A 71202-nucleotide genomic window follows, 5' to 3' on the forward strand; every position below is an offset into this window, starting at 1 on the left:
CCAATCCCCTTATTTAATTTTCAGATTTGGTCCTGAAGGCATAATTCACCCGAGTCCAGGGCAGAAGGCCGCAAGCCGCATCCACAGCGGGATGTTTCAATTTAACTTTTTGCGGCGGCCGCTCGCAGAAGTTCCCGGCTCAAAAAGCATTGTTATTACATTCAAGTGACAAAGGTTGAACGAGATTTTTTACCAGAGTGCGGCTAAACCAACGTTATTGTAATGGTTTGCTTTGTGAAACACTTTTTAGAGGCTTTAGTGACAAATACAATATCTACCTACTCTGCACTACCGCTTTCCAATAAAACACAGTTTTGAAGTCAATACTTAGTGAATCACATCATACTTAATTATGTGTTTTGATGCATAAGGCATTGTATTGACAACCATACAGATGATTTAAAAAAAGGATTCAAAAATGTCGTTTAACCTAATAACACTGAATGCCTGGTTTACCTGTGATTGACATGTAATTATTTTCCAGCACTTTTGAGCACATCTAAACGTAATTGTTCCATAATGAAATGTATATTTTTAAGCCCTGATAGACAAGTAACTTAATTTCTCTCTTTCATTGACACCCCTTTTAATTGAGATCGCAGTTCGATTAGCTTCGTTAAGCCCAAGTTGAAATCTAGTTAGCATCGTTATCTGCTTGCCTGATAGAGCAAGGTTAAAAATAAAATTAAAACTACCAAAGTATCTGTGTCTTAATTTAACTCCCCTATTTGAGAGCCTACGTGTACTGCTTAAATAGTTAACATTGCAGTCTTTATATATTACCTTATCTCAAAGAGGCATATCTGTAGTCACACTTTGCCATCACTTGAAAATGTTAGCAATCAGAACATACAATACATATAAATTGGTTCCGCTAACACGGAAAATTCCTTCAGGGATCATTAAAACGGCGCGCAAACTCTCATGCGATTTTAGATACATTTTCTACTATTGAGGTAACATCGATATTAATATTGTAGATTACTACAAGTAGACTAGAGTTCTCGAATATAGAGTAAGACTAGTTATTTTTTGGTGTTGCTTAATTAATTATATGTCCATGCCCAGTCTTGTTGGTTGCAATGTATATCGACGTCGATCATCATCTTCATAATTTTAACTTTTAATCACGCTCTTAATTGACGAGACGCAAGCTTTTCTGATCTTTTCATGCTGATGGACTACGATTTTCACACACATCAGGGTGCAATTATTTTCGTTTTGACCGACGAGACTAGGTCTAGTAGACTAGTCTAGTAGACATAGATATAGCTATTGACAAGCAAGAATTTCTCCACAAAATCAAACGTACAAAATTTCTGTAATATCCGCACACCCGGACGCCATTTACACTTTAGTTGCAACAAAGCAATTCAACAGAATGTTTAGTTAAACAATACTCTGGTTAACACAATTTGCTCTAATGTAGCGAGGGAAAACAGAACCGAACTGGTTTAGCAATCGTCGCCGCAAAGCAATCTAAACTTTTGAAGCAATATGGCGGAACGTGTTGCTTAAATTCTACGCTATCTGGGGCAATCATATCTGACTTTAATTTTCGCAGACTGGGAATTGTCTTTGAAAAATAAATAGTCGTAGGTGTTTTTGTTAGTCTTGTCAATGGCGCATTGTAGCTAGTGTACTAATCTCTACTCATCAAATTCTGCGTAGATTAATATGTAGCTGCTGATGACTGCTAATGTTGCCAATAAAATAATTCAAGTCTTTGCAGCAGATCATGGTTCCAATTTTATCACTTATCCACGTGGATAAGACATCTGTCACTCTCACACTGACATACTTGATAGAACGTGACGGATTCTTTATCCACATAGATAAATGATGAAATTGCAAGCGTAATTGGCAGGCAGGACATCACCAGTCATCACATCTCGACTTGAAGATTCTCAAAAACTTATGTGTAAATGCTAAAGTTCCAACACAGAAAATATTCAATTATAGTTATTTGTTAAAATTTCATTTACATAGGCAACTTATGTATAAGATAAGTAAACCGCTTTTAAATTTTAAGCTCGGTCTTTCTCAGTTTGTATTACGTGACTCAACTTTGCCATTGTCGATTAAGAACTCATCAAAACGTCCACAAATCATCGAAACGTCATATTCAACACAAATCACGTTTCTCTTTAACGAACAAACGAACTGGCATCCATCACGACGTAGGCTGTGTTTTAACTAAATTATTTCCTAATTCTGGGCACAATTTCCGCACTAACTGTATTAACACTTTCGCTACCAAGAACCCGACTGTCGGGTACACCGCTCGTAGAAGCGTAGCCGATTACATGGGTTTCCCCGTATGTAGCGAAAATGTCGTAGCGCCGCGTAGAGCCCGGTTTCGAAAGTGTTAAGCGCTGGGGAAATTTTCGATCACACTCGCGGCGGATTAAGGGAATGCTAAGCCGTAGAAGATTATAGCGAGACAGGTGGAGTCTTGAAGGTATAGGTACTCCATAGATGTATAGTTAGATCAAGTTGAGTTAGCAATTAAGTTTTATCCCCGTGCCCCGCATGTACAAGTGTTAAGTAAACATCACAATTTCATACAAGTTTGTCGTTTAAAATAACGTTTGCATCGTCGGGGCAGCAAAAACCCTGCAAACTTATATAGTTTAGTATGACTTAATACCACATTATCTACTGGGTTTGTGGGTTAAATAATTTAACTGTAGTCGGTTCTGTAATTGAAACCTGTTACAACCTAACCTGAACAATGTTTTTAACATATTTTCTCAGGGAAAACAAACGAAAATCCAATAATATTTAGCATGTTCTTGTAAGCTCTCGACGTATTTATTGCATTAGAATGCTTACCAGGGTTTTACCACGATTTCAACTTGTAAACCGCATTTTGTAAGCAAAATTAATTCAATGAGTTAATTAGATAATCAGTAATTTGCTTTGTTACATATTTTTGTGCTGTACTTGATGTTATTTGTTATCTAGGTCGATATTTTATAAAACTGTAACTGTGTTGTTTCTAACTTGAGAACAATTAAATAAAATTGTTTTAACTTGTTGTAAGACTAACACCAAAATATTTTTATTTTAAAAAGTGACCATTGACATACAATATTTAACATATTGCGTTTTTATCTAAAAGAGCGACTATATCAAAAGAAATAAATATGTAACACTTTCAGATATGGAGTAGTTATTTTTAAGAACAGTTTCAGTAGGTGGTTTAAATACTTTAATTCAAAGATACCAAAAACCCTTTACCTCTAACAAGAAAAAGCATAAAAGTTAATGTTGCGTTCAGGAAACCTTTTTAGATAAACAATGGAAGTTTTTCTTTCTTTAGCTAACATTAGGCGAAGAAAACACATCAGTCACTTCAGCCTTACTACCCTTTCAGCCATATTAAAAGGGTTTAAATGTATTAGGTACTTGTTTATAAAGTATTTTCAATGTGTATTATTTACATAGCCTATCACAGGAGTAAAAAAATTAACTTCAGAATACACAGTCAAAGAAACTCGAAATGATTCGAAGCAAAAGGACGTAACTCCATGAAACTGAACTACCTACTAGAGAAACCTAGCGAACGGAAGGCATTTCATCCTCTATTCTCTTTCCCTTGAAATCAAGAGTGAACAGGCATCTTCTGGGCGACCTCACTCCATCGTCGGCCACGTCTTTTGCCTGTGGCCAAGAGCCCATTTATAATAAAAAAAACGTATACCATTCCGTAATATAATAATAACACCCTGTTACAATAGTATTTTATACAATCGTGATATAATACAAAGCTTTTCAGTCAAGTACCATGTTTAGGCCACGAAGCTTGCTGAGTGGCCTAATAGTACGGTACGAGAGTGAAAAGCTTAATTATATCACTATTGTATACAATACTTTTTCTACGAGTCATCATCATCATCAATGGACGGAAATATCATCATTCATGCAAGTTAAAATTAATGTTAATAGAGTCGTTCACCGTTGTATCAACATCGAATTACCTAGCAACCAATTGTTTGTAATAATCGTCTCTGATTGGCCGATAACGCGACAGATTAAAAAAATGTGTTTCAGATGCAGGAAAATTTGCCAGGTATCGCAAATTAGTATAGAATTTGTATGAAGTTCTATTTTTGAAATTATTACAGTTAACTAAAGTCAACTATAATGAGCTTATTATAATTGAGTCGGAACTGCCATAGAGTATCCAACACTGAAAAGTTAGCACTTATAGTGTAGTCTGTGGTGTCCTAATTGACAGATTACAGTCGACAAGTAGTAAAAAATCTTATTTATGCCTAATAGGTATGTAACTTATACCAATTACATAGTAAACTTTTATCTATTTTCCGTCCTAATAGAAGGTACTAAATATTAATTTTATTGCTATTTATGTACTTGTAGACTTGGATTAAATACTAACTCCTTTATTAATAAACGTTCACTAAAGTTGTCAAGCCGATAAAGTTCGTTTGTCCCTTTCTATCACACCAATACGTTGGAAAGGGACAAACGAACTTTATCGGCTTGATAACTTTAGTGAACGTTTATGAATAAGGGGGTAATATTGTGCCTACATTATTTTAGTGTATTTTGGTAAAACTTTTATGGAAAACATATTTTTATAGCAGTGTTTTTCTTCTCAAGTTATACCACAAAAAGGCACCTAAAAAAACATCGTTGGAGCGCTATTAGACACAAATGAGGGCTCGTCGTAATCGGTAATATGATAAAAACCCCCCTCGTGCTTCGTTGACTTGGGAACGTTTTCCCCGAAAAATTGAATTAATTTCTGGCAAACATTCGATCTGGTATCAATATTAATGACTGTGCAATGCGAGATTTACAAAACAATTTGTTGGTGGTGTGTCATTAAATTACAACACAGAATCGAAATACTTAAGACACATTGTTCACAATTTTCCTGTTCCTATTTTTGTGAACTTACTTAACACACTTTTGATTTTTGGTCATTATTTTAATTGCAAAATGTAATTACTAGGTAGTATATTTTCAGTTTTTTTTATTGTTTACAATAAAATTGTCACGTCAACATCAATGTGTCACGCTATAGGTAACCTAAGATAATAAGTTTGCAACGATTTTCACAACCTCGCCAAATGCCGTTATTTTAAACGTCAAAGTTTGCAGAGGCGGTGATATTAAAAAATTTGCAGACTTATCGTGGCCGGACTCTACAAGCAGTAATAGTACATTACATCAGAGGCCGGGAAAATGAGGATTTCCGGCCAAGTGGGTATATAGGATAGGGATACGAGGCCGGGAATCCGTTTTCACGCCGAGGCATGTATAGTGCTTTTCTCAAACATACAATGAAATAAAAAAAAATGCTCTAAAGGACAATATTTTATAAAAAAAGTTACTTTGCAGACCTAGGCCTAAAAAATAATATAAAATCCCTTTACAGTCCTCTCGAGCTGTTGCGCCCAAAAAGCGATACTTCCCAGCCCATTTTAAGGAACGTAAAGACAATATTTCATTGCATGTTTGAGAATTTTTTTTTAATTCATATCGTAAAGTGCGTTCGATAAATCAAACTAAAAAAAAGTAGTAACCATAATCTAGATCCTAATCTTCTCTAATATGGGGGTAATCTTCCTATCTTTAGTTGGCAATCTATTTGGTAGTACGAGAATAAAGAATTGTAATCAATCCCTAGGGCGGAGATCGTTTAGTAACTCAAATCTTATCTGTGCCACGTGGCGAGTCATGATACTGGCCACGTGTTAGCATCGCTTGCCAAACGCAGACTCGAATTCATCTCAATCAAACGCCATTTCAAGACCAGTGACAATCATGAGCGATTGAGTACTAAAGGAACCTATAGATTGTTAGTTTACTCGTCACTTATTCGGCACGGTTACCTTTTGCGATTAAATATCTGATAGGCCAAAATTTAACTGACAAACTGTGGGCCTCTTTACACATTTTTTTCTCGAGAGGCAATATCTCGCTTGTGTTCGATAAAATAGGAATAAGTAATAACCCCAGAATTGTGAGTACATCCAACCCCAATAAACGTTCTTAAAAAACATTACTCCATTCTTTGATGTTATATCAGTGGGGTACTGATTGTAAGTTCTCAATTGAGACACGATTTAGTTGAAGATGTCTTAGACATTGTGTCTATCTAAAGTACCTATACAGCTGTTTCTATACAGGTTATTAAAAGTGTTGAGATAAAACTATATGAAGGCTACATGTGTAATTGTAGTGTCTTATATAGGTACGTAATGAAATAAGTGCTTTCTCAAGTACCGGCCTTTTACCATAGTTACTTACGTTTCATTCGCTTATTTGACAACGCTTCACCCCTCGTGTCTGCAAGTTTAGACAACGGAAATACTAACAAAATAATGCTTTTATTTCATCTTCATCTTATGGGGGTGTATGCGGGGTGTCGAACTAGTGTCACTTATTTGACCGTCTCTTCCTTTATTAGGGTCAAAATATGTCAATATTTTTGTAATAGACACCGCAATGGACGTTTATAGGAATATTTTTGTAACAATACGAATTATAACCTGTGCGCGCGCCCATAAGAGTGCGTCACAGCAACGAGCCGCCGAGCGCGCCCGAAGATCTGCGCGAGCCGAAGGAATCGCGAGCCGAAGGAATCAAATAAAAGGCCGCGTCCGCGCCGCATCAAATCAGTTAGCTAGCGACTGCCATAGCGATAGGTTCTCCGACTGTCCTTTGGCGAGTCTCGTTGGCTCGGGAGTTCGATAGCCCACCTGCAGTCTTCTCCCGATCCACCCTAGGGTTTAGCTAGTGCCTTGGCGATAGGTTCACAGACTGTCCCTTGGCTCTTTGCACCTATAGTGGATGAGCTCAACCTTGCCCGCCGCTATAAGGTTTTCCGTAGCTAGGAAGTACCTACCAGTTTGAATGACCTGCTATGTATGCAATGTACCTTTACCTAAGTACCTATCTTTAATAAATATACACGTTGACATTGGCGTTTTGTCTTACCTCCTGGTCGCCTACCCTACAAATTGGCGCCCAACGAAATAACTACCCGCTCGTTTGGAAGATTAAGTTACATCTACCCTACATTATTTTTTTCTCAAAGTACCCCATATAAAAATACAAGATGGCGGAAGGAGACGCAAACAAGGAGGGGGACGGTGAAGGATCTACAAAGAAGGTAGTTTCAAATAAAACAAAGGCTAAAGCGACAGGAGAAACAGAAACACAAGCATCATCAGTGTCTTCGGTACATTTAACGGAAGATCAGTTTGCAGAGTTATTAAAACGCCTTCCTAAGATGCCTACGAAGAACTTTGTTCCATGCACCATTAGATTCCATGGCGAAAATGACCGTACTAAAGTGGAAGAGTTTATCAATGGAGTTAAATTGTATAAGGAGATGGAGCAAATAAGTGACGACGATGCCTTAACGGGTTTGCCATTGCTGCTGAAGGGTAAAGCAAGTGATTGGTGGCTTGGAGTACGTGCTGAGATCAAGACGTGGGCCGCAGCCCTTAAAGCTATCTCTGCCGCATTTTCACCTCAAAAGCAACCGCACGACATATATATGGATATATTTGCGACACCCCAAGGGAAGGATGAAGGGATAGACGATTTCCTATGCCGTAAACGCCTCCTACTCGGCGCATTACCACCCAAGAGACATAAGGAAGATGAGCAGATAGACCTCATTTACGGTTTGCTTAAGTTGGACCTTAAGAAGCGGATAGCTCGCACTGACATAAAAACCTTTGCCGAGTTAACTGAGAAAGCTCGCCACCAAGAGGCCTTAGTGAAATTCAAGCCGAGCACTTCTACTGACAAGGTGGGACAAGACAAGCCAAGTACATCATCTGCCTCACAACCTAATACACGTACGTTCACTAAAACTAACCTTAGCAGATGTTTATTCTGTGCTAAGAAGGGACATACATTAGAAGTATGCCGCAAGCGCCTGGCGAAAATAAAGAGCAATGTTACCGAGGAGGGTGACGTTGCTAAACCGGTAGTCACTTGCTATGGATGTGGCGCGCCCGGAGTTTTCAGAAGCAATTGCTCAACATGCAACAGCAAGGAAACGCCGCCTAAAGAAGTAGCCTTCTATACAATAGAAATTACGAGGGAGGATCATGTCAAGATACCTACAATTGAAGTAAAAGTTATGGACGAGATGGGGTACGCTTATATGGACACCGCTGCCCGTACCAGTGTTGCCGGAGAGCATTTGTACAAGCTGATGAGGGACAAAGGCGTACAGTTCTGCACCCAGGTTGCTGCGATAAGGTTGGCGGATGGTACTGTCAAAATGAGGCAAGTCCTGACTGTGACCACTGAGATACTACTTGGTAACAGGACTAAACCAATCACCTTCACAATAATGCCAGACGCCATCGAAAACCGCACCTTGTTAGGCATTGATTTCCTGGAACAAGCAGGCATAAATCTCAGTCCACCACAAAGAGCTTGGCATTTCATAGACAAGCCTGGAGAAACCTTCCCTTTCCTTCAATTGAAGAATCACAGGAAAATTCCTTTGCTGAAAGCTGCGAAGCAACTTACCTTCACTGAACCAGCTAATGAAGAAGAAACGCTGCCCGATTTCCTCTCTTGGGCACGTGAGTTGAAACTGCTGTCTCCGATACCGGCTACACCATCGCCACAACATGACACTAAGGACGCCACTGAGGACGGAGTGTCATCTCCAAAGAAACCGCGTTGGCAGTTAATCAAGATGCCAACCCCGCCGCGTCCAGCGCGACCTCGCGAACCGGCGGATAACGCTTCACAAGTTGATCCACGTGTTGATTATATACCAATAAATCCAACTTCACTGTATTGTATTGATATTTTATTGCAACCAAATGAGGGCCATTCTCTATCTACTGACGAAATACCTAAATTCAATGAGTTGTTAACCGAGTACAGCGACATCTTTGCTAAAGAGGGAAACCCAACCACTTACACTGAGCATAAGATAGATACAGGGGATTCACAACCTATAGCAGTAAAACCATATAGGCTCTCCCCAGGTAGACAGCAACAACTTAAAGCAAAGTTAGATGAAATGATCAGTAACGACATTATTGAGGAGTGCGACTCACCTTGGTCAGCACCAGTCATTTTAGTTCCAAAGGGAACAAACGACGTAAGGGTTTGTGTAGACTACAGGAAGCTGAATGAGGTAACCATACCAGACAGGTATCCTCTACCTCGCATCGACGACTTGATCCATCAAGCAAAAGCGATGCCATACATGACCACAATAGACTTGCAATCCGGGTACTGGCAAATTAAAGTAAATGAAGCCGATCAGGACAAAACTAGTTTCATATGTCCATTTGGGATGTACAAATTTAAACGTATGGCCTTTGGGCTAAGAAACGCGCCTGCTACCTTTCAAAGACTGATGGACAAATTCATCCTAGGCCTACGTGCAGAATGTGTCTTATGTTACCTAGACGACTTAATCATCAGGTCAAGTTCATTTGCCCAGCATCTGCAAGATCTCCGTGAAGTATTTGAGAAGCTTAGAAGCTACAATCTAAGAGCAAACAGACAAAAATGCAAATTTGGATGCACAGAAATAAAGTACCTCGGTCACCTAATAGTACCGGAAGGGATTAAAACGAATCCAGAGAAGATTACCGCAATTGTAGATAGGCCACAACCGAAGAACCTAAAACAATTGATATCATTCCTACAAACGGCGTCATGGTACAGAAGATTTATTCAGAACTTCGCTGAAATAGCAAGACCGTTAACTAACTTAACCAAAAAGAAAGTTCTGTGGAAATGGGCCAATGAAGAGCAAGCTGCATATGAAACATTGAAAATTGCACTTACCTCATCGCCAATATTGAAACAAGCCGATTTTGAGCTGCCGTTTACGATTAAAACAGATGCTAGTAACTACGCCATCGGAGCAGCTTTACTCCAGGGGGAGAGTGTTGATGAACACCCTATAGAATACGCAAGTCGCTTGTTGAACTCGGCAGAACAAAATTACACGGTTACGGAGAAAGAAGCTCTTGCCATTGTTTGGGCAGTAGCACGCTTTCGAGGCTACATAGAAGGCACCAAGTTCATTACAATCACTGACCATCAACCGCTGAAATGGTTGCTAAACTTAAAATCACCAACAGGCCGTCTCGCCAGATGGGCTCTTCAATTACAACCATATAATTTTGAAATAAAATACTGTCCCGGGAAAGCTAATATCCTAGCTGACAGCTTATCCCGACCGCCATGTGAAGAACATACTGAATCTTGTGAAATATGTCAAGTTGAAATCGATCTGCCACGGAGAAGCGAAACAAACGTCCGTGAAGAACAAGAAAAAGACGAAGAGGTGAAGAAAATAATAAATGCACTAGAAAATGCAACATCATCCGAAGACTACATTCAATGGTCAAGACGAGGATACATGCTTCACAACAAAGTCCTTTACAGATTCACTCCAGATCAAGAAGATGAGGACGCTAAATTAGTAGTTCCAAGACATGAAATTCCACAGTTATTGAAAACATATCATGATTCACCAATCGCTGGTCATCTTGGAGTAGACAGAACTGTAAAACGCATTGAGAATAACTTCTTTTGGCAAGGTTTACGCAAGGATGTCATTAAATATATAAAAACATGTACTGAGTGCCAACGGTATAAACTATCCAATCAAAAACCAAGTGGCTTGTTCCAGTCCACCGCCATCAATCAAAGATTTGAAGTATTGTCAATAGATTTATTTGGGCCACTACCAAAAGGACTAAATGGAGAGAAATGGATTTTCATTATTGAAGACACAGCTTCGCGATGGGTAGAACTCTTTGCCCTCACGGAAGCTACAGCTAAACAATGCGCCATGACTTTACTTAACGAAGTTTTCCTACGATACGGGCTACCTCGCAGAATAACCAGTGACAACGGTACCCAATTCGTATCAGCAGTCATGCAACAATTGTTGTATTGCCTAGACATTAAACATGTCTTGAGTCCTGTTTATCACCCAGAACCAAACATCGTAGAACGCAAGAACAGAGACTTAAAATGTCAGATTGCAATCATGGTTCAAAATAAACACAACCTGTGGCCTCAAACTTTGTCTGCCATACGCTTTTCAATGAACACAGCGTATACTCAGAGCACTGGTTTCACAGCTGCCTATCTGACCTTCGGAAGACAGATGAGAACACCATATGAGATATCGCACAACTTTGGCGAAATAGTTCAGTCGGAAAAATTCATTCCAGAAATAACGCCTGAATTAAAACGATTAGCAAGAAATCTTGCAATGGCAAAAGACAATATGGAAGTAATGCAGGATAAGAATAGGAACCGAGCAAATCTGAAACGACGTCCTGACCCAGGTTACAAGAAAGGAGACTTAGTGCTAGTGGAAACTCATCCAATCAGTAATCAAGAAAAACAGTTTTCTGCGAAGTTAGCACCAAGACGGGACGGACCATATGTCATAATAAATAAATATGGGAGCTCAACTTATGAAGTTGGCAATGTAAATGAACCCGAAAAACCTATTGGGAAATACCACGCGTCTGCTATTGTAAAATTTGAACAAAGGGACACTGTTACCCCAGCACCAGTAGTACCCATTCGTCAACGAGGAAGACCAAGAAAACACGTTCCAGCATAAGTCCTGATACTCTCACGACACACAAAACGAGTATCAGAGGGAGAGAATGTAACAAACTAACAATATTGATCCTGGTACTCTCACGGGACGTCATCGAGTACCAGAGGGGGAGAATGTAACAATACGAATTATAACCGCGCGCGCCCCGAGTGCGTCACAGCAACGAGCCGCCGAGCGCGCCCGAAGATCTGCGCGAGCCGAAGGAATCAAACAAAAGGCCGCGTCCGCGCCGCATCAAATCAGTTAGCTAGCGACTGCCATAGCGATAGGTTCTCCGACTGTCCTTTGGCGAGTCTCGTTGGCTCGGGAGTTCGATAGCCCACCTGCAGTCTTCTCCCGATCCACCCTAGGTTTAGCTAGTGCCTTGGCGATAGGTTCACAGACTGTCCCTTGGCTCTTTGCACCTATAGTGGATGAGCTCAACCTTGCCCGCCGCTATAAGGTTTTCCGTAGCTAGGAAGTACCTACCAGTTTGAATGACCTGCTATGTATGCAATGTACCTTTACCTAAGTACCTATCTTTAATAAATATACACGTTGACATTGGCGTTTTGTCTTACCTCCTGGTCGCCTACCCTACAAGAATAAATCTAATGAAGTTAATTTCTTCAAACCTCTTCCAATCGCGAGTATGCTGGGAATAAGAAGTTGAGTCATTTGCGTTTTTATTTCTAGCAGTTTTTAACAGAAAAGACATATCATTTAAGATTACCTGCAATAACATGTGACTATTTGAAGCCCGCAGAAATATCTGACACGATTTTATTGTAGAGTGCAGCTCTTAGCGTGTCACATATTTTTGAGGCCTTCAAAGAGTATTATTACTGGCGACTGGGCCGTTTCTCAACAGCAATTGATGCTACATCTGTCGCAGGTGTATGGTATTTTTTAGAAAAAAAAATACGAATTAAAAAAAACTAACTATGCTCTATTCTCTTTCTTATAATGGACCTAACCTAATCAAAAGAGACAAGAAAAGTATCTTTAAGGTATTTCGAAATTCTGTAAATTAAGGATTGAGTATTTATATTTAAAATATGTAACTTAGCTGTATGTCTTATTTTAAACCCTAGGAATAGGGAAATCAAATCTTATTTTAGCATATTACAAGTGCATAGTTGCAAACCCTAACGGGGTTAGAAGGGGGTTGAACCACTTGATAGTATCAGGTATGAATATTAATGTGCACAACGTTCATGCAGAATTAATTATCAAATATGTACGCGATCAAACTTACAACAACAGGTAGTAAAATTATGTACCTACATGTTTATACTAGGTTACACAATTTTCTAATCCAAATCCAAACTAATATTATACCGAAATGGGAAAGTGTATGTGTCGGTTCGTTAGTTCGTCTTTCACGGCAAAACGAAGCGACGAATTGACGGGATGGAAAGTTACATATGCTAGTTTTTGTCTCTTTCTAACTTCCCACTTCCCAAAAAAAAGGGGGGGGGGGGTTAGAAGTTTGTATGGAGCATTCCGCAATTTTCTAATTTAAGCGTAGTAGTTCTATAAATCTCAGAATTTCTAAAAATGTTGAATCGTCAAAATTATCAGTAACTTTTGTTCTTAGAAAATGTTGACCAGTTTAAGTTCTTTATCTGCAAGTCTTATCTTTGGTCTTATTAAACAAAATGAAATGAGCAATCGCGAGGTCAACCCTCAATCAATAAGGGTAATTAAAAGTAAATATAGAGGCACGCCGAAGGCTAAGGCTCTAAAGTCCTTAAGCCTCTGCCAATAATTTTTAACTAAACGCGGGTCGAGGGTGAGCTTAAGTAAGATTAACAGCTGAAAGCAGAGACAGTAATTACGGCATTATTGCCAATAGATGGCTCTGGTAGATTTAGTACTTAAGGTTGGACAGAGTTGTACGGAAGAGTATTATAATTGTACTTTTAACAGATAAAGAAGCCACACGTTGCTTAGCAAAAAATTACATATTGGTCAATATGTGTAAATAAGTAAATGTCTTTATGCTAATAAGCTCATCTACATTTTGATAGCTAAGGGAATTGTGGAGCGGTTTTACCGTAAAGGGTATAATATAAGATTTATACTGAGATATTTCTATACATTAAAAGTTACGTTTGTGACCGAAAGATCTCTCTTTATAATACGATAAAAAATGCAGTAGATGTATATCCCTTAGGCCTGATTTAGACGGCGTGCGAACTCGCATGCGATTTTAGTTACATTGCGGGCTGTTGAGGTTAGATTTATTTTGCACAGCCATCAAATACCGCAATGTCATGTAATAAAACTCGTATGCAAGTTCTCGTACCGTCTAAATGGGGCCTTATGATACAATACAGTACAGTACATAGTCTGAAACTGCCCTAGCCATACCTTTTGAAATAGTATAGCATTTATGAATACTTCTCGAAGACACATTGCTATTAGGTTTCCCGCAGGCGCTAGCGACCGCGAACATTATTCTGCCCGCATCTCGACGACAACCTTCAGATAAGTGGGCTGTACCGGACCGGCACTATATGAGGAGATTAGCCTAGGCTCGTGCGTAAGCCCAGCGATTTGGGGGTGTCATTGCCCTCATAGGCTTTCAGAGTACACGCATCCCTTGTACGTATTTTGCATAATAAATATGATGTGTGCTTTGGAAGGAAGCTTTAGTAGGGAACGCGAGGTTATAACTTTAGTTGTAGTTTATTTGTCTAATTAGAAATACTATTTTTTGTGACCTGTAAGTAGGCTACTGAATTAAATGAATGCATGTATGATAGAAATCACAGTAGATTTCAGAAAAATGTATGTTAACCATAACATAGGTATTAAGCGTAGGTACCACATAAATAAATTTGTAGGACCCAAAGACTGCAGTGTTAACCTTAAAATCAGTTCGTAAGTTCTTAGACAATAAATTATCTTAAGCTTTTGATAGTATTTTCTATACATTGAGGATAATGTGCGCTACCTGATACCGCTGAACAACATTTATTACATACTAGCTTTTGCCCGCGGCTTCGCTCGCTTTAGAAAGAGACAAAAAGTAGGCTATGTCACTCTCCATCCCTTCAACTATCTCCACCTAATAAATCACGTCAATTCGTCGCTCCGTTTTGCCGTGAAAAACGGACAAACAAACAGACGCACACACTTTCCCATTTATAATATTGGTATGGATACCGTCCTATCATACAACCATTTTACTGTGATCCAATCTTTGTCAAATTTTTTTCATTGTACTTTTCAATAACCATAACAAAATCCGTATTCACTTCATAGCCCAATCAATAAACCCCAAGGGTTAAAACTCAACGACATGTCAGGTGTCAAAGATTTCGTATAAAAACGCAGGAAACCGTTATCAGGCGGCTTTTCCGGACCATTGGCGGTGCGACGATGACGCGTGAAAAACGCCTGACAGCGTTGCACTTATTACTTTTTTAAACGTGTGAGAGGGCTTTGACTTGAGTGGTGTTACCTGTGACATAGTATATGTACCTATATAAAGTTGATATTGTGATAATGCCATCAGCGTGTGGCTACGCGCATCTTTTACTCTGAGCTTGAGGAAGGCAAGCGGAAACAGGGCGGCCAATTCCTCAGGTACAAGGATGTGCTTAAACGGCACATGAAAAAATGTCGTATAGAGCCCTCACGATGGGAACAGCAGGCAGCCGTACGCACTGAATGGCGGAGTAAAATAAATACTACGGTAATGGACTTCGAACATCAACGGCGCTCAGAGCTAGATTCCAAGCGCGATGAAATAAAAGCCCGACCACCTGCGGCAATAATATAACTATATTAATGGTGTGCTCACGTGTCCGCAGTGTCCACGAACATTTGCCAACAAGATCGGCTACGTCAGCCATTGGCGAGCACACCTGAGACAGCAACGAACTTGAAAGCAGTCGCCGTGGCCGTATCGGCCGTGGAGTCATTATTATCATTATTGTGATAATAAGTGTTAATAATTTTGTATTAGCGATGTCAAAGACCGGACAAAGTGGAGAACATTGAGACGGAATGCGGACCCTGGTACTAGGCTGGGAAAACGCTAGGTTGAGGCAGATTTATATCAAAGCTAGCTGAGCAGGATAATAATTATTGCAGATATCGACCGTATCAAGTTTAGTTATGCCAATAAAATAATAGGTATTTGAGAACAATCTCTCACCTCAGGATGCCGAAAACCGGGCAAAGCGGAGAAGGCTGAGTAAGAATGCGGACCTGGAAGAAGATATTAAACTATTAGAAATGTTGAAATGAAATGAAATGAAATGAAATGAAATATTTATTTTCCAAGTAGGCATATTACAATGCGCTTATGAACGTCAAATAAAACTACGCCGGCTCTAACCCTACGCCTCAGCCTCGAGAAGATTTCAGTCCCCCCTCAGTTTGAGGAGGGTATCCACTATGGGACCGGCAAGAAACTCGGCGGGCCACTTCTTTTCAAAACATTACATCTTATAATTAACATGCATTAAAAAAAAAAAAAAACAAGATACAATTTAATAAGCAAAAGTATTCATAAAAAAAAAAATATTAACACAAGAAATTATACAAAGTACAAAGCTATTATGATTATTAATAAGAGATGTTAGAGATGTATAGAGTCTCTAAGTGTCAAAGTACATCTAAAAAAATTATACATGAAGAAAAAAACGAATAACTAAAATAACTTTAGAGTTGTAAAAGACTCTTGTTGTCTTAAGCAAAGGAAAAAAAAATATATATATATACTTAATCTACTTTTTTCCTTGGAGATGTATATGGTCTCCAAGAGTCAGAAAGAAAAATAAACAAACAAGGACCGAACAGAGTGCCTCAACGTAATCTCATTCAAAATTAATGTTACATAGAATAGCATAGCCCCTATTAGCTGAAACAGACCGGTCTTCACAAACAGCACCCGTTCACGAATATGGCGCGCATCTCAGCCATCGCCTCCCTCAACCTTCATTCGGGAAGGTGGCGACCCGATCAACGACGTCAGCGTAAGCAAAGACTTTTAGCGAGCATGACATGTTCAAGCTGTCCGGGCTGTATTAAATATTCCAATAATAAGTGAATACGGTATACCTAGATGTAAGACACAACATTCCGTGCTTGTATGTTACATAGTTTAAATTGACTTAATTGAAAACAAGATCTTGGGAGATGTAAAAGGTCCCCACAGTCAATTATAATTAATGGGATATAATAAAAAATGAAAATTTGGAGGTGTAAAGGTTCTCCAAGTGTCAAAAGAACTAGAAATAGAAAAAAAAAATGCGTATGAAATACAAATTTCACGTCAAGAGACTGTTAAGCTAGCTATCTCCAACTAATTCTACAGAATACATAACTAGTATGTACTCATCAAGTCAATATATATATATACCAAATTATAATTATACAATAATAAGGATCAATAATTTAAACAGCCAGTAGCAACAGCGCCTTAAGCATGACACAATGTCTCCCCGGGACACTGCTAGCAAAACTATGACAGATTTTGAGCCTGGATAGTCGGCCATGGTGTAGTATCTCCCAGGTAATCATCAATTTTGTAGTACCCCTTTTTGAGAAGTGCACTTTTTATGTACTTCTTGAATGAAGTAAAGGGCAGATCCCATGCCTCTAAGGGTACTTTATTATAAAATGTTACACAGTTTCCCAGGAACGATTTCTTCACTTTCTGTAGACGAAACTTGGAAACCGCTAGCTTATGTTTGTTCCGTGTATTATAACTATGAATATCTGACAGTTTCTTAAAGGACTCTATATTCTTATGAGTATACATTATCACATCTAGTATGTATTGTGAAGCTACTGTAAGGATGTCTATCTCCTTAAAGCGTTCCTTCAGTGAGTCACGTGACGCCATGTTGTAGATAGATCGTATTGCCCGTTTCTGGAGAACGAAGATGGTTTGAATATCTGCTGCTTTTCCCCAGGCCAATATGCCGTAAGACATAACACTATGAAAGTAACTGAAATAAACTAGGCGAGCTGTCTCCACATCAGTTAATTGCCTAATTCTCCTTACGGCATACGCGGCAGAGCTCAACCTTTTTGCTAGGGCAGATATATGAGGACCCCATTGCAGATTGCAATCTAAAGTAAGACCAAGAAAGAGCGTATTCTCGACAAGGTCCAGGTTTTCGCCATTCAGCGTGATGGTAGTATCTGTCTTCCTTACATTGGGTAAAGAGAATTTAACACATTTCGTCTTCTTGGCATTAAGGAGCAAGTTATTTGCTGTAAACCATTCTAGCACCTCCTTCAAAGTTTCATTCACATGGCTATAGTCACTCAGTTGCCTATCAACTTTGAAAATTAGTGAAGTATCATCAGCAAATAAGACTATCTCACATTTGTTCTTTACAAGACATGGCAAATCATTTATATACACAAGGAAAAGAAAAGGTCCCAGAATAGAACCCTGTGGTACTCCAAGCTTTACAGTTGTACCGTTAGATTCAGTACCATTTACAACCACTTTCTGGGTTCTTTCGTTTAAGTAAGATTCAACAAGCTGTAAAGCTTTAGAGGATAGACCGTAGTGCTTCAGCTTGTGTAGTAGTGTGTCGTGCTCCACACAATCGAAAGCTTTGGAGAGATCGCAGAAAATACCGATAGCATCTAACGAGAGTTCCCAGGCATCGTATATGTGCTTGATTAGCACAGAAGCAGCATCTGTCGTCGAACGACCTCGTGTAAAACCAAATTGCTGATGCTGAAGTAATCCATTCGTGTTAAAATGTCGAAGCAACTGGTTCAATATAATTTTCTCAAACACTTTGCTGAGAACTGGAAGTATTGAAATTGGTCTAAAATTTCCAAGGTCATCCTTGCTGCCTGATTTAAACAGAGGAATAACCTTACTATACTTCATCAGATTGGGAAACACACATTCCCTAACACAAGCGTTAAACACATCGGCTAGATAAGGTGCCACGACGTCAATAATTGAATACACGACTTTCACAGATATCCCCCAAATGTCCTCACTGTTTTTAACTTTTAAGGACTTGAAAGTTTTAATAATCTCTTCGGGGTCAGTAAATTGGAAATATAATTCCATGCTGCATTTCTTAACATTGTAATTGTCCAAGTAGAGACCTGCCTTAACTACAGAGGAGTTTAAATTCCGTGTAGTATCAGTGGCTATGTTGGTGAAAAAGTGTTGAAAGGCGCCAGCAACATCGTCGTCTGCAGACAATACTTGGTCTTGAACTTTTAGTGTGTAATGGCCATTACGGGGTTTCGTCTTCCCGGTTTCAGCGTTTATCATATTCCAGGTAGCTTTTATTTTATTGTCTGCCGACCTGACCTTCTTGCTTAAGAATGCAGACTTAGCCGCGGCGCAAACTTTCTTAAACACTTTTGAATACCTCCTTACATATTCAGTGAAATTTTCATCGTGGTTAAAATTCCTCAATTCATACAGGTCATACAATCTCTTCCTGCTTCTGTGGATACCGACGGTGGCCCAGTCACTAAACTTTGACTTCAATTGGCCTTGCTGTACAGTCTTCGTCTTAAAAATATTCTTGTGGACGTCGTGGATGACACTCGACAGTTCCCCGTATAATGTATCAGGATCTTGCTTGCTTATACCTGTCAAAGTAGGTACCTGCGATATAATAGATTCTCTAAATTTATCCATTCGGCTAGCAGTGATAGGCCTATACGTAATCGCTTGCTGTTGTTTTACAATGTTGACTTGGAAATAAGCTTTCTGACCACAGTGATCAGAGCTGAAACAACTAAAGACATCTTTCTTTTCAACTTCACAATTACAGAATATATTATCCAAACAAGTCGCCGTACTGGCTGTAATTCTTGTGGGCTCGTGGAAAAGCGGAAACAAGTCAAAAGACTGAAAAAGATTTAAGAATCTAACTGTGTGTCCATGCGTGGGATCTAGTATATTAACATTAAAGTCCCCACAAATTATTATCTTCTTACTGCTAACAAACACTCGTCTCAACGCATCTTCCATGACAGACTCAAAAACGCTAAAATCCGCCGAAGGTGGTCTGTAGACGCACATTATAATGTGATCCTCCAATTCTATACATGATATTTCTATAGTTCGCTCAGTAGAAAGTTTAACTATGTCATTTCTTTCTTTACATTTAAATTTATTTTTTACTATAATCAATGATCCCCCGTGAATGGCGGACTTTCTACTGAACGAGCTAATTATGTCATAATTACAGATATTAAATACTAATAATTCATATTCTTTGAGCCAGTGCTCCGTAACGCACATGACATCAATATCTTGTGATTCTAAGAAAAGAACCACCTCTAACTCTTTGCTGGAGAAGCCCTGTAGGTTTTGGTGAACTAACCTAAGCTCACGGGGCCTCTCCGCTGTCTCAGCCGTCAGTTTAAATGCTGTGGGCGGCCCGCGGGGGAGGCTGCGCACGCGCCGGCGCTCGCCGCGCGGCCGGCACCGTTGCCACTGGCCGAAATGTCAAAAAACCCCGGTTCTACGTTGTAAGCTAGTAATTTCGCTAAAACGGTAATTATTTCTTTTATACATAATGTTCAGATCAATAAAATGGTAAGCGCTTTCGTAACAAGTCGCATTGTACAACATGGAATTTAACTCCGACACTCTAACGTTGTGCTCATGGGAAACAGAGTCGGAATACGGAAAAGAGCATAAAATAATTTTATAAATTCCATGTCGCTCAATGTCGGACAGCGTGCGTATGAGGGATCCCACGTGAGATCTCTTCACACCCACACTATCGCCGAGGTGTATAATCAGAGTGGTGCCACTGTCAAACTTGTCCTTCGCCAGGCGGCGCACGAACGATTCGACGGAGGCACCACGCAAACACACATTTGTTACACTTTGCCGGAGACATTCACCCAGCAGCACGCCGAGGCCGGCCCCGATCGCGTCAGAATAGATGACCGTCGACCGCGGAGGGTCCCGGCTCCGCGCGCGCGGAGCGCCGGGCGCAGGGGCGGGCGCCGCGCTCGACGCGCGCGCCGGCGACGGGGCCGGCGGCCGAGGCTCAGGCTCGACGGTCAGCCGCTCCAGAGCCAGCCGCAGGAGGCTCGACGGTGTCGGGGCCGGCGACCGAGGCTCAGGCTCGACGGTCAGCCGCTCGAGAGCCAGCCGCAGGAGGCTCGGCGGCGACGGAGCCGGCGCGGCGACGGCGGGGCTCGGCGGGACAGGGCGGCGGGCGGCGGGCTCGGGCTCGGGCGCGGGCGCGGGGCTCGGGCGCGGCGCGAACAAGGCACGCAGCGCGGGCGACCCCGGCGCCGCCAGCGCGGCACGGAGCGCCGGCGAGTGCGGCGCGGCGGGGCGCCGCCGAGCAGGCGCAGGCGAGTCCATGCACACCGGGTACCCGCTCGATGGATCTAGAACATTATTCATAAAAGATATGTACTCGTGTAATGCTTTACTTGTCAGTTCATATCTATTATTCAGGTCTTTCAGTTTTGATTCTAATTTGTACAATTCATCGGAGCGACTGTTCAACTCCTGTGCTGTCAGGTCGAGTCGGTGTTGACAATTTAGAAGTTCATCGCTTAAGGCGACACTGTTACATCTGGACTGTATTGTCTTAAACATAGAATTTTGTCGTTTAACTAAAAGCTTTGATTTCTTTATAAATTTGCTTAACTTTAAGTATTTTTTAATTTTATTTGACCCCTTCAATGTCACTCTGGGATCACTGCCGCCCTCTAAGTGCACAGACTCCTTTAAATCTACATGGTCCTTCATTGGGGAGCACAGTGCACTGTCATGAACCACATCTAAATCGAAGCTATTAAATTCAGCAAATATACTTAAATTGTTTTCAGCCGGAGCGGAGTTCCCGGAGCAATACTTGCAATACCGTTTTGAATCCGACTCCTGCAGTTGCTGCTCGAGGTCCCGGATGCGTTGTAATGCCTGCTCATGTATCTCTTGGCAATGCTGGAACCTTTCTACGACTACTGTTCATAAGTATATGTATGAAAGACGCCGACAATAAGAAGCCGTTTGTGTGTATGTGTGTGTGTGTGTTTTTCTAATTTCTACAACTTAAATAGGTATTTAGATACTCAGCTACTCACTAGTCGTTGCAATATACGTTATATGTTTGTTACGGAGGTTTAATAAATAGAACAATTGTATTTAAATTGCGGGCTGTCGGCGTTTAGGTCGAGTTTATACAAATTGTAATAATAGACTACTCGTCAGTAATAAACCTACATATATTAAAATACATAATCTTCTAACTAGCATAAAATCTGAAAGTTGGGTCTATATTAATTCGCATAACTGAATACTCCTAATATGAATTGGCATACCGTTTATTACGCATAACGTTTAATACGCACATCATTATTTCGCATAACAGATTTCGTATAATGCTAATGCGCATAATGTAAATTGTTATAACGATGAATTGGTATAAGTATAATAAGCATAACTTTGTTTCGTAGAATGTTTAAATGGCATACAAGAAAATTATATTTTCATCACACTAACGGGTAACGGCTTAGTTTTCTGTTTGAAAACAGATAGCAAAATTGCATTTTATCCACAAGAGTGCAAAGTAATTTCATACAAATTTTAACTTGATGTCTTAAGCTAGCTGATAGAATTTTACCTATAAATGATGATTTTGAATCATAAATATTGAAGAAATCGATGGATTTCATTTAGTTTGATGTTTTATAGTCAGTATTTTGTTCGTGTTGGGGTGGTGAAAAATTTGGTTTTCAAACTCGGTGGCAATGTTTAACGTGCCGTACGAAGGTTAATGTGCCTTGAAACCCTCGCAACGCTCAAGATTCCACTTTTTGAACCACTCGCTACGCTTGTGGTTCAATATTGGAATTTTCCGCTTGCTCGGGTATCAGTATCGGCACGTGCGATCAGCGAAAATCTGAACGATGACATAATATTATTTTTCTACTCCCGTACTGTTATTCGTGAGTAACAAGGTCGTACAGTCAAGTGTAAAAATATGGGTGCGTACAACTTATCAAAAATATGTCCCATAGCACTTTATGTCGGCGGAATAAGGTCTCGGTACATATTTTTGAGCGGATAAAATCGATACGTATTTTTGCACTTGACTGTACATAGAACTTTAAAACCCTACATAAAAGATGTCAGGACAAGTCTATCTAGTCTATACCCTGAAAACATTTTGTAGCAGTAGCACGATATAGATGTTAAAGTTCTATAAAACATTGCTACCAACTTAACAAACCACTCACTTCATCGTAGAAAATTAAAATATTGTATGAAATCGAATTAAAATGTATGAGAACTCGATTCGACGCGGCTCGATTCGTCTTAGTGGCCAGTATTCAGAGAACCATACCATAGATAGTTTTATTTTCATGTTTGCACTCAAACTGCATATTCAAAATGGTAGGTGGTTGGTCCACTAGATAGCTAAGATGACTTAAAGTAGGTATTTGTTGAATTTATAATTTTCTTTCAAAGTAAGTGCTGGGTCGTAGAAAAAGTATTGTAAGCAACGGTGTTTAACTGAGTCAAAAAATGCTCGTGGCGTCTTTATTAACAATTTTCGGCTACGCCTCAAATTGTCACCCACGCCACTCACCTTTTTTGACCTCTTTTAACCACCAGTTGCATAAAATACTATTAAATACTATCCATTTTCAATTTCTTTAGTAAGGTACCTACAGCGGGGCAAATCTAGACTAAAAGACAATTGTAACTAATCCATTTTTTCCATTATTACACTATTTCCATTATCCCATTATTACATGTACCCAACTACCCACTGAACACGCTTACTACATAACTGGTAGACACTATTTTCTGAAAAACACTTATGAAAAACGAAAAAACTTAATAAGTAATGTATAAATAAAATAAAGACTCCTTAACTCAAATAATCTTTTTAATTTAAGATTAGCAGATAAGTTCATATGTTTCTTAAAAATAAACAGTTTTTTTAATAATGCAAACATTGTAAAACATGGAAGAAATTGACCAGTTACATTTGCCCCCCACTCGAGCTTTGCCCCGCTGTACCTTTTTTTAATTTCATTATCAGATTTTTAGTTTTTAATCATGAATCTATTTGTCTTTAATTTCAAAAATTCATATATCGATATTATACATCGTGTCTACCGTTTTTTGCAGTTATTCAGTGTGATACGAAAATTTAAGTTTTTTTTTTAAATCTTACATTTTTTTTCCAATTTTTTTCAATATTTTTTTTAAGTTACATAAAGCAATACCTTTCAATTGAAATATGTTTTGTCAAAATCGGACGACGTACAAAAAAATTAGATTTTTTTTCGGTTTTCGTAACAGACCTCGCTACGCTCGTCGTCCTAAGGGATGAAAATGAAAAATGAAAATGAAATATTTATTTTTCAAGTAGGCATATTACAATGCGCATATGAACGTCAAATAAAGCTACGCCGGCTCTAACCCTACGCCTCAGCCTCGAGAAGATTTCAGTCCCCCCTCAGTTGGGTGGGGGTATCCACTATGGGACCGGCAAGAAACTCGGCGGGCAACTTCTTTTCAAAACATTACATCTTATAATTAACATGCATTAAATAACAAGATACAATTTAACATGCAAAAGTATTCATCAAAGAATATGAACAGACTAGGTACTCTATGGAAATTAATTTCAATAAATTATATTATTGCTTAATAATACGTCGTTCTTCTTCAGAGAAAACATATCAAATTGTCACAGAAGAAAAAGATAATATGAATCTCAATATCATTAAATATGTAATTTACCTACACAACATAAAATATAAAATATTTGATGTGCTTTCTTATCTGAACTGTGTCCTCTATACATAATACAATTATTTTAATTGCTATTCGTTTTTTGTAGTTTCTGGTTCGGGCCATGCATGTTTGTCTGTCAAATAGTCCTCGACTCTGTAATAAGCCTTTAACATCAATGTTTTTTTTAAGTAGTTCTTAAGAGCTGGGAGGGGTAATCTCAAAGCAGTGTCAGGTAACTTATTATAAAAATGAATGCATTGCCCAACAAATGACTTCTGTACTTTACGGACACGAAACTTCTTTATGGCAAGCTTATTTTTGTTTCTAGTTTCTAGTCTTGATGAAATTATGATATCCTCGGAATTTTTTATTTTATTTTGAGTTCTATTGTCACTAAGTATGTACTTTTCTGCGTAAGAAAAATATATTATTTCTGACTTTCTGGCAAAGGAATTTCAAAGTGGCCATATAAAGTAAATTTTCCCAACTTTGGCAACTTGTATCTTAAAAAATGCTAATCCGATTTCGATGCGGTCTTTAGTTTTCAACTATGAATTTATCTGTCTTTGATTTAAAAAAACTCATATATCGACATTGTACATTTTCGTCTGTCATTCTTTGAAGTTATTCAGTGCGAGACGTAAATTTACTTTTTTTAATTTTTTTCTTACTTTTTCTATAATAATTTTTGTTTCAAATTTTTTTTAAATTACATAAAGCAATACCTTTCATTTGAGATACGTTTTGTCAAAATCGGACGATACAATAAAAAGATAAAAAAATTTTCATTTTCATAAAACACCTCGCTACGCTCGGCTTACTAAGGGATGAAATTTCGATATCCTCGGAAAAAATCGTTTACTAAGACGTCTACTATCACCATGCAAAGAGGCTTGCTTCCATCTAAAAGTGCAGCTTTTTTTTTCATAACTAGTATGACTAAATCGCTTGCTCCATACAGTTAGTAAGTATGGCAAATCATTTTAGGATAATTAAAGTTATACGAAATAATAATATGCAAATTTCAATTATGCAGATTCATTGTTATGCGAAATAAGAATTATGCATTTTTAATATTATGCTTATTCAATGTTATGAACAATTATGTTATGCCAAATCTGTTATGCGAATTCAAATTATGCGAATTAATGATAGGCGAAATAGAGGGCACCCCTGAAAGTTACCACAATTTTACATCCCAAATTTCACAAATGAAGCCATTTGCGTATACCAGCAAAATAATAACAGGTGATTGCATTTAATTTCGTTGTTCATTTGTCGACGTGCCCGTTGCAATTATCGTAGGTGCAATATTCACTAAAAGATAAGTTTTATAAGGATTTCTTGAGCGCTTACGTCGTTTTGTAGTTAGTGAGTTTAATTTACCAGCCGCCCGGCTAAGGCGGACTAATGAACATAATTGATATGAAGGCTCGATAGCTCTCTGATACGCTAAGGACCAGTGTCGGTAGTTTCCATAACATTCGCGCTGCCAATTGGCAGAATTTCAATTAGTTGATTAAAGTTAAACGACTATGGGCGATGCAAAGTTGGAAAACTGTAAAACAGACTACCTGGCTGTAACTTTTCGTGAGGCGTTAGATTGCTATTGTTGTGTTGCAAATTTTAGACAAATGCTGGATTGTATCCTATTCTCACTCAGTGATTGGAGTTCATCTTTATTAGGAAATTAGTATAACAATTTTCGAAAATATGAATCGCTTGTCGTGTAGTACAATGAAGCTTCTGTCTTTATTTATTGTGATAGGAGAGGACTAAACCACAAATAGTTATTTGTTATACAAGGGGGCAAAGTTGTATTTTAACGCCGAGTGTGGAATTGAAAAACGAGCAAGTGAAAGGATTCTATAGTTGAATTACAAGCGAAGCGAGTGATTCGAGAATAGAATCCTGAACTTGCGAGTTTTTTAACACACGAGAAGTAAAATACATTTGCACCCGAGTGTAACACAAAACTTTTCCCCTCACTATAGCGAGGAAACTACAACGCAAAAAAATGCGTTTATCACTGCTTCCATCCACAGGTGGTAAATCATCTTAATTACTAGATTTACCTAGTTTTATCAATTTTAAAGCAGTTAATTTGACTTTATTCAAGGTCAAATTACTTTACCCACTAGTGGATAAAATGCGTTTTTACCCGCTGGTATTAAAGGACAAAACACGTGTTTCCGAGCTAGTGAGGGGAAAAAAAAAATGCTAAATAATCTTATACATTTAAACGAGCAATTCTTGTATATTTTTTTATATATATATGTATATATATATATATATAGCGACGATCTCGGAAACCGCTCTAACGATTCGAAAAATCGATCTAGCTTAACTAGCCTTAGATTCCGGAAAACGCGAATTTTCGAGTTATCGTGCATTTTTCTTTCGCGTTAGTAAACTAAAAATATGGTCGATAATTTCGCCAACCGCGCATCGGCTGAGCGTAGCTCAGTCGTAAGAGCTCGGTCGGCGGTCGGTCTAATGTTCGCAGGCACATCGCGGTTGTCAGGGTTTCGAATCCCGGCCAGAAATAAAGTTTTTTTTATTTTGTATTTATAAGAGTTTTTCTTTAAGCTAAAGAAATGATACAATAAAATAGAACCGAGCAAAGCTCGGTCGTCCACATATTAAGCTTATAAATAAGCAAACTCTATACGTTTAATATGTTCCCAACTGTGTAACTTTCCCTTTAAATTCAGATGATGTTACACAGTAAGCACACAAATAATCTGGTAAAGCAGTTGGTAGGCTCACAACTGTTTTCCATTAGTGTTACATTTGGGATCACGACGGTAATTTCCTTGGCACATGGCTCTCCGTCTACTCTACCGATTTCCCGCCGAAGATTTTCAAAGCTGGTGAAATTGCTTTTATGTAATTATCACAATTTTAGAAAACACATGGTACAGTCGCCATCGGATACATCGAAGTTGCCAAAGCTGGGCATTTTCGCGAGAACAATCACAAAAAATATTTTTTCTAAGGTAGGTAAATTTTATGTTTTCCCTACTCAGAATCACGAGCCCTTTCGATCTAGCCTCCTAAGGCCCAATGCGAAATTCGGCCCCTAGTCATTGCGAACCACGGTACTACCAGTAGTACTGTTGTTTTATACCCGTTCAGGCCCAAACATTAGAAACACATTTTTTAAATGTATTGTACTTGTATGCCACCGACAGCTTTGGGACATATTAGTAAATCAGTTCTCAGTTATTAGTAGTTCAGTTCTGATAGTAATCAGTTTATGATGCCTTTTAGGATAATTTGATTTTAATTAAAAAAGTCCTACCGGAAAGACCATGGGCTTATAAAAAAATTATATTACGAAATTTAAAAACTCACTTAAGATTTGTTTATTTTTTAGTTTTATTGAAAGAATACAATAAAATAATAGTCTTATTTAAATAATACAATGCACAAATCACTTTTAATCAGTCTTTAGAGGTTTACTAGACCCAAAAATTAAGATTTTATGCTCTTCTTCGACGAATGTTACCCCACTACTAGCGTGAGATCGTCCTCTTGTAGGCGCTCCTCGACGACGTCCTGCAGAAACTGCACGGCGAAATATCGGGTCCTGCCGTGGTTAGGCTTTGAAATTAGTTCTGACAGAGAAATATCGACATAGGAACTAGAGGAAGCATACCGGGATCTTGTTTGTACAAAGTTTGTTTCTATGAGTATTATGTCGCAAAAGTCTGTTTCTTCGTCTTCAGTTTCTATTTCTGATTCTCTAACAGTGAATTATGTTTCTCTGTCATTTAATCCTACATCAATAAAAGCAATAAGTGTCAGTTTTTGCAACCACCACAAACATTATTATTAAATTATGTAGTTGTATAAACCCGAGGTACTACTCATAGGACTTAATATTTTTACATCCTGTATTTCGGAAAATATAAGCAAAATCAATGAAATTATTACTTAATTTCGTGAAACAACTAATAAAAAAGAAGATTATTTACAAATTAGTAAAAAGTAGTCAAGATTACATGAATAAAATTGGATTTACTAACCTCTCCTTCACGGAATACCCATGTCGCCGTCTGTAACTTGTCAGTTTGACACTTAGTTTTTATTTTTCAAGCGTATGAGTGTGTTCACATTCAAACTAAAATACCCCTCTAGAAAATGGGATACGTCAGTTTAAATTGGCGCGAAATTTGAAATCAAAATGTAGGCTTTTATAATAAGTCCTACTGGTAGGACCGTGGTACGCTACGACTATACAGTCGTTGAAGAAGCTGGGTCTGAATGACCAACTTAATTATTACTATAGGAAGGACCTTGGGCCTTAGGAGGCTAGGAAAAAAAACAAGAGACAAAAAATCGAAATAAGATGTCATATAAAGAAAAAATGACGAGCACCACCAGTGGTGAAGGCCGGATTCGAACCGGCGTCTTTTAGCAATCCGGGCCAAACGCCATGAACCCCTAGGCCACCTCGCCACAGCGGAAGCCGTCGAAATTTCTCTTCTATATGTCATCTTTGTAAGACTAGGCGTCTTTGACCAACTCTAAGGAGAAGCACCACTGGTGGTGCTCTTCATTTTTTCTTTAATATATTCGCTGTTTTGTGAAGTTACTTGCCTGTTATTTTAAATATGTCTAAGGCCCTTGAGTGTTCATAATTATTATGTTACATTGTTGCAATAAAATATCTCGTAACGAGGCATTTTTAATGTTTTTGTTGACTTCAACTTACAAAAATGGACGCTGAAAGCTGCAAGCGGTAAGCGATTAAAGACGGACAACTCAGTGGATTTTACTGAGTTTATTTGACACGCTAAGTAGATAGATACGTTTGCTTGATCTATGGTATAAGTATATGAAATCTGTGTTTTTCACTTTATAACCGCTGTACAAAGTGTTTGAAAAGTGGTAGGGACGCTTTTTTTACCTAGTGGGATCGAAAGGGCTCGTGATTCTGAGAAGGAAAAACATTAAATTTACCTATTTTAGAAAAAAAGTTTTTGAAACTTTTTTCGCTAAAATGCCCAGCTCAGAAAAAAAATCAGCAAGTGCACTGTAATTACACACACAGTCACACGCGCACTTCAATTAAATTAATCTTGTCAAGATAAGAAGATGTCAAGATTATGTCAAGAAAATAAAAGATTGTTCCGATATTTCTGAGAGCTTTGACATTACCTTTTTCTTCTCTTCCTAACGCTATACCATTTTGTTTTGGCTCACAAAGAGCCTGTGGTCTGCTTTAGCACCTACCTCCAGGATTTAGCGAAGACACTCGTCTTCACGAAGGCGACTGCCACCTGACGTTCAACCCAGAGGGTAAAAATAATATGGTGATTAGCCCGGTTCCTAACGATGTTTTCCTTCACCGAAACCGAAAGGCAATATATACTAAATGACATTTTGTAAGTTCCGAAAAAACTCATTGGTTAAGAGCCGAGGTCTGAACCTTCAACCTCCACCAACGCTTCACAAACTTTAGGTACGTACAACCATTACCATGTATAGAATAATAACAGTCTTTATTCCGACTTCAAAATGCAGCTTCAAACTCAATTCTCCAAAACTTGGAGCGGAACGGCTTTCGCGTATCGTGACATTTCATTACAACTATTTGATTTATCGACTGCTTCTAAAATATACACCGCACGTACCGCCGGGAGCATAAATTTAAAACCGCATAGCCTAGCTCTCGGGGCAAGCACTGATGGGCACGACAGTACCTTGCCCGCCAGATAAACTACCCGTACCATTCTAACCAATACGGTTAGAAAAGGACGCGCAGTGTATATCGCGGGCGAGATACTGTCGCACACATCATGTGCTTGCTCTGCTGAACGGCTACGAGAATTAATCGCCGCGTGATTGGAGAAACGAGACAAGTTAGAAACAAGTTAGTGAGGAAAATTAGGATTTAACTGACTACACACACATTGGTACCACAGGTAGGTACCGTGAAGGATGGCTATAAGTTCCACTACAATGGAATAAACTTGATATTCAAATGCAAATGAGTGAGTACTAAATTTTGATGAGAAATAAAGAGAAAATTTCTAAGCTAAAAGCACTGTCACAGTTCACGTACCTAATACGCACTGTCAACTCACGTACCTACTCAAATGTGGATAAATTAAGGTGTCAATTTAAAAACTATGATCGACTTAATTCATTATGACTTAATAACTTCAGAGAAGTTTTAATTTAAGTTTGAGTTAGTTATTGAACCTATTAATCTAAAATCCCACAAACTATATTACTTACCTATTTCATTGTCCGAAGTTTTCAAAACTACAACTCATTCTGTGGCAAGCAAGACAAGGCAAAATTAAAAGAGGTCTGTAATAAATTGAAACAAAATATTAACAACCTATAAATAACGTTTCGAAAAGCTTTCAGGATAACTGGCCAGTTTCCAGAACATTTTAGATTCGAACCTTTTGTTCAAACATGATATTCTGTTTACTTTAAAAAACTCGTATTTATTATTTGATACTGTTCAAATGTAAACCTTGCGTTGATCTGTCTTGATTTAGTTTTTAATTGAAAATAATTTGAATAATAAGTAGAGTTTTCGATAAAAAAGTAACGACTTCCTGCGATTACATGATACGTAGAGTTTTAATTATGCAAAATACCTATGTCGTTTGGTTTTTAAAAATAATAAAATTATACTAATTAGGTATATTAGGTACCTTTATGTAATGATGATGCGGGAAATCCATTTTGTTATTAATTGTACAATTGTTTACTGTTAATGTAATTAAATCATGTTATGTTTGCCATTTACTCTCCTATGTATTAAATAAACTCGATTTCATACATGTTTCACTCCATCATGTATCACTCCATCGTAGGCCACGTCTTTGCCTTTGGCTAGTCTGTGGCCAAGAGTAAGCCCATGTATAAAAAAAAATGTTTTTACGTTTTTAACTGTAGGAACCTTTTCCTTTCTTATGACTTGTGTAATTGACATAAAATGTAATGGCAATTATTAGTTTGCCCGTTAGTATTAGCTTGTTATCACTTCTAAGTTTTCTCCATTCCATTGAGCTTTACACCGGTGTTAACTATTAGAGCCAGGTAACTTTCAGGAGCTTTCACGGAATTCCGTCACGGCGATCGATGCCGTTCATACTCGCTTCAGTCGCGACGCCTCGTTAAGGCTACGTGATCGCAATCGCTATTGCCTATTTATACACATTGTCCGCCACGCCAATACCAACTTCCGCGACGTCATAACCACCCTCGAACAAACTCCAAGACGACTGAATCTCACTCCAGACTCGAAGCTCTTAACAAATTGGGTATAAAAAACAGCAATAGGGTGTACCGTCTTTTTACCGATTCGATCGGAAATGCTTAGTTGGACGTTAGCCGAATGAATGGGAACTTTTAATCAGTTCGATAGTGAATACTCGGCTTTTTATACTTTTTACATTGAATTCAATTTGAATGAATCTAAATTGGAGGGTAGGCGCTTATTTAAATTGCCAGCAAACGTAGCTATGATTGGGTTTCTGATAATTGCAACAGATTGAAGGCATTTAATTTTAAAATTGCACAGTGCACGAATTTTGGGAAAACGTACATGTGGGAATAAAAAAGCGGATATGCAAATGAGTTCCACCCATAGTGATTTGAGAGCGGCCGGTACAAAACGCACGTAGGATTAATATAATCGGGCGGTCAGACTGATACAGACAGAGGTGGGCTCTGGTACCTGGGCCGAATACTAATTGTGGCGAGGGCAGTATTCTGAAAGGATGCTTTGACAACAATTTTAATCACAAACGACAGTCCTATCTACTAGGTACCTATGTATTTCTGTATCTACATATTTACTTGTAACAATAATTGTGTTATAATAATAAAAAAATATAATAATCAATCCCAGAAGAAAGGGAATAGAGTGAGTGAGTAGTGGTATATTTGTTTCATGTATAAAGGTAGACATCTAAAGCCCCATGAAATACCTTGTAGCGCGACCGCTTTCAAGGAAATGCGAAGACGATGTCGTTATTTTCTTAGTTCGTTTTTAATATAAATTATCGATTATCTGTATGGCTTACAAACCTTAATTTTAATTACAAAATAATGTACATGTTTTCCCTCAGAATATAATTATGTATGTTAGCGTGCAGAATTTTATAAATATTTTTGACGGAGCTACTATTCATAACTGCTAATCTTACAATTTTTATTGTTGCCCTTAGTTACCTATGCCCTAAAAACCTTTTATTAACCCTCGTAGCCGAAATCTATCACTTGCGTGTCTTTGCTCCGTTATCTGGGTCCAACCTCTTGGGAGGTGACCTCTTTGGCTCCATATCCCTAAGTGCTTACGCATCTAGGTTATTGTGCTATAACAGTAGTGAAATCGATAGTCGATAAACGATATCGAATATCGTTCGCTTTCACCGCAAATTGCGTAAATGGAAATCTGGTGGCGAAAAACGGAAGGTTGCGCCGCAATCTAAATGATCGTAACTTGATCACGTTTTGGGGACATAAATTTTGCTAAGTGAATTGACAAAGAGGAAACAATGACACTTAGCGTATTTTTGGACCATCACTTAGCTTGGAGATTGGTGTATTGTGACGCAAAAGTTACCAATAAGCGGCTCTATAAGCTGTAGACCTCGCGATGCTTAAACAGAAAGAGTGAAAACACTTGCATGCAGGTCATCGAGTCGTTACCAGCTATCACAGTAAAATCACGACAGGTTAAAGCGACTTCGTACATGCTAAGGGCGTTTAAGGTACCAAATTTAAAATTTAGGAAAACATGAATCGATAGTGGCCACAAAATTTTACGAGACTAGACTGAGAACTGTAGAGAAGATCATCCCGTGGCTCCTGATTAAAGTCGCCGTCAATAGAATTTGTGAACAATGTAAACAAACCTTGTAATCAAGATGTCTTTCATTTTCCATTCTAATTCATCAGATACTGGCTAAATCCATGTGTTATTCAATCAATTAATATCACATCATGATCCTCAATCTTTAAAATAATAAAATTGTGCTAGAATATTGATGTTATATAGAATGGTTTGTTTACATTGTTGACAATTTCTATTGACAGCGATTTTATGAATCCGCTTAGACCGACAAAATTTTAATACAACGCAATTTTTTTTTCATAGCATTGTGCAATATTGTAAAATCGTAAAATAATCCGGGGGTCATATTTTTAGTAATACCATAGAAAAACACAATGTCAACGCAGTCTCACAAATCTCTAGAGGGCAGATTGCATCCACGAAGTAATCAGCCCGGTACTACTAATGCTTCAGCTCAATGGGATTACAAAAATGCGAATTCGTATGGCTTTGCAGTGCCTTATCTCCTTAAACGGTCGCTTGTGTGTCCCTATTACAGCAAATCCCATGATAGTTAAGATGCACCGCCAACTTTACCAAGTACTACCAAAGTTATATCTGCTGGTTACCAACTAAAATTGTATCAAGTTTCGACTATAATGACTCTGTATTAGAACCATTTTTTTTATTATACATTCACATTTATGTTGGTGGATTTGGTACTGTTGCACGCACGTGACATAGGGCTGTAATCTTGAGCCCTAGCTTTGATGTAGCCCCGTGTTTGCGTAAACGCGTCGGTTTAATTACAGGCTCATTAATTTTGGATTATTTAACCAGTCTGGTTGGAGGCCATGTTACACGCTGCACTTGGTAAGTTTAGCTGGAGGGTTGGTTTAAAAGTTGGGAAACATTTTGAATAGTTTTCTGCGTTTAATAAGTAGTTTAGAACTATAGCTGAGTACAAACCGTAAGCTACTACCATGTTAACTTATTTTTTATCGTGAAGAAACGTTTGCGACTGCTACATATTTTTAGCTTATGCTTCGGCAAATCAGTAGGTCGCAGGATCAATTTTCAAGTTTTCCCTTAATTTTAAAATATCGACTACTTGTACTAAAAATGCAAATTTATTAAAGTAAATATCTAAGTAGTATTTTTGGTCTTTAAACCAACACAAAACAAGGAACAGTACCTGTGGTAGGTACCGAGACAGACACCAGACGTTTGCTCCCAAAATATGGGCATGCTTAAGTCCATTCTGATTCAGTCCCCACTCGCAAAAAGCGGAAGGAAGCTAACGCCTGTTTAATGGGCACCGACGCAATAATCCCTGTAATTGCTTACCAGCCTCCTGCATACAGAGCAGATGCTGCGGAATTAGCATTGTTTAGTCTCCGAGGAACAAATTTGAAATAATTACGGCAATTTGTCACAGTTTGCTTCTTTTACGGTGTAATGGCTGTTGTTGAAGTTTCTGTGATACGCAGCTGTGATTTTAATTTTGATGTGTGAGGTGAAAGTTAAATTGAGGAAAGCGGCTGAAGTGCAGAAAATTTTAAACGTATATACCTATGTAATACCGGTAGAGAGAACCATTTGGTAACATTTGGCTTTGAAAATCTAGGTCAAGTTCTCATCTCCGTCTGGGAGATATAACTGGAAATCGATAAAATTAAATACAATCTCGGTAGAATTTACCATTTTGACCGTTTAATTTTGTAGCTCTTGATCCGTGGGTTCCCAGTCCCTGTGCGCACATTTTTTTTGCAGACATTGCTAAACGTCTGGGTGATTTAACAAACTTTCGGCCAAAGATATGGCAACTTCCATGCACTACACAACTAATTTAGTAGGTATATAGTGTTATTTTGAAAAATAAAAATACTGTTTGCCTCTTAATAGAGAAAAAATCCGCCACCTTGTTACAGCAAGAACAAAAAATATCGTCACATTTGCCCTTGATTAGAAGGTGTAAAAACTCTATGTAACCACTATTGTTCCCACATTTTGTTAAAAAATTCTCACCGCAAAGTTGCAAACATCAGAAAAATTTCTAAAACTAGACCACGGAGTAGATTTTCTCTCGAGAATTCAGCTCGCGCTCAAACTGAAGCGTTATCTCGAGCAAGCAGGTGACAAAGTAAGAAAATAAACTCGCACACTTGGACATCGGACGACATTATTCATGTTTATCGCGCCGGCCGTACGACACCGCAATTAGAGATTTTCTCTCCCATTCTCTTGAAGCTAAGCTTTTTAAGCGCTCTCGCACTTTTTTTACGCTAGAAGTACAATTATGAGCGTTATTGCGAGTTAATTCGTTAATGGTTGCACGGTTTTGTGATAATTTTTGTACATGGTAACTTTGAGTTATTTATTATACATTTTTGATGTGGTTTAAATAAGTGATTATATCCATAAATCGCGAATTTTATCAGTTATATTAATAATGATTATTACCTTTTGTAAATCCACTCAAGTTTTTCAATGTAAGAGAGCAAGCACGCACAAGTAAAATAATACATGTATTTTCTGTGTGTAATTGGATGAAGGTACTAGCACTCCAGTGGAGTCTACTCCTGGCGTGTTGTGAAACAAAATACGGCCAATATAAACAAAGTAAAATTGCACCAATTCGAAAAACCTTCACCAACAAAATCACAAACAACCGACACCGACTGAAAACAAAACACGTTCGACAAAGATAGAATATTAATGTCCTATCCCGTATCCCTTGCCCTATTCCACACGATCTTTTGAAACCTCGTATTACGTTTACCAGTGAATGCAATACGCTGTTCATTCTCATTGACATAAGGTGTTGTATGGAAACATTTTGGTTGAGATACGATAAAAAGTAGATAAGTGGTTGTAACGCTACCCCACTATTGCTGAGCGGATAAGCCCGCAGACAAAAGTACAAGTACATCTAACAGGATTATGCGACTTTGTTTTGCGTTTGATGAATTAATTTTGCACGATCGACTCCCGGATTAATACTAAGTTTGTGTTGTGTTGAAGCATTTCGTTGCTAATGCCTTGAAATGGATATTTTGGCACAATTGTATAACCCTCCTTCAACAATATTATGTTTTATAAATACTAAATAGATACAAAAGTAAATAAAGCTCTGAAATGTGCAAATTAAATGTGACTAGCTAAGTCACAGGTGTTTTCTAAGGGTTGCTGTTGTGCAATATTTGTAAAAGAGGTTTTACACTAAGTTAGGTTGACGCTGATTCACCAATCCGCAATGTTATGAAACTCGCATGGGGGGTGTGTAACGGACCACACAGTCCTCGGTTCAAATCATAAGATATATCTATAATAATTATGCTTAGAAACAAATGCATACAGAGATAAAAACTTAAAAATTGCAAATAAATAAAACGAAAACAACTTACATACGAAATGGAATTCCAACAAATTAAAAATAGAAATTCTCGGAATTAAAACCGGCACAATAGGCGTTTTAGGCACATTAGGCGAAATCGGCACAATAGGCGTTTTAGGCACAATAAGGCAAGTCCGGCACATTAGGCGTTTTAGGCACATCTGGCGAAATCAGACATTCTTATGGCCCCTGTACACACATGGCCAACGGTTCCACCAGCCCTTTGTGAAACCCCTTGGCCAAGATAAGAGCCGCTGTTTACACATTGGCGAACCAATCACTTGGCATTGGCTCTTCATGAAAGATGGACGTGGAATGGAAAAGTCTAGAAAATTCTAGGTCATAGACGTTGTCAGAAAAAATTGATTAAAAAATAATAACCCCGTAGTAAAATTAAATTATTTGAAATATTAACAATTTTTTGAATATTCTGATAAGAACATTTATCTTTTTTAGGAAATACATTAAACATTTGCAAGGTTATTTTATTTCCTAAAATCTACACTATTATTGGCATAGATAAACTTATTATTTTCGTAAATATTTCACTACTGTCCTCTCTGACGGCTGACGAGCAACTGAATGAAGCGCCAACGTGTAAACGCAGTTGGCCATTGGCGCCAAGATCCTTTGATGTGTGGACAAAAAACCGACACGAATCGGTTGGCCGGCAAGCGCAAGCGCCAACTGCTAACTTACGGCCAAGTAGCCCTCTACACACATGGCCAAGGGGGTTGGTGGAACTGTTGGCCATGTGTGTACAGCGGCCATTAGCCATAAAACAACACAGCGCATGCGTTAAAATCGGGACAATAAAACTCAGAGCGCAGCGTCAGAGAGGGCATTCGGCGAGGGAACGTTGAGGTGTTGACATCAGGAGTTTAAGATACAAGATTGAGAGGTTGGAGACTGGCGAGAAGGTATCTTGGTAAAGTAGACTTGAAGACTACCAGTAAGTGTCCAAATTGTTTATTTTGAATGTGTTTATATTTGTAATTTTAGATTAGTGCTATTTTTTGAAGGTGATAATTTTAAATAGTGGTACTTATTCATTTCATATGAACAAGATATTCATGAATGTTATATTTATGTGGTAATTATTTAAAGTCGTTCAAATTTCAATTTATTTATTACATACAAATTAACACTAACGGTTAATTTGGAATATTATTAAAATTCGGATCTGAGTATCTCTAATATGACTACTATATATAACAAATAGATACATAAAATATTACACATATTTACTTTATGTACATACACATTCTATTAGCTAGAATCTCTTTGGGTGATTAGAAGGATTTTCATACTATTGTCTCATCCTTAAGTAAGATAATTTTGCTATATCAATGAAGTAGGATTAATAACTTTATTTATTGTTCATAACATGTAAACTTTATTAGAGTTAAAGGATAACTTGTGGGAATTAATACTAATACTAAATACTAGGGAGGCATAGGACATCTATGGATGTTAGGATCCTGTCGCTATCAAGGAGAATCATTGATATAAAAATAAGATTGTTCACAAAAGTTGAATCATTGACACTGGCCTCGAGATTGGCAGACTTTGGAATCATCATTCCATTTTCATAATATGGTTAACGATAACGTTGTCTGGGAGACCAAACAATTCTAGCATTGACTAGTGAAACACGATGTCAAGCAATGGACCACTATACTCGGAACGTGGGAAATTGCACGCATATAGAATTTATATTTTGTGATCTTGGACAACCTTCGATGGCTATGGCCGAACCAAAATATATATATGGGATGGCGTGTGAGTCTGGGGTTTTGTCGTTCGAAAGGCTAGATCAATGAAGTATTTGTCTTAGTATCAAAAGAAGGTCAATGAATAGGCCCAATAAAGGGTATCAAAATAGATATTCTGTTTCCTTGATAGACCAGGGGTAGGCAGAGCAGTTTCTATCCTGACGTTAGAGGACTTGGTTGCAGAAACATCCCAAAACATATAAAATTATACCGGGATTAAAGGATCCTTGATTAAATATTTGATATCTACTATTATGGTAGTACATTTTTAAGTAGAGCAAAGACACTTTACATCAGTTTACTTTTGTTCTAAGGATCCCATTTGTTCAATGTTTGATAAAGCATAAATTGAACCAGCAACCTAGTTTGTACATATGCTCGAGCGAGGTCCTTATAATAGGCTATATTATATTATACACCTATTATTCCTACGTATAAGGGACTCGTGGGTCGGAAACAATTAACCCCATTTTAAATAATGTCTTGTATTTATTTTTAATATATTTCCTGTATTTATATTCCTTACACAATTTTACCATTCTCATACACTTTTATCTCAACGCACTAAATTCTTTCACAAATGACGTTCTCTCAGCTTATTATACCTCAAGTGAATATATTACTGCCTTAGTTTTATCAACTTAAATTTTCCCCTAATAGCAAGTTCCCAAAGGTAAAAAGAATCTGGATTGCTACGCACAACTACGGGGTCCTACCACTTACTAGACGATCACAGTATTTGTTTTAATGGCCAATTTTTAATAGTGTATTGTTTTAATTAGGGCTAACAATTTGGACTTAAGTTAGGTAATTTAGGGTGTAATTAATTAAGGGGTAGCGGGGTGTTATAAAGTGTTAGGCCGTGACGCAGGATGTAATAGACCCTAAATATGTCCAATTGTTAGCATATTCAAGTGACATGTTGTCACAAAGTGTTGCTGTGAATGAGATATCCTTGTTGGGAACTTGCTATCCTTCATGCTGAAACTTTATTTTATTTTTGTATCATTCGTCTATCTTTATTAACCACTGCGTAATAGTCTAAGGGGCAATCAAGCTATTGATAGTTTTCTAAGATACGTTTCATTTCGAAGTATGTTTTGTAAGTTTAAGGTCACTAACCTGGATTTTTAAACAAAGTTATAATCCGATATTGAAACAGAAACATTGCACTTTGCACTACACATTTCACTCACTTTAGACATAGCTGTGTAATTTTAAAACCATTGTAGGCTTATCACTTATCTAATTAGATTTTTATTTCACTTTAATTCACTATTCAAAGAACTAATGACAGTTTGTACTTCTAGCATAAACTTATAAACGTTACCCGTTACGAACTTAGGACGCGGCTTTATACGATAATTGGAATCGCGTGTGCACATGGTATTGTATGTAAACAATAACATAATTATCGATCAACAACGTGCGTACAGACTGATAAGAGATAACACGTGCAGAAAACTGTCATCGACTAGGGACACCGGGGCAACACCGGGGATAGAAGAAAGTATTTGAGGCTATTGTAAAAATGTCAAACCAGCTGTCAGTGAAACAATTCAATCGGAATGGCAATTTTAGAAAAGTTATTCGTTTTCTAGCTAATATTTATTCTGTTGCGATAATGAAGAGATTATAGCAAAAATAAAACCTCAATGGTATCGGTTATATTTATCTACTGGGAAAGTTTTGTACTAAAACAAATTAGTCGTTACTGAAAGCAATTACGCACAGATCGACTGTCTTGTGGTAATTTTGTGTCGAGGGTCCTTTAAAACGATATCATGGAAGATTATAAATACTTAGATACATCAAAATAATTTAATATTAAAACGCTGTACATGTTTTATGTTAAGGGAAACTTTTACTGTTTAGTGAATCAAGATTTTCCGTTCTGTTGGTTATAATATATCTGCCAGTATCACTAAATTAAGTAGAAATAAGCAAGGAAATATTGCTAGTATTTTAGGTACTTTGCTCTATGGGCCTCTGTAGGAATTGATTTCTAACTAGATTTGGCATGTAGTATGTATATATGTCATGTACAAGTTGCTAGTATTGGCATGTTCTTTTAAGAAACAGAATAAGCTAAATTAATGACAGTATGCGATACACAGACTTGATTAAGTACATTTTGTCAAAATCTATTCTTCATGTGTCAAGTGTCGCATATATCATGGTAGGAATGTCACTTTGACAGCAAGACAACATCATGTTCACTCTTACCTCGCTATCTTCTCTCCCCTTTTTCGTGTTATCAACTGATTAGTGATAAGCTGTTATCAGCTAGAGAAAAACTAGGAAATAAAATGATGATTGATCTAGAGAAGCGTTAAGCTGTGAAATATCTATTTTAGCTGTGATTATATTGACAATAATCTTATGTTGTCAACAGGGCGACTCATTGATTTGATTTATTTTTAAATAAAATTAACAATAGAATAAGTAATGGTATTCATAATCATAGGGAAACGAGTAGCAATTAACGTTTCATACTTACTAACAACTAAGGATTAGTTGTCTTCCACTGAAGTGTGAACAAATTATAATTACTTGAAAGAGACAAACAATCAAGTAGCTTATTGACGAGAACGTCTAGAATTTAGAACATACAATCTAGAATTTAAGCATAGTACTTAAGTGTACTCAAGTAAGGAGTTAGGCACACCATTCATTAATCTCAGGCAAGCTTATAGCTAGGAATATTTTTATTGACAGTCAGTCTGAGTCATTATATAAGATAGTATTCAGAGCTGTGTTAACATGAAATGATTCCCATCAGTGAACAGATTGCAGTAGCTATTGCATTTAATAATTAGGGATATGGTGAATCACACACTAGCAAAATTATGAAGGAAGGTGGTAAATGAAACATCCACAAAATGCTTTATTAGTAATATTGAAAAGGTGCACAAAAACAAAAAAAACCCAGAGCATATATGTTCATTTCGTTTCCATTAGACGGAAAAGCGCCACTCCATGCAGGAAAAATAGAATAGAGAAGTAACTTTTAGTTAGGATTATTCAGGAAACCAAGGGAAAAGATATTATGTTTCTCTTCTCGATGACTTTTGAAAAGTATCTTGATGTGAGACACGTTGAGTGATGATCATATTTGGTGTAGTCAGTGTAGGCGTTAGAAGTGATTGTACATGGAGAAGAATTTTCACTCTTTCATTGAAACCTGGAACAAAAATGAAGGGTAAACACATTTCAGATAAAGCATTTATATTGCCATTCCACTATTGGATGTGCATTCCTTTTTTTATACATACAGGTCAACAAGTCATATAATGAATTGCATTGTTTGTCTAGATATCTTCATGAAGTTGGCTTTCAATGATATTGTAATATTGTATTGTCATCCCACTTATTGGTTTTATAAAATTTCAGTTCTTTAGGTAGCATGTAGCTAGTAAATATATCAACTATGGAGTAGTCTACAATATGACCTAAGGTTACAATAGGAAAACATAATTGCTAAGAATAAGCTTTTAAAAATATTAATCTCTAGATTGTGATTAGACCAATTCTAGTATACTGTAAAATAGAGCAAGTAAGTTGATCATAGGTTTCCTATATTTATGACTTTGTCAGATTATCCGTCAGTCTGTGTTTTGATTCTTTAAACCAGTTATCAGTGGATGGAGCAGGTTAGCATAGATTAAGTACTTATGAATGTAGGTAAATAAGCTAGATTTAAGATTTTAGACTTAGTAGTAGTGTTTGTGCCAAATATAGTGCACAGTATAATAGTTTGGATGAACAAATGGAGTCAGTCTGTAGTAGATTTGCTATTATTAGAATCAGGAATAAGGGCAAACAATATTATTTACCCTAGAGTAAACCAAAGAATAATAAATAAATAAATAAAACATTTTACCATTGTGGATGTAGATCAGACATACAGGAACTGAGCCAGGTCAGCCTGGGAGTCATTCTGTTGCAAGTGAATGTGATTCGAGCACACACACATACACAAGTTGCTCAGTCAAAGGGGCATGCCAATGGAGTTCCAATTTGTGCGCAGCCGGGGAAGGGGCAGGACGTTGTTCCTAGTATAATGACAGCGGTGTTCAGCATACTCTGGAAAATTTAAAAATATATTTAATAATTAAGTAGGAAATAAGTCCTAGTTATAAGCATAAGTTATAAGAATAAAATTGGCAGAGATTTTATAACTAAATAGGTATTTGATCATTTTATTAATTAGGGTCTATTTTAATTACGGGATAAATTTCAAATTCTATCATACTAAACTATTATCGAAATAAAGTTTAGCCAAATAGAATAAAAGAGAAATAATTGACTTAACAACAACATAAAAGTTAAATAAATAAATAAAAATTGAAGGGGCATTTTTGTACAGGCCTACTTGATTACAAACTAAGCATGATTCTTATTATTGACATTCGGTAATGCTTACATTCTTCATTTATACAATTTTTGCTTAAAACCAACATTGCTTGGTCAAACTTTATTATTCCGGCTCATGGAAGCATGGAGTCTGTTTGACAGCTAATTCCAGGATTTGGCGTAGGCACTAATTTTCAATAGGTCTTATTGAAATTAGTCTGGTTTCCTCACGATGATTTCCTTCACTCAAAAGCAACTGGCAAATATCAGATGACAGTTCTCAAGTATTTATCGGTATGATTTGCGGTTCGAACCCGTATCTTATAATTCAAAGCATACAAATAATTATCACTAGGTGAGATTAGTTAACAGATTACAGGATCATTAGACATTAATAGTGTAACTTACATATTAGTACAGGTGATGCAAGCCGTGATCGTCGGTGCCTTGTCTACTCATGGAAGCGGTCCGTCGAAAAGGAGCTGTGAGTGGCAGGTTTGAGCTGGTGGAGCGAGGTCACGAGGGTTGCTGAAGATAGGAAGGCGTGGCATGAGCTTGTGAAGGCCCTTTGTACCTCCGGGGTGTCTTAGGACTACAACACCCACACATAACTGGTAAGGTAGTATAGTGGCACTGGGGCTTAACTCCAAGGGGCATCTAGCACCCAATACCTGAAACATGTAAATAGGCGGACATAAGAAATAGGAAGTTGTAGGCTTACTAAAATTCTCCATCTCTAAGACCAGAATTAGAATGTTATTATAGTGCGCTATAGGAATTAGACAATCTCTCTATTGGAAAACATTTTACCATTTTAGCAAGTCAAGGTTTAAACTAAACTATGAACTGCTTTGTGATGGACAAGTTAAATACATTATTACTTACGGCGAAAACTTGGCTAATTCCATTATGGTATCATCAAATCATCATGAAAGAAAACCACGTAGTTCCACTGGCGTCATGGGGTCATTTTATTATTGTAGCTAAAGGTTCGGTTTGTTTCATTATTGTTCATGATGTTTTCCATAATCTAAAACCAAACAAGCATTTATTTATTACATTCGTTATACACATTTTGTGTTGTATTTACCACATTACTAACAACATATATCATTACTTAGTTAATGTATTACTCACTTTTTTATGATTTATAACAAATACAAGCCAGCAGGTCGATAAATTACGTAATTTTCAGTTCCAAATAATGCGTGTACGTCTGAACGGCATCCATTTTTCTTTTATTTCTGTCTGACTGACAGTAATGACGTGGCAATGACGTCAGCATAGCAAATGTTGCCATAGAAAAATCAAAAGGGCTCTATAGATCATAAGACATTTGACGGACCAGATGCGACTAAAATTTATCCAGTATGAATGGGGCTCTGCAGACTATGTGGAACGAATTGTAGAATAATAAAATAGAGACAGTGATTTGACGTTTACATTCAATCTTAATGTTTTTTTTTATATAAATATGAAATAAATAAATAAATATTGGGGACATCTTACACGGTTCAACTTAGCCCCAAACCTATCAAGTTTTGTGCTATGGATGCTAAGCGACGATATGCCTATTTGAATGGATAAAAACATGCTTGTATACAAGGGAAATATCCATGACTCATATAAAAATATTCTGTAGAGTTTCATTGAGGAGAAAAATATTATTATAGTAAAATTTTGTTTAGACTGCTAGTATACTATGACAAATTAAAAGGTCAGTTGAAGAACACCAAATTTCAAACTTTCTATGTTTTGCTGAATAACGGACTGTCGAACCATATGATAGATATAAAACAAGATAAATAGGTAATGCGTAGTAGTACAGGATTTACTAGCTTTTGCCCGCGGTTTCGCTCGCATACTGTTCGAAACGTAATTCTTGTTCAATCGTTTACAAAACAAAGTAAGATTTCAGTTGGATCTGTAGATTTCGATGTACGGTACGGTAGCCATACTACCATCGTTGTGTAACAATGCAACAATCGTTGCAATCATTTATTTAGAAAAATAGTACATGTACAATATTATGTGCAACCAAGTCTCATATTTCGTCATGTTTGGAAACTTTCACTCATGTGTCTTCCATCTTTTTATATATTGCGTTGGTGGCAAACAGGCGTGCGGCCCGTCTGATGTAAAGCGGTTACCGTGACCTATGGACGCCTGCAACTCAAACAGTGTCACATGCGCGTTCGATAGGTTTATTAAGCTAATGATAGTTCAGTATGTAGGTATGTGTGTATGTTTGTAACGATAATACTAGAAGATAGTTATGTCATAGAGTTAGAAGATGTTATCAGAGCAGCTAGGCGTAACAAGTTAGGTACTTGTATTATTTTTCCTACTTACAAAAGGAGAATTCTTAGCAGTATCATCTTCCATAATTTAACTTTGCGTCTTGAACTATAGGTTAACAAAATGTAAGTAATTAATACTTAACGGTAATTGGCATCACATACAATATTTTGCAGTTTTGCGTGCCATTTGTATAGTTAAATGTAAGACGTGATTGCATAAGGTGATTCATAAAGTAAAAAATAACATAGTCCCTGTACTTACGATATAAGTATCTATGTTTATTATTTTTAATTTCTGATCAATTTGAAAAATTGAAATAGCAACAAGAAAAAGGGAGAGCTTTTTAATTATGATATTATATATTATTTTTACTGTCATTATCTAAGTGGACTTGCAGGTATGTCAGAAACAGTAAAATTGAGCGTATGAGGAAGGATGAAATCTGAACGAGTAGTATAAATGAGATTCGCATAATAGAAAGAAGAGAGGTTTAGCTAGATGAATGGATGAAGAGTCGTTTGAAGATATGAAGGGTTTCCTCATGTTTGCAAGTTTGAGAATAGTGACGGCAGTTATTGGAATTTCGAAATGGGGAAGGGGTTACACAAACTTGATACCAAAAGAGTTAGGTGTTAGGATAAATAATTTATACCTTTTACAGGTACATTCTTTTGGTAACAACATACTCTACATGCCGCTAACAAACGAACTAAACACACACCCTGTGTCTTTATGGGATAAATCAGATAATTTTGTTTGACATATAAAAAAAAAATGTGACTTAACATGGAATCATAATTATAAAATTGTTGATTTGATTAAAACATTGATTGTCTGATTACTCTTATAATTATACATAGGACATTATGCCGAGAAAGGAGGAAAATTATTGATTAGTATTGAGTTGTGGACTGGTTCCTTGAACTATGGGGAGAACAGTTGTCAGTGGCTACCTGAGAATAGAAAGGCTTTTTCTTTCTAGTGAAGAGATCTTTGTAAGTTCATAATATCTGGACAATGGAGATAGCGGGTTACCTGTCGGACAATGTGACTAACTACCCATATGAGGATGCAAGGATTTTACCATTAGGGTACATTTGATTCACAACCAAATGCTTTTACTGGAATGAAAATTCTGGCTGGTGACAATTTGACTCATGTGTCTGGGTAACTATTAAGTTCATAATTCGTGCTGGATCAGTGAGGTTCTTTTGAGTATTGGTCACTTTTATTCACCACAACTATGAAAATGGGAAATTGAAAATTTCAATAACTGAATTATTTTATTGGTTATTTTCGTTTAACACAAAATGTTATTTTGAATCAAACGAAAATAAAAGGGGCAGATGTAACGGACCACACAGTCCTCGGTTCAAATCATAAGATATATCTATAATAATTATGCTTAGAAACAAATGCATACAGAGATAAAAACTTAAAAATTGCAAATAAATAAAACGAAAACAACTTACATACGAAATGGAATTCCAACAAATTAAAAATAGAAATTCTCGGAATTAAAACCGGCACAATAGGCGTTTTAGGCACATTAGGCGAAATCGGCACAATAGGCGTTTTAGGCACAATAAGGCAAGTCCGGCACATTAGGCGTTTTAGGCACATCTGGCGAAATCAGACATTCTTAGCCATAAAACAACACAGCGCATGCGTTAAAATCGGGACAATAAAACTCAGAGCGCAGCGTCAGAGAGGGCATTCGGCGAGGGAACGTTGAGGTGTTGACATCAGGAGTTTAAGATACAAGATTGAGAGGTTGGAGACTGGCGAGAAGGTATCTTGGTAAAGTAGACTTGAAGACTACCAGTAAGTGTCCAAATTGTTTATTTTGAATGTGTTTATATTTGTAATTTTAGATTAGTGCTATTTTTTGAAGGTGATAATTTTAAATAGTGGTACTTATTCATTTCATATGAACAAGATATTCATGAATGTTATATTTATGTGGTAATTATTTAAAGTCGTTCAAATTTCAATTTATTTATTACATACAAATTAACACTAACGGTTAATTTGGAATATTATTAAAATTCGGATCTGAGTATCTCTAATATGACTACTATATATAACAAATAGATACATAAAATATTACACATATTTACTTTATGTACATACACATTCTATTAGCTAGAATCTCTTTGGGTGATTAGAAGGATTTTCATACTATTGTCTCATCCTTAAGTAAGATAATTTTGCTATATCAATGAAGTAGGATTAATAACTTTATTTATTGTTCATAACATGTAAACTTTATTAGAGTTAAAGGATAACTTGTGGGAATTAATACTAATACTAAATACTAGGGAGGCATAGGACATCTATGGATGTTAGGATCCTGTCGCTATCAAGGAGAATCATTGATATAAAAATAAGATTGTTCACAAAAGTTGAATCATTGACACTGGCCTCGAGATTGGCAGACTTTGGAATCATCATTCCATTTTCATAATATGGTTAACGATAACGTTGTCTGGGAGACCAAACAATTCTAGCATTGACTAGTGAAACACGATGTCAAGCAATGGACCACTATACTCGGAACGTGGGAAATTGCACGCATATAGAATTTATATTTTGTGATCTTGGACAACCTTCGATGGCTATGGCCGAACCAAAATATATATATGGGATGGCGTGTGAGTCTGGGGTTTTGTCGTTCGAAAGGCTAGATCAATGAAGTATTTGTCTTAGTATCAAAAGAAGGTCAATGAATAGGCCCAATAAAGGGTATCAAAATAGATATTCTGTTTCCTTGATAGACCAGGGGTAGGCAGAGCAGTTTCTATCCTGACGTTAGAGGACTTGGTTGCAGAAACATCCCAAAACATATAAAATTATACCGGGATTAAAGGATCCTTGATTAAATATTTGATATCTACTATTATGGTAGTACATTTTTAAGTAGAGCAAAGACACTTTACATCAGTTTACTTTTGTTCTAAGGATCCCATTTGTTCAATGTTTGATAAAGCATAAATTGAACCAGCAACCTAGTTTGTACATATGCTCGAGCGAGGTCCTTATAATAGGCTATATTATATTATACACCTATTATTCCTACGTATAAGGGACTCGTGGGTCGGAAACAATTAACCCCATTTTAAATAATGTCTTGTATTTATTTTTAATATATTTCCTGTATTTATATTCCTTACACAATTTTACCATTCTCATACACTTTTATCTCAACGCACTAAATTCTTTCACAAATGACGTTCTCTCAGCTTATTATACCTCAAGTGAATATATTACTGCCTTAGTTTTATCAACTTAAATTTTCCCCTAATAGCAAGTTCCCAAAGGTAAAAAGAATCTGGATTGCTACGCACAACTACGGGGTCCTACCACTTACTAGACGATCACAGTATTTGTTTTAATGGCCAATTTTTAATAGTGTATTGTTTTAATTAGGGCTAACAATTTGGACTTAAGTTAGGTAATTTAGGGTGTAATTAATTAAGGGGTAGCGGGGTGTTATAGGTGTATGTCTTGCTTGTATGATTGCTTCAATATTTGAGGCACTTAATAATACTATTTAACTTTAAAATCTTCTACACAACATCAACTTATTTATTTGTGTGTTATATTTATCGATACTCTATGTGGTGTAGTATAGAACATCTTGCCAGAGATTTATCCTTGCACGTCCGGCCGGCGTTGCGCTGTGAAAGAAATATTATCGTTGATATAGTGAAGTTCAGGTTCATTAATTTATTGTAAAGAAATGAGGCACGAATTGAATATGAGTTTTCCCTGTTAAAGGGCTAAGAATCAGACCAGGGTGCGAAGCAAACGCTCACGAAACGCTCACGAAACGAAACGCTCGTAGATATCTATCTCTATCGCTCGTGCGTTTCGCGTCGCAGAAATGCCATTCGGCTACGGCACCAGATACTCTAAATAGGCGTTATGATACTTATTGATGCATTCCTCATTCCTGTCATGAATAGAATGTCCAACCTAGCCGGCCGCTGCTGCTCAGCCGCTGCTGCAAAGTTGCAGTAATCACATAACATTCATAATTATTCACATTACACCAGCGTGACTTCTGCTTGTAGTTCGACCTTACTGGCAAGGTACTAATTGCTGCAAAGTGTAAACGGGCACACTGATCACCAGTTCTAGGATATCATCCTGTCAGGATTTGTTCTCATATCGACCGGTAAACTGGTAATCTGTAGACCCCTTAACACCACTCTGAGGAGATCAAACTTCGTGTCTGTTAAGGACAAAAACTTTTACCGAAAAAGGCATTGAAGCCACCCTTGTCAGCCACAGCCCTCACTTTTACATAGATTAACACGCCAGGTACCTTGGGGTAGGATAATATAATTACTGACAATCGATGGCTGCTCCCTCAAGGTATTGAGGGCAGAGACGTCTTGCTGTGATATTTATTGGAACATTTTTTCAAATTTCGAACGTTCGTGCAGCCGCCCGTGATTATTTTTAATTTGTTTATTTTATAGTTGCTCGGCATGCGTTTATTTTGAATTAAATCGACTTTAATCTTTATGCTTATTAAATAAAAAATTAGTAGGTATAAAATAGTATATCTTCACCACACCGACTGGTAACGTTCTTAATCAAAAGCAAGAGAGCTTTTGCCGTTATGTATGACAAAAACAACTGAAAATATTTTACTATATTCGAGATGGTTATAAAAACAAATAAGAGTATCGTATGCGGAAAATTATAAAACCAATTATGTATCAAAACAAGCTCCGCCCGAATATGAAACAGAATCAAAACAAACGATCATCACTGTTCGTACATTTTGGAAAAAACAGCAGCGAAAAAGCTTTACTTAATATCAACAGAGGTTTTTTTTCTAAATATTACGACCTTATGAATACTTTGGAAAGAAAAAACACCATTTATCATAGGCGACGGCTAAACGGATTCTCAAGCTATTCAGGATGGAACCAAATCTTTTCACGCGTCCAGTGCTTGGTTCCCTTCAACATTGTACTTTTCTTAGTGAAGAATCTGACTGAATGACTAGCAATGCGATGGATACATAAGGTATGTTAGACTAATATAAATTAAATATGTTATTTGGTTATATGTATTGTAAACAATTTTGTTTTTGTGTGTGTATTAGAGACATTATACCTAGGGTAGGTATATAGATACTTACTTTTCTCATACAAAATTGACTAGATTTTCTACTCTTATTTGCCAGGCTATTTTTATTTATGAACTATCATCATCCTCCTTGCGTTATCCCGGCATTTGCCACGGCTCATGGGAGCCTGGGGTCCGCTTTGACAACTATCCCCAAGATTTGGCGAAGGCACTAGGTTTACGAAAGCGACTGCCATCCGACCTTCCAACCCGAACGGTAACTAGGCCTTACTTTATTTTATGAATTTATGAACTATTAAAACGTTAATTTGAAATTTACTCAATTAGATTTAGGTACCATAGATATAAAATTACGGAACACTTTATTGTATGGTTGTTATGATGACTATAGGTACTGTTACATATTTAAAGTTTACTTTGACAATAACGATCTAATTGAAATACCTTATCACATTGTAGTTAAAAAATTGAATAAAAAAAAACTTTCAAAAACAATGCATTTACTACCTTTATAATAACCACAAAATTAAAATTTTGAAAAAAACCCCGACCGCGACGTAGTAGACCGATTTTCATGAAACATAGCTAATAACACTCCCCGCTAACTCAGCTTTCAAACAAAAAAAACTAAATCTAAATCGGTTCATCCGTTCGGGAGCTACGATGCCACAGACAGACACACACATAGACACGTCAAACTTATAACACTCCGTCGTTTTTGCGTCGGGGGTTAAAAACAGATAACGATTGCAATTAGTCCGTGACTGAATATATTTCCAGCAAGAGACAAGTTTAAACTTTTAAAGCGTTAACTTGATAGAAGTAATTTATTTCGCTGTAGCACATAAAAGGTTCTCGCGTTTAAAATTTTAATGCACTAACAACGGCGCGAAAATAAAGCGGCTTGCAATTTTAATACGAATGTAACGTGGAAGATATTTTTGTACGGATCGGGCAAAATGTTTCAATAAATAGCCATGCCGGTGTCACTGCTGCGATCATAATTCACAGCTCTTAATTTATCGGTTGAACTGGGTACCTAGCCAATGTCTCGATCACTTACGCGCCGTAGCGTTTCGTAGCCAGCCTCCGTAGCCGAATAGCATTTTTGCGACGCCAAACGACGCAGACATGAAGTCTGGCTCTGTCCTGCAAATACGCAAGAGCGATAGAGATAGATCGCATTTCTGCGACGTTTGGCGTTGCTACGGGGCCAGCAATCGTTGATTCTAAGTGGCGATCTCAGAATAGAGAGAGGGGTTGGTCTGTGGTGGCGAACGAAATATGGTTCTGTCGCGCCACTACAAAAAAATTAAAGCGTAAGCGATTCTGACGATGGTTAGGTACCTAGCTCTCTCTGTCGCTCTTACGTATTACTGACAGAGCTGCGGTTCGATCGCTACGTAGCGTCAACGATTGAGACTTTGGCTAGGCCGGCTATACCGAAAATATCGCAGTATAAACAAGTTAACCAATCAGCGCAGGTGATTCAAAAATTAAAAATATTTTCATTTGTCTTAGACATATTTTGTTTGCGCGGAAATCCTTTAAAACTATTTTATTTTCATTGATGTATTTCTTTTTTTAATTTCCTCGTGTAGAAGATAAATCAAGCCAAAATTAATTAAATTACAAACTTCCCTAATACCGCAAGAACAAACAAGATCATACTGATAACGTAACCACATTTAGTAAAAGTTAACGCGGGGACCCCACATCACGAAACTGCAGAGTCAGTTCCTTCGCCGACCCTCAAAAGGTCACTCACCTTGACATTCACTCAATATCTAGTATTTAACCCGAATGTTTAATCAACCGTATTCCATACCGAGATATTACGACACAGAAAGTCTGCATGAGCAAATAAAGGGTTGAATTCGGACCTGCGCTCACTGCACCCCTCAACTCAAAAATCCTAAATACACGAGCATTTAGCGTTTTCGTTTAATCCCTTATTTACGGCGTTCGTCAGTTTAAATAATTTGCGTGGACCGGACTCGCCGCGGGATTAATTTGAGCACGAAAATCAAAATGGCCGCCAGCTCAGGTACGAGTACTTATAATACGTTATCCGGGAACCGTCTAGGTAATTTGTGTGTACAAAAAAAGACAGTATAAATTAAGGATACTCCAGCGACCAATATGGTGGAAAATTTTGCTGGCTTAGTTGAAGGCTTGGTGGCTCAGTTAGCAGAGCGCTGGAGTATCGATCCAGAGACCGTGAGTTCAAATCTCACCGAAGGCATTCGGTAATTTTCCATTTAAAAAATATGTCGTCATCATTTATTTAATAACACCTTGCCATATAGCTAGGTTCATAGCATATTAATACATTACATCCATACTAATATTACAAATGGAAAAGTGTGTGTGTCTGTTTGTTTGTCCGTCCTTCACGGCAAAACGGAGCGACGAATTGTCGTGATTTTTTAAGTGGAGATAGTTGAAGGGATGGTGAGTGACATAGGCTACTTTTTGTCTCTTTCTAACGCGAGCAAAGCCGCGGGCAAAAGCTAGTATTATTATATTTCAATCCACAATACAAGGGCACATAATACAATATGTAGGTCTATTCTATGAATGCAAGTCTACTTATAATGTACGAGTAAATAGAAAATTCCACGTCCTTGCAGTCATAGAGGTGCCTCTGCATCAGAAGCATTGAAGGCGACTTGGAGGAACTGTCATTGGTAAAACTATTTGATGCGTCAGAAACCGTAAAATGTTTCTGAATGGAACATAGGTTAATCTGAGGGGAGCAAAGAAGGCACGTTTTACGGAACTCAATGTATTTAAGTACATAGTTTGACAAAAACATTACATCTGCATAAAAACTGTATGCACTATGCCTGCCGGCGTATCATGCTGCCAATTTTATCACTTATCCACGGATAAAGCATCCGTCACGCTTTAGCAAGTATGTCAGTGTAAGAGTGACAGATGTCTTATCCACGCAGATAAGTGATAAAATTGAAAGTATGATACGCCGGCTGCTCTTTCACGTAAAAAACGTAAAGTTTGGTACCTATTCCTCAGTACACTTGTGCTACGATAATGAAGCACTTCATATCACTCTTCTACGTGTATGATTGTGCAACAATGACAGTTTTGCATTTGAGATAAAATCAGAAACAACCTTATAGACTGGCAGACAATCCTACTAAAACATGTTAATATCGAACACAGATTCCCGCCGTCCTTAAAATAGCCCCCGTCACGTCCGAGAGAATGAGACAGCGAGGCAGGCCCCCTGATTTATTAGTTGTCCCGCTCGCACGGTACCTCGTCGTAATTTGGAGTCGCACGTAAATCTTGTTACTCGTGGAAATAGCGTGTTACTAGAAGGGATGCATCGATCAACGGCAGGAACTTTAGCGCATTAGGCAAAGATAAAATGGCTTTAAGGTGCTTCTCCTTGTGAAAGACTTCTTTTTTCTTTAAGTATGAATGGGTAGACGTTTGACCACGATCACACCTGATGGTAAGTGATGATGCGGTCTACGGTGGAGCACGCTTACCTATGAGATACCTATTTACTCTTGCTTTAAAGAGACCTGGCCCCGTAGCCGAAAGGAATTTCTCCGGCGCGAAACGAAAACGAAACGACGCGGTCTATATACGGGGCGGATACGGGGCCTGAGATCTCTATAAGCTAAAAGTACCAGTGGTCGACAGTGATCCAGTGGATGCTTCTAGCATTGATTTGATTGGGGTCAGTTAGTGGGGGGGTGGGCTCAGTTACAAGATAGATTATAAATAAGAAGTTTATAACATCCTATACATTAAAATGCGACCGCCTAAGAACGCGTTAACGCCAATCTACAAGCAATCGATGGCAACAAGGCATTTTTAGTGGTGCCATCTACTATTTGCACGTTCTTAGGCGGTCGCATTTTAATGTATGGGATGGACCTTTTTATATCTATGACTACAGTATGTAAACTTCAACAGTCAGCAATGTAATTTAAGTATAAATAAGCTTTGGACCATTTTATTAGTATTAGCCTGTCGAGCACTGGTACTTACTCTAAAGTCATATCCAAAATATGATCGAGTAAACACGACATTAGCTTCGTTAAGATCCGCATACCCATTCACCGCGATCCCGGATTACATAGTTTACTTAAATAGCATCGACCGGTAACAATGTTACTAAATATGCGTGGTTTGCTACGCAGTGCGTACGCTACGCGCCTACGGATTTCGTAGCTCGTTAGTGGCGTCAACCGAAGGAACCACAGCTTTATGTAGATATTTACACCGTGGCTTGATGGCCTGATATGAAAATTAATATATGTTGAAAATTAGTTTGATATGATATAGATCGGACATGCCAATTGACGTTTAGTCAAACAAAAATGCACATACTCGTGTCCAATGTAAATCGTATCTATAGCATTTTTAAATCAAGTTTGTATCAAGCTGCAGGACAGGTTTGAAATATTTTTCCAATATTTCAAAAAAATTACATATTTTAGTGTAATCCAATCCAACACATAACACATGTTACGAGTATGTTCGTTCCTATGCACATAATAGATTTATTCAAATATCACCGTAGTAGGTAGTCCAACAAAAACATCAAGCACTTACTTACTCTACTATCCTATGCTAAAAGAGACAGTATCGCACTTAGTGTATTAATATTATTTTATTGGAATTTTAATGCAGATTTTAATCAACCCTAAGCTACTTATTTAAAACTAAAAGTGGCTATTTTATACTGTATTACCTAAGCTCAAATCATTAAGCACTACTCTACTTCTAATAAAGAATGTTCTCAAGACAAATGTATCGTTTATTTCTTATCGAGTAGCAGGTGTTAGGCGCCCCTCAGACCCCCAAGCCCCTAAGTAGGGGACGCAACACTTGCGAGCATTTTTTGTCGATTTAGACATTACCGCTTAAGTCTGAAAATTGCCACTTCCACAATAACGCCGGCTATATGAAATATGGGAAGTAAACGATATAACTCTTATGGATTTGAATGGTACAGGTAAAAACTTGAGGAAATATATGGCCGGATATTTTACTGATTGCATTAGTTGATTAGTTTTCAGTGTTTGATCAATCAAAATATTTCTGATAATAATAATAATAATAATAATAATAAGTATTTATTGGTCTTAAATCACTTAACAACTATTTTACAATAGAATAGTTAAACGATACACAAAATCATGAGACTTTGATACTTGCAATAGGAGAACCTGTGCTACAAGTATCAATTTCTTCCATATGTCTAAAGCATTATGTAATAAGAGACATTATATTAGTTGCCAATACAAAAGTTAGAAATTAAAGGAAAATAAGCCAAAGTAAAAGTAACAGTAATATACAAGCGAGTGTGTGTTTGCGTGCGTGCGTGCGTGCGTGTGTGCGTGCGTGCGCGTGTGTGTGTGTGTGTGTGTGTGTGTGTGTGTGTGTGTGTGTGTGTGTGTGTGTGTGTGTGTTTGTGTGTGTGTGTGTGTGTGTGTGTGTGTGTGTGTGCGTGTGTGTATGTGTGTGTTAAAGTGTACCCATTCTTGTTGTTTGTACCCATGTACATTATGTATTGTGAATATATATATATATATATCTGCCTAATAGGTAAGTTTATGTTATAGGATGCAGAAGATCTTCTGTGCGATCATAGTTTAGGCTTAACAACCAGGTGTTTACATCTTTCTTACATTGATACTTGCTCTTTCCTGCAATAGCTATTTCCCTATTCACCTTATTGTACAAAAAGCGTCCAAGGAAGTAATAGAATCTTTTACTAGACGCGGTTTTACAAATAAGACTACTAGTTACAACATTAGTACGTCTACCTCTCCGATGCGAATTATGACCTTGACTGGAATTTAAATCGGCATGTTTTTTCAACAGTATTTGCTGCACAAATAACTGCCTCACAGTAAGAACCTGACAAAGTTTATACAGGTCCTCTGTAGGATAACGGTACGACTTGCGGTAACTGACTTTCAGCAGTGCTCGCTGTGCACGCTCTACTTTTATGAGGTGGCTTTTAGCAGCTCCTCCCCATGAAAGAATACAATACCCTAATAGAGACTGGCATAGGGCAAAGTAAACCATCTTCATTACCTTACAACTAGCAACATTGCGCAGGTGCTTAAAGATATAAATTAATTTGCGGATTCTACCAGTGAGTACTTCAATATGCGTCTGGAAATTAAGTCTATCGTCAATATTGAAATAAAAACCCTAAAAAAATTGGTAAATTACCGTTTCCGATAAGACTAAGCAATAACTACCAAATTAAACTCTTAACTTTTTTCTAAATGATTAGGTGCATATTTTTATATACTTATATAATTAAATTGAAACCTTAGGTAACTCACAACCTCAAATAAATACGATAAACAATACGTGGAACCACGCAAACTCAAACCTTCATAGCCCAAAGCCTCCATAACTGAATATTTAACCTTAACGAAGTAACCAATAATTCACTTAACAAATATTACGAGTAACGTACCTACTCTTTGAATATATTATGTACTACCTATATTCGCTCTATAAACGATAAATAATTGTGACTTCTATCTACTGTATCTACCTACTACTTGAGAAAGAGCCGCATCGCTTTATACCACCTCTATTCATAGTAATTTACTAGCATCTGTAACTCAATAACTATTCCAAATTTCAAATCCATAGCATAAGTTGTTCTCGAGATATTTAGTAATGTCACAGTATGATAAAGAGTACTATCGTACAGTATGGCCACTCCCGCTCCCCGCTGAAAGTGCCGCCCACCCCCTCTCGGTTACCTCACAGTTACCGCCTGTCAAAAACACGAACAGTCGACCTGTCATATTTCACTCATACGAGCATAGTACGCGTTCACCTACACGAGCTAAGACTGTGTGCTAGGAATGCGCCTCTTTCAATATATTTGATCGCTAGTGTCCGAGGTGTGGTAATGAGACAAACAGAGTCGCGCCATTAGGGTTCCTTTTGTACCTTTTTGGTATGAAACCTAAAAAACCTAAAAAAAACAATAAGACTGCAGTAAGTGTGACTTTCTGCGTTTCTTTTTTTTTTAGAATCATTTATTGCATATCACAATTACAAGCATGGATGGAGTGGAACATACAGGTATACATGTGACACCCTGTAAGGGCACAGAAATATATACATCATTATATAAGTTTCTTTCTATGTATATTAGCTCTTTAACACATTTTTTTACGGGTTTACAGCTCGAAACCGCTTCAAAATCTACAAAATTCTACAAGAACCTCCCTAAGTTGATACAAATATTCTCAGAAAAACAAAACCACGTTAACACAAGTTTTCGTTTCCCTTGACATTCGTGTTATTGAGGTTCCACTGCAATTTATGTGATTGGAATACTAAATGAAAATTAAGCACGGATTTATTACACACTAAATCATAATACGTCGAAAATATCATTACTCCATTATAACTTGAGCTCTGTTCATTTGAATACTCTCCCTTGTTACTTGCTTTTTTAATGATACCGGGTAAGGAAAACGGGCCAAGGTAAATTGTTCAGTCTGGGTGCGTAGCCGAATGGCACAAACGCTCACGAAACGCTCACGAAACGAAACGCTAGTAGATAGATATCTATCCCTATCGCTCTTGCGTATTGGCGCGACAGAGCCGGACTACGTTTCGTTTTCGTTTGGCGTCGGAGAAATGCCATTCGGCTACGGGGCCTGACACCCGTAACTTAGATAATGAAATTAATTACCGTCAGGTAACTGAACTACATTTCTTGTGGTTACTCGTATTAGAGAAGCAAGTAATTTTAGCTTTTTTTTTATGGTATGAAGCGGGCTAATAACTTTCTTCCATTTGCAATTTTAACCAACATATTATAAACTGTAGTTTATGGAGTATTAGGAAAGATCACACCCATTTTACCACAGATTAACATGTACATAATTATACTCACCACATACCGCGTTAGGTAAAGTAATAGATCTGTATTTGCCTAAACTTAACTACCACAGGCATGACCCTTCAATTCGGAATCCGTATTTGGCACATTGTGAATTATTTCGCTTTTCTATTTCCGATGTGTCGATACGGCATTGTGCACAGTGGTTCATTGCATATATTTCACAGCATTGTGCAAAATTTATTTCAGATTCTATACGTTACATTTTAATGTTCCTTAATTATACGTGATACTATCGTATACGTATAATAAACTACAAATAATCGTATACGTATAATCCATACTAATATTATAAATGGGAAAGTGTATGTTTCTGTTTGTTTGTCCGTCTTTCACGGCAAAACGGAGCGACGAGTTGACGTGATTTTTTAAGTGGAGATAGATGAATTGATGGAGATTGTCATATGCTACTTTGTCTCTTTATGACGCGAGCGAAGCCGCGGGTAAAAGCTAGTAAACTATAAATACTTTGTTATTATAATTCTGGGAAACTATCACAAACGTACTTGCCCTGGTATCACACTGGTTACATAAAACTTTAACAAATTTGTCACCGAAAACCAGGAGCTTATAAAACTGTTGTCACGAATTATTATTATTTAAGCTTCATTTCTTCTACAGTCTGGTTGTTTATTTATTTTTTCTTTCTTTTTAGGATGACTGTAGATCCCTTCTGCTGGGTTAAAGCCACGTCACGTGTCACGAATATAATATTATAAATATTATGTACAATTAATTATGTGACAGTAACTGTTGACGTGTAATGTATTTGTGCATTTACGAAATGAATGAATATGAATATGTGATTGTAATAAACTAATAAAGTAAAATGTCTATAACTCTGCAGAAGGTTAGGGTATAACTTCCTAAACATAATTTATAATTGGAATATATTTATAATTTAGAATAACACATTTTACGAAGCCTGATAAACAAACTTCAGTTTGAAGACTATAAAAATTTACCAGTATAGGTATTCCCAATTAATATTTTTTTAAATTGTACCCCACACTGGATCCACTGTGCATGGAACTGTCGATTGCACTGTCAATCAAGCTTCGCAGAAAGCCGTTGGGACTTCCATATCGTCATCACTTTCGCTTCTCTCTCGCTCACGCACCGACGACTAACTTAAGCGGAAAAAAGAGATAGAATACGCAATAACACGTTACAGTGCCGTATTTTTATAGCTTTAATGGTTCGTTGACGCGGAAATTCATTTTCAACTGCAAGTTATTTTGCGCAGACATGTGTGTTTGACACGTTAAAAGGGAATACGCGTCATTATGATAAGTACGTATTTTTCGAATATGCAAGGAAATTGTCTGATATAAATGTATATATTATAGCTTTTGTTTGTTTTATTTTCGCCAATTTTACCTATCACAATTAAGGTTAAGTGAGGTGAGGCGTCACTTGGTATGAATGCTTCTTTTAAAGGTCTTCTAAATATAATGTTTCAGTATGTTGAAAGTATGGTCACCGAAGTTGGCTATAAGTACTACTTATACTATGTTCATATTCACAGATGTCATATATACCATAGATCAAGCAAAAGTATCTACTTAGCGTGTCAAATGAACTCAGTGAAATCCACTGAGTTGTCCGTCTTTACTCGCAGCTTGCAGCTTTCGGGCGTCAATTTTTGTAAGTTGAAGTCAACCAAAACATAAAAAATGCCTCGTTACGTGATATTCAATTGCAACAACACAAAAATTATGAACAATCAAGAGCCTGAGACATATTTAAAATTACAGGCAAGAATCAACTTCAGTACAAAATTTGACACGCTCGGCCCCTATACAAATATATGAATTTGTTTCTTCTATCTAAATTAAGTTCTGTGATACCTACTTATTTTCGAAACATGCATTTTCCTCAATGATTACTGAGATGAGATAGTAAACTAAGGGCCACTTGAACCAACTAAAACGGTGGGTTAACCCAGAATTTTATATGGAATTTGACAGCTGACAGCCCCTAACCCTGAGTTAAGTGATTGATGCAAGTGGGCCTTAGTGATACGTTACTTACTTAATACTTGGTAATTTTACTACAGTGCCTAATCGATTTTTGCATTGCTGCAATAATTTTAAAGGCATTAACTTGCAAACTGAACAAATGTCTAGCCCCTCCAGGGAATCAAACTGTAATAAATCAATAACAAAGCATATCCATGCAAAGTTGAATAAACAACTTGGAAACTGGCTAACAAGCCGCAATGACGGCTGATTGCTCGGCTAGCTGCTATTTGCGAAGAAAATCAACTTTTTCTGCAACTTTTCCTTTGCCCTATGAATGCAATCAGAATGCATGTTAATGTACAAAGACATTTTTTTTTGTTGTTTCTACACCTAAATATTGTATAATAAAAGTTTTTATGATAAGATTTATTTCTAGGATTATTTTCAATATACAAAAAAAGGTAATCAAAAAAAGAGCTATGATTTTCTTTTATTCCATATTCTGACTTTACTACAGTACCTATGTTTACTACTGCCAATTTAAAAAAAAACGAGGTAAGCTGATATGCCCGGCTTGCATACAATTCGGCAGATCCATCAAAGCTCAGGGAAACATAAAAAAAGGAAGAGACCAAATCGACCACCGGACCGCGGGACATTCCGTTCCGTTCTGACGAGATCGTATGTAACATTTCCAAGGTATCGATTCACAACCTTTTTGGTTTCAGTTGTATTTGGACCGGTACCATGGTTCTTGAATTCACTCGTGCACCCTTTACGCGCACGCACGAACGGACTGGCTTGCTTTCATGACTTTGTCAGAGAAATGCCCGAATGCCGCTTTGAGTGATTAAAATTAGGATGCTGTTTTTTTTACTAAAAAATTCTACATTTAATGGACTTGTTTGTTAGATCGCTTTTAAGAGACAACGCATAACCCATGATGAATCGAACAAATTCTTGTTTATACCCAATAATGATAATACAAATACTACTTAGGGCGTAGGGATGTGATGACCCCATCGACCGCTTTACACTATAAAATATTAAATAATTATATCCGAGTGGTTCAGAACAGTTTTGGTTGGGTAGTACAGCAGTATTTCGCCTTTGTCAGATTGGAGTTGCAAGTCTTATATTGGAGATTAGGGTGGAGCGTGCTTGTATGGAGAAAATTAAAAATTATAAATTCATAACGGAATAGGTATCGAAAGTTGTGGAAAAAATTGTAGATTATATTTCTGGTATCAAATTTAAAATTAGGTACTACTTTTAGCCCTCTACCAGCCGTAAAAGCAAAAAAAATAAGGTAAAATTAAGAAATAAATTAAATATGTCAGATGTCAATTTTTATTTTTTATTATTAATTTATGATATAAAAGAACCTGTTATTAAGTGAATTTAACCATAATAATGTTTAAATTTATTAAATAATAGTAAATAATGATACTTCAATATTTCATTTTTAACTCAATAATCACGTTATCATGCGAAATACGATAAACGAAGTAACAAGTACAATATATTTTTTGGGTTGTCTTTTATATGAAAGGACATCTTTAGATATAAATAAAATGCTGTGGGTTTTTGCGTTTTTCTTGATTTTTCCTACTTTTACATGATGACCAAAAGTGACATTTTAGACGTTAATTGGGCAATTTAAGCATACTTTGAAGCGTTATAACCAAAAATTTTGGTTGGACTGATATGTTGTTCAATGTGCTATGAGTTTATTTCGATTGATAGCTTTTCTGTCACATGCTTAGAATATTTTTTTTAACACGAGTTATATATAAATAGGATTTTTTGGAAAATTCCAAGTTTATAATAAATTTAGGTCTCAGAAAAAAAATGTTTTAACGTAAAAAATACTGAAATTAAAATTTCTGATACCAAAGGTGGTGTTTAATATATAAATGTAAAAAAAATATGTAAAATTTAAAAAAAATATTTTGCAAAAAAATATTAATATTTTTTTATTAAATTAATGGTAGAGGGCCAAAAGTATATAACTAGATTTATTTTATTTTTTTTCTCATAATCTACATAAAATTAGGCACTCTTTGAGTGGTATTCAATTGCATATTTCCAAAATTTTTAAATTCGCTCCACCCTATTGGAGATGTTGAAACGCTGACAAGACAAGTGCTGTTTGAATTCCAGAAATTAAGATCTGGGGGCCGATTTTTGAATGTCGAGTATTGGATTTCGTGAATTTCGTTCAATAATATCTCCACTTACTAGCGATTTAAATACTACTAATAGGATCAAAAACGGTAGTCTTTATCACTAGATTTAACATTACTAGCCGTCCTTTTTCAAAAATAGCATTACGTCGTTTTTTTTCCACAGACTTTCGAACGGCGAATTCATGCGTTCGAGATTCAAAAATTGCTCCCCTGATCTAAGTTTTGACGTTTATTTAAATTGTAAAGCACCTCTTAATCTTTGCTCTCTATTAATTAATACCTGCCTACCTACAGTACTTATAGTGATGAGCTTGGATTCTAATCTCAGTTGAAAATAATCGTTTCCACCTGCATGCGTTTGATTCCACAATCCGTGACTTCTCAAGAAAGGGGCTATTGGGAGAGGGTGAGTGACAAATGGCCATCGTAACACGGGTTACAGTGCGAGGGATCGATATCCTGCAGGTTGCAGTGAAAGCGAATGTCAAATGAACGCACATTTACATTGGTTCTTATATACGATACATGATTATACATATTTTAGTAGCAACCGAGCCTGTGACCGTCATAATATTTGGTGTAACATATGTACATACTGCACCTTGGGTGTAACATATGTATATTTAGTCAGTAGAGTGTTATTTATAGATAAAGGGGGTTTTTAACGTAACGGTTGTACTCCCGTTATTACATCGCTAATAATAATTCGAGCCATTTAGGAGGCCCGTCCTCGGGCATATAGGAGTGCTCACGGCTAGACTCCACGCACCAACGTCTAACGTTTAACGTCTATAATTTAGGCATTTTTAAATGTGGTAGGTAACTTCTGTGATAACTTTATCTCGATATATAAACACAATTTTTGATGTATTATGTACATATATTTAGGGAAAATTGAGCTAAGTACTTTTACCAAGTTTACTTTGGGCCTTTTGTTAAGCTGTTATACCTGAACCAAACCATACAAAGTAAAGTTGCCACATTAAACGGTACGTGAAAACTAGGGCAGATTAAACTCACTTCCGCTTTTCTCACACACGAACTAGCATGCATATTTAAAATTATGTTTAATCCGCATTCTCATCTAATTTAAACATTCATAGTCACTTCAAATGGCCAGTTCCCTCTCTTGAGGGAACAAAGAAATATCATTAGCAAAGGTCGACCCTTATCAAGGCTCGACCGCCGTCATTTAAAATGCTTCGCACACCTCGGGAAGAATTTAATTTCGACTGACACACACGTTTTAAATTTATAATAGACACCGGCCGGAAGTTACTCGTTACAATTCAGTGAATCTTGTTTTATTAGGTAAAATGTAACATTTATGAGTATGACTATTGTTCTTTAAATTAACAAAACAAATGGCTTTAGTTGAATCAAAAAACATGTTACAGATATACTTAGTCGGTCCTAAAGTTCTGTCACAAATGCTTTAACTGATAAAATTGTATATAAAGGTTTTTATTCAATAAAAAATATATGATATCAAAACCTGTTTTATACTTATTAAAATGTGATATAAACGATCGAAAATGTAGATCATGATTTTTAAGAATCCTTGATTACTTTGAGTTTGTCGATAGACGTCAGCACGCGGAAAAATAGACTTCGCAAAAGGAAGAAAAAAACATTGTTACATTAGATTAGAAAAGAACATTGTTAAATAAAATAATTATTTTTTTAGTATGAGTTCTCTGAATTTGGGCATATTGAATTACTGGTATTTCATTTTCCTAGAAATCTTTAAGTCTGCTAGTAACCTTTAGAACTTGGGTACTTTTCAGTAAAACGCTTAGATTTCACAATCATCAACGGGAATGTGCAACAAAACCAAAGTCCATTTAATTCACAAAAATCATATACAAACTTAAAGATAAAAGACCCAGCGTTTATAATAAGCATCATTAAAACATATTAAGCCAACCAAAAATAAATAAAAAATAAAAACGTCCGGAAGAGGTCGCGTGTTTCTTGACTTGTTTTTTTTACCAAATTTTCAGATGTTACAAGGAACCACGCGAAACTGCGACAGCAAAGTACTTTAAGTAATATTGCAATTTATTCAGTATGAAACGAGCTTTCAAACCATGCATATGCATAGTAAGAAATATCTGTCAATAAAGTTTTTATCACTTAAAACCTTTGTGACAGAACTTTAGAACTGACTAAGTACATAATTTATTTGTAAATAAGTACATTTACAAGTCATAAAGTTCATTAAAACAATAAAGATTATTATTAACAATAATAAGTTAGGTATTAAGTTAGGATTATGGATCAATGATCATTTTTCATAGACAATATAAATTCGTCAATTGAATAAAAAGCCTTTCCGATAAGCAACGATTTAAGCTTTTTGTTAAAAATTGTGTCACTTTTTGATTCCTTTATGTTAGTTGGTATTAAGTTATAAAGTGTTGGTCCCATGACTGAGTGACTTTCGTGACTTAGCAAGCCGGCACTTTACAAAATACATCCACAGCGCAGGCTTCACCAAAGTATAATTTAAGTAGTATGAGTTCGACATGTTGTCGGCAGAATTCTGTCGGTACAATTGTACCAACCTATGTTTTGAAAGCACGAGTAAATGTGTGAAATTTTTTACCTAATGAGGACCACATTTGTAGGTACTAAATTCTAGGAGTTTTTATGCTCTGAGATGTATGTACATACATAATCACGCCTGTATCCCATAAAGGGGTAGGCAGAGCACATGCACTACTAAGTTTCAGTGCCGCTCTTGGCAAAAAGGGGTTGAAAGAAATCCAAATATAGAATAGATAGATATATAATTCCATCACACTATGCCGGAGCCTACATTGAGCGCCCAGTGTAAAATATGGCGGAGAGTCCGTAGGCCGTTTTCACATTATCCGATCCGATATCGGATGTCGGAAGGATTTCAATAGAAAAAATCCAAGATGGCGTCTGTAATGTATGGGATATCGGTCCGACATCCGATATCGGATCAGATAATGTGAAAACGCACTTTGACATGTTGTATAAATTCATACCATTCGCCTGACCTTTGGACCATCCATGTGAGACCGCCAAACGTAAAATTCCTATAAAAATAGAATAGCATATTGAGCTGTGACTGTCAGTGAAGAGATGAAGAAGGTTTAATCTAATAGTACAATACGATACAAGTGCGTAAAAAAGGAAGTTCAAAACGAGTGGCGAAAAATTAAAACACGACCGAAGGGAGTGTTTTAAATCGACACGAGTTACGAACTTCCTTTTCGCACGTGTATCGTACGACGTTTTTCAGTACAGATAGCCATCCGAAGTTTCGACCTGACATATAATGAACCACTTCTCGCACTAGTGCGTAAAAAAAACACCATCTGTACTGAAAAAACTATTTACAATTGTCTCGATAACCTAGAAAATTATATTTACGAAAGTACCCTGATACATAACCAAAAACTGTTATTACCAATTTACTTATAACCAAAAAGCCTAATACCACCCACTCACGAGTATTCTTCCCATCGCCTTAGTAAGTACTCCGTAATAAAAGTCTCATTCTAAACAAGCTGCTCTCACTTCATAAATAACAGCACATAAACCTAAAAAGGAAACATGTTTATATTACGGAAATATAAATAACTGTACTAAATCGAGGTCCGGAGGGCGCGGAAGGCTAGGAGTGTAGATCATAATTCAGAACAACGTGTGTTGCACTTACCAAGGGTTGAATAGAAGCTGGAAAAATTGTCGAGGTGTTTTGGATCTGCTAGAAAGGTGCACAGAATACCAGACCAAGTGAAGGTTGATGTATTATGTCGCTGAAACATTTTAAGAATAAAACGATGTTTTTATGCAACTAGGGAACAAATCAAATTATTTTATTGAATACTTTTTTTTGATTTGTTCTTCTTTTCAAGTAGTCACAGGCGGGCGTGTGGTCTAGTGGTAAAGACGTTAGCCGCGTAAGCTGAAGACCCGGGTTCGATTCCTTGCTCAGCCACCAGTGTGCCTTGCCGTTTTTTCTTTCGTGTATGATATTTATTTCAATTTATGATGTTTTTATGCTTTTAAGTATCGAATATGTATTACTTGGGAATCTAAGTTCTGTAGTTTTTGTACTAATTTGGTCTTATTTTGACTTCTATTTTACTTTGATAGGTATGACGTATGCAGTTGCAGACATTGTCGATGTCGACTTATACTATAACATTTTTTTAATACATACCTCGGTATCAATGTTATAGAATCCATACTACTTAATATTGTAAATGGGAAAGTGCGTGTGTCTGTTTGTTTGTCCGTCTTTTACGGCAAAACGGAGCGACGAATTGACGCGATTTTTTAAGTGAAGATTTTTGAAGGGATAAAGATTGACATAGGCTTCATTTTGTCTCTTTCTAACCCTCCACGCTGGCAAAAGCTAGTTAGATTATATTGATATTGTACTCAAACCGTTAATCTTAAGTAAAACGAGTTAACTGTACAATATACAAATTGTTTTACGGCCCTCAATAAATTTTCATACAATTTTCCGAACTCACCTGCCTACACTCCACGGATTAACCCAGAGTTACTACAACCTTAAACCATAAGGCGCCTCGTAAATACTTATAACGTTTGACACTAACCGTGTTCCACAAACATAAAAAAACGTCGTAAAATTGTGTAAAAAAAAATACTCTTTGGGTCGTGGGCGCGATCACGATATTCACGTTTATTTAAAAGGCTAGGCTTCCGTCGCGGGAAATTATGACAGATGAAATCCGTAGTGAGATTTCGCGGTGCCGGCTTACAGAGGAGACGTGAATCCCTTGAGCCTTCCTGAAAAGACGCTCACTTTCCCGACCGCGTAGTTTCGCTCTTCTTTTCGGTTGTCTGGTAATATTGTTAGTGATTGATCGGTAGAAACAATGTCTTTATACACGAGGGCGGTATTCTAAACCAACTAAATCCCGCAACGTATTTATTTTAGTATATTAAAATCCCAATATGTTACGCATTGCTATTGCTTATAAGTACACGTCGCAACACACAGCAATAATAAGCACAGGTCAATGTTACAAATAACAACATGAATCAATGACGCACCTCAGGAAAATTCTCTGCATGGCTTGAAATAATGGTTTATGAGGAAATGTACTCCTTGAGTACTCCTTGTGTATGTATGTACTCCTTGAGTTGCAGGCGTCTATACTTAGGTTACGGTGTCCGCTTTCCATCAGGCGCAAAGTATGCTTGTTTGCTACCGATATAGTATAAAAAATGTAGGTAAATCTTATTTGAATTAAACTTAATAGTTACAGCGAATAATTACTAGAATTTTCCCTTAGTTACAAGATATTCGCTTCTAACAATACCATTAAGATTCAAAGCAAATCGTCAATCGTACAATAATGGCAGGCGTCGAACTCAGCGATAACAGTATCAGCAAAACGTGAAGACAAATAGCGGCACGCTGAAATGAAATAATGCTAAATAAGCAATATGTAAAGTGTCGGAGACGGTAAAATGGAATCAATATTGATGGTCTAAGTTACAAGAGTGGGGCGCCTGTAGGTACTACGAGTTTTTTTTAGCCACTGAATCTTTCTGAATTGGCTGACTGATTGATGCCTTCAGACCTTGTCTACAATCTGCACTTATCATGCAATAAATATTAAACATAACTCAACTTCGGTTACTTTACATATAAATAAATATATATGAACTAAGAAATAAGTCATGCTAATAGCAAGGATAAGTTAGAAGTGATTTTGATTCGACAACCTATGACGGGCTAAGAATTTCACCACCGCCTTTCCTTCTGAAGATGTCGTAGAAATTGACGGTAGGATATGAGTTAAATTGTAGTGTGGACTACCAACCTATCACTGCAATATCGCGGCTTTGTTTCTGAATCGTTAGTAATTTCCTAAGCTCCATCTATACCCCATTTGTAAATGCAGGCGTGAGTTTATGTAGGTATCTACTTATGCATTAAAGACACTGCTAACTTTCTTCACTTGCAGCCCATCTCCACGATTGGGTAAAGCAGCAAACAGCTTCGGGGTAAGTCAATACGCTGACGAAGGCGCGGCATACCTCGGCAACATCCAGATTCCACGTTTCATCTGTCTGTGATGTTAGCAACCTGTCACTGCAAAAGCTCGATTTCGTTTTTTTCAACCTTTAAATTGATAAAAGTGTCGCTGAAATTTGAGCAGATTCATATGCTTCATCTTTTTGGAAATATATCGCCGACTTTCGTCACGTGCACCGCAACTTCCACGATGGGGTAAAGCAGCAAACAGCTCCGGGGTAAGTCAATACGCTGACGAAGGCGCGGCACACCTCGGCAACATCCAGATTCCTCGGTTTATCTGTCACCGGCAGCGGAGGGACATCGTCTGAACAAACCTTTTTCATAACGCGATGTGTACACACCCTTTTGATAGTTTTGGGTGGCCATTAACAAGAAAATTTGTTCGCGTCAATGGCAGCTTTTTTGGTAAACCTTTTAAAATTGTGGTAAGCAAATATATTTTTCTATATTTTAGGTAAGTATTAGTTTTAGTTTTGTACGTTGTTATAGTTTTATGTTAATTTTTATTGTAAGTTTCTTTATACTAAAGATGAAGTGCCGTAATGTAAACATATTTTTATAAAAGTTTTCTTTATTATTTCATAAATAGAAAATGTCTAATATGCATCTGAGTAATATATCATAAACAAAGTTCTGATGTGTCAGAAAATAGCTAAGAAAATATCATAACGTTGCATCAATCAGCTTACAAAATACCTAAGAGATTTTGAATCTTATATTCTATAAATTCTTATATAAGTCGGGTGCTCGACAAAAAACAAAAAAAGTACTTACGGTCTTTATCCCGGTCAATGTAAGTCTAACTAGATATCTGTTTACTATAAAATAAATATTGCTGGATAAGATAGCAAAATCCATGTTTTACTGCTCTCCCAATACGCTGTGTCAGCCACCGTTAGGGAGGACCCTCCATCAGTATTTACTTTAGGGGTCGCAGGTATCTTTTGAAAAAGAATCATATGTCGAAGAAGATAGTTCATGTTTTTTACGATTCTCATCCATTAACAATACGTAGGTAATATCATTTCTTAACTTTACCGACTAAAGTACTAGTACAACTGCGTCATTCAGAAACCTTAATATTTTTTTGTAATTAAGTCATGAGAACTTTTTACAACGAGACATTTATAGGGTATCGTGAACTAAATTAAATTTTTCAGGTATTTTTGACTATTACTAGCTCATTTCGGTTACATATACACGTACCTTACCTAAGTACACCCTAAAATGCTTTACAAGTGACTTGCTGTATCGACTTTTAAAAATTCAAATTTTAAAATATGTTATATAGTAAGTAGCTCTATATATTAAAATATGGGTCGGATTGCTAATAGCTGGGAGGCTATTGCACAACACCCTGCATTTTATGATTAACCACTGAGACTTGGCACAGGTTGATCCTTGGGTGGCCTTGAGTAGACAAAGATCGGGAGGCATCGAGAGCCCCCCTTAATTTAGGAGGGAGGAGGGGGGGAAGGCTGGCGCCGCCGCGCTTCCTTTGAAACCATATTTCTCTAAAACTATACAAAATAAGGCATGCGATATACCATTTCCGGATAAATGAAGGACGAGGAATTCATTTTTGGAACAAAAAAAAATGTACTTTAGAACAAAAATACTAAAAAAAAATGGGAAAATCTTAAAACGAGATTTTTTTTATACATATTATTGCACTTTTTATAAAAACCGTAATCCTGCATAGCGGCAGCATAACTCCACTGCATAGCGGATAGTACCTTTACCTCACCTCATCGAATAATGCAAGCTGACCCGTACATTAAAATTTTCATTTTCATTATTTTTTTTCTCGCGTTTCGTAATATGTTTATATAACAAATTATATATTTTTATAAACTGCATAAATGTGGCTTTTCATTGATATTTATTTCTTCTAGATATACGAGTATATATTGTGTAGAAAGAACAAAATAGGATAATGTTATAAAAAAGTTATCACATTTTTAATATTTTATTTTTATTTTTTTATTTTAAGTACATTAATCACTAAAATATCCATAAACTACAATAATTACGGTTTTCGTGTGTTAAAAATAGTGATTATACCTGAAATCATTGACAAAACTTATTGAAATGTGCACTGAAATCACCCTATCGGGCGATTTAAATTATTTAATAATACAAATCATAAATTTTCTAAAACTAGATACATGTAGCTATTAAATAATATTTTTTATTTTAAAATAACTATTACAGTTTTCATAAAATGTGCAATAATATGTATAAAAAAAAAATCTCGTTTTAAGATTTTCCCATTTTTTTTGTATTTTTGTTCTCAAGTACATTTTTTTTGTTCCAAAAATGAATTCCTCGTCCTTCATTTATCCGGAAATGATATATCGCATGTCCTATTTTGTATAGTTTTAGAGAAATATGGTTTCAAAGGAAGCGCGGCGGCGCCAGCCTTCCCCCCCTTCTCCCTCCTAAATTAAGGGGGGCTCTCGATGCCTCCCGATCTTTATCTACTCAGGGCCACCCAAGGAACAACTGTGCCAAGTCTCAGTGCTTAATCATAAAATGCAGGGTTCCCATACCAGACATAGCAATAGCCTCCCCAGTATAATATATTATGTCAGTTCAAAAATGACATTCCTTCAAAAAAACCGTCATTGACATGGTCGATCCATAACGCGTCTCTTTGCGTTATTATAAAGTTCGAGTCTTGCCGTAATTCTCTGATTTTAAATAATTGTTCAAAAGAATTTTCATTAAATACGGTACCGAGTAACGCGACCACATGCCAGACCCAACGACCCGTGTCTGTGGCACCTCGAATTAGATTAGATAACTTTTACCTCCTTAACCCTATTCCATTTTAAATTGTGTATATTTTTCACACGTCTTTGCCTTTATGTAGGTTGTATTGTATAGTGTATACCTAATATACCTATTGTATTTTTACCTGTTGGTTAAAATTATTTGTTGAGAATCACGGACATAAATAAATTAATATATCATTAA

The 71202-nt window shown here is 36.9% G+C and overlaps 1 protein-coding gene and 2 long non-coding RNA genes across 3 annotated transcripts; 1 reads left to right on the forward strand and 2 right to left on the reverse strand.

The window, feature by feature from the left end:
• The first annotated feature begins 11832 nt into the window (after window positions 1–11832).
• LOC125228513 lies at window positions 11833–12161 on the forward strand. The gene is made up of 2 exons (XR_007177299.1): window positions 11833–11970; window positions 12078–12161. It is a non-coding gene; the product is annotated as an uncharacterized LOC125228513 (long non-coding RNA).
• Window positions 12162–20066: 7905 nt separating this feature from the next.
• Window positions 20067–21542, reverse strand: LOC125228697 (anther-specific proline-rich protein APG-like). Its single transcript, XM_048133354.1, has 2 exons — window positions 21401–21542; window positions 20067–20968 (listed from the first exon to the last, which is right to left on the reverse strand). Exon 2 carries the CDS (start codon window positions 20940–20942, stop codon window positions 20067–20069), a length of 876 nt encoding a protein of 291 aa, XP_047989311.1. The 5' UTR covers window positions 20943–20968; window positions 21401–21542.
• Window positions 21543–41199: 19657 nt separating this feature from the next.
• On the reverse strand, window positions 41200–44013 carry LOC125229239. The gene is made up of 5 exons (XR_007177376.1): window positions 43813–44013; window positions 43561–43705; window positions 43084–43346; window positions 42203–42405; window positions 41200–41503 (listed from the first exon to the last, which is right to left on the reverse strand). It is a non-coding gene; the product is annotated as an uncharacterized LOC125229239 (long non-coding RNA).
• Window positions 44014–71202: the final 27189 nt, after the last annotated feature.

The sequence above is a fragment of the Leguminivora glycinivorella genome, chromosome 8 (assembly GCF_023078275.1).
Source record: "Leguminivora glycinivorella isolate SPB_JAAS2020 chromosome 8, LegGlyc_1.1, whole genome shotgun sequence".
Lineage (NCBI taxonomy): Eukaryota > Metazoa > Arthropoda > Insecta > Lepidoptera > Tortricidae > Leguminivora > Leguminivora glycinivorella.

Coding starts and splice junctions, on each gene's coding strand:
- LOC125228697 (XM_048133354.1), bottom strand. CDS start 20,942: ATGGACTCGCCTGCGCCTGCTCGGCGGCGCCCCGCCGCGCCGCACTCG.